Genomic DNA, 72,089 nt, shown 5'->3' with positions numbered 1-72,089 from the left:
GGGGTGGGCAATGTCAACAGTCTTTAAGCTTCCTGCACACTTTTTGTTCAGGGTCTCTCCCTCCTTGGAAAAATAAACAGCAAAATAAATACCTGTCTTCCCTTCCACTGGATCCAGCCTCCATCCATTCTTCTCTGACCAGTCATGAACTTGGGGGACTCAGAGTCCTATGGGGAGTTGGGCAGCAAAAGCCAAACCCCCATGATTTACATCAGAAGGATGCAGGTGTCACGATTTCACAGTCTGCCAGACATAGACAGTTGACAACCATGCGAGGCAGAACGTCACCCTTGTCATACTTGGTGCAGTGCAGTAGTAAGGAAGGGAGTCCCCTCTGGTGTCTGAACCTATAACTGCATTCATCTTATCACCTCTTGCTTACAATCCTTCTGCAAACCTCCTGGGCAGTGCAGACGTTGCAAATAAATAAACTGATAACTCCTTGTCTCCCTCCCCTTCTCAAATCACATTAAGACTTTGAGCGTTCTTGGCAAAAACAGGGGCACACTGTTGCCCTTTTATCTTTTTATTCATCTATTAGCTATTTTATTTCTGTTTTTTGATTGTATACATTTCAACAATTTTATAATAATTTTAACATTTCAAAAATGACTTCCTTCCCCCTCTTTCTGCTTAGTGTTAAGCTTTTAGTCTTATTATAAGTTATTGTAAGTTTAAGTTATGTTTGCTGCAACTGGATTTCTTATGGACAGTGCCAGTCCTGAATGTATTGGATTTGTGACCATTATGCTCATTTGCCTTCCGTAGCAGTAAAGCTCTGCTGGATGAAATACAATGGCCTCTGGTCTATTTTTTGGGAATCCTACAACGTGTTTGTGTTGTTACTCTGCTAACTATACATTGGAATCTACTCTGGATCGATACTGAGTAGAATTCCATGACACTTCCATCAGCCCCAGGCAGCCTAGCTGTGGCCCAAGAAATGTGGAGGCTCAGAACCCCTGGAGAAATTTGTAGTCGCAATTGACTGTGCAGTCTGGGGTGAGTGAAAGTCGGAGGCTCAAAGGAGCATGGCACAGTCTGCATTGGAGTCTGAGGGGCTTGAGGATGAAGAGTTTTTGTTTCAGTTCCTCCACTAGCTGCATCACAGTGAAACATTTTGTTTGTGCCGTCAAATGCAGCACAGTAATAAACTGCCTCGTCCCCTGCCTGCACGTTGGTGATGGTTACAAAGGCCACTTTCTTTGGGGCATCATTGGAAGGAGAGAAGCGTCTGGAGAACTCTGGACCAAAATCCGTCTTGTCATCGTTTATGATCCGCCTCAAAAGGAATTTGGGGCTCTCTCCTCCTTTGTGCTGATACCAGTAAAAATAATTAAAGAAGGCATTCGTAATTGTGCAGGAGAGGTTGACTGTACCTGCCAGGGAAGCTGATGCCGAAACTGGTTGAGTCAGAGTGAACTGAGAGAGAGCTCCTGCAAGAGACAGGAAGGGAAAATAAAAATTGATCAAAATGAGGAGTTTCATTTACTGCAAGGTAGACAGAGAGGGACAAAGAACAAGTGCAGAGACCATCGGTCAGGGAAGGAGGACAGATAGCAGCATTTTGTCTTCACCTGAGCAGCAAATGAGGAGTAGGAGTAGAATCGGGACCATCATGGCAGTAAATCCAAATCAATGTGCTTTTCCTCCGGAAAAACAGGTATCAGTTGGCCCTATTCCACTCCCTTGATCTTAAAGCCCTTGCCAGAGCCTGGATGCAAATTCACCTCCCCAATTTGGCTAGGGAGGGACCAACAGTCTTTGACTACAGGAGTTAAGCCTATTTCAGTTGTACACAGTCCTGCTTGGGGCATCTTCTTGGCCACTGTGAGAACTCGATGGGTCTTTGGTCTGGTCCAGCGGGACTCTCCCTATCTACCCTTACAACACCTGTTTTTGCATTATGCATCAAAAAGTCAACTGAAACGTGTGTGATCATCACCTGATAAATTTAGCAAGTTCCAACACCAAATCAACTTACCATACTTCACTTCAGACAACACTCGACAGGAGAGCCTTGTTCATACCTTCTTCTTCTTCTTTGGTGATCACTTGTAGCCGAGTAAGATTGTCTTCAAGAAACACGGTTTTAATAATGTGTCCGTAAGTGACAATGGATGCCAATTCTGGATCCACACATCCTTCCACAGTGGGGACATTGGTTTCTGGGCAGGCCTTGATCACGGTGTGGATTTGCCAAGCGTGCCTTCCTCTTAGCATGTTTCTCCCTTGCATCCTGAGTTTTATTGTCTTCAAAGCCCATGACACCTTTGGTAAAGGCTGTTCTCCAACTGGAGGGCCCGCAGGCCAGTGTTTCCCAGTTGTCAGTGTTTATACTACATTTTTAAAGATTTGCCTTGAGACAGGCTTTAGACCTCTTTTGTTGACCACCAGCATTACACTTTCCTTTTTTAATTTCAGAATAGAGTAGTTGCTTTGGAAGATGATCATCAGGCATCCACACAACATGACCAGTCCAACAAAGTTGATGTTGAAGAATCATTGCTTCAGCACTGGTGAACTTTGCTTCTTCCAGTACACTGGTATTAGTTTGCATGTCTTCCCAAGTGATGTGTAAGATTTTTCGAAGACACCGTTGATGGAATCTTTCGAGAAGTTGGAGGTGGCGTTTATAAGTGGTCCATATTTCACAAGGATACAGTAAGGTTGGTAGTACAATAGCTTTGTAAACAAGCATTTTGGTTTCACTGCGAATGTCCCAGTCCTCAAACACTCTGCACTTCAATCAGGAGAAAGCCGCACTCGCAGAGCTCAGATGATGCTGGATTTCAGCATGAATGTTGGCCCTTGTGAAAAGATAATTGCCTAGATAGGAGAAGTGATCGCCATTTTCCAATGTTACACCATTGAGTTGTATTTGTGGCACTGCAGAGGGGTTATTTTGAACTTGTGGGTGCAGCACTTTGGTTTTTTGAATGTTGAGTGACAGGCCAAGCTTTTCGTAAGCTTCTGCAAAGATATTTAGGATGGTTTGGAGGTAATCCATCAGAACCAGGTCAGGGAACCATTTTTTATTCCTAGGCACCGCATTCCTTTCTAGGCAACCTCCTTTCTGTCAGCCACATGCCAGTGGCAGCTGCAACTACAGGCAAAAGCGGGTGTCACAAACAATGAAATTTTTTAGTTTTTCACTGTGGGCTGGTTTCTAAACACTCACTTGCACACCCCACTTTATCATCCATCCAGAGAAAGCAAGAGTTTTAGCCCCAAAAGCCTGCTTAAAGGAAAAGGGTCCTTCCCCCTTAAAACAGCGGGTGGGGGCATATTTTCATTTCAAGGGCCATGTTCCTTCTGAGCAATCTTTCAGGGGCCACATTCGAAAGCTGGGAGGAGCCAGAAGTGGGTGGAGGAATGAATTTTCACCTTTTAAGGCTAGGCTACCTCTGTACAAATTCACATAGTCTTTATCGATTTTCCATCTTGGTTGGCAAAATCAATGATCTGACGTGAAGGACACAGTCCAGCCAGGCAAACACATTTAAGGAGGGAGAAAAACAGGGCTGGTGAGGGGTGTGGCTTAGGGATGAGTCTCAAGGACCGCACAGGGCTGTATTGGGGCCCCATGGCCTGACATTCCCCATCTCTGCCATAAAAGTTGGGTCCATATATGATATAACTAGAGAGAACTCAGCCTACAAAGAATGGAAAAGATTTGCAGGCCCAGAGGAATCAGCCCTCCTTCCACGCACGTTCCCCACCAGAGAAAGGTCCCTCCAGCATCAACAGACCATGCACTAGCAATTCCTCTTTCACAGCTACAGGTTTTTGTCTCACTTCCCCCTCTGACTGTGTCACTGTGGCCAGTGCTGTGTGCCGTCCCACCAGAGCAAGCAGTGATAGTCTGCCTCATCCTGCACCTCAGCTCTGGCAATGGTTAACGTGGCTGTCTTGCCATCCACGGAGCCAGAGAATCGGTCTGAGATCCCGCTGGGCCTGTTGCTCCCACCGTAGATGATCAGCTCAGGGGTCTGGCCAGGTTTCTGCCGGAACCACTGTTGATGGCGAGTGTCCAATTTATCCCTTGAACAGGTGATTTGAGCATCTTGCCCCCGAGACACGGAGACGGATGGAGGCTGCCTTACTAAGGAACCTGCAAAGAGAAGGAAGCATCTCATGAGAAAGGGAGTCTCTGATTATTCAAATACACACCCAGGCAAAGGAAGGTTTCCTGAGTACCTGAGCAGCAGTAAGTGAGCAGGGGGATGAGAAGGGATGCCCAGATCATGATGGGAATCTAGATCAGAAAACCTTCCCAAGGCAGGAAAGCACAGGGGGTTTTCCAGCTCAGACCCTCTGCTCCTCTCTTAAGCCTCACAGAGAACCTGTGACCCAGCCCCACATTCAAATCCTTTCCTTCCAAAAGCTACGCCCCCTCCTCCTACTCACACCAACACTGTATACAGAGTTAAAGCCTGGCGAGGGCTGATTCTTCTCACTGCATTCAGCCTCTCAGGTAGCAAGGGATGGATCAGTCAGTTTCGGTTCCTCTCTGTTCCTCATTTTGATTTTGGGTTTCCACGTTTCTGCCTGAAGGACCCGCAAATTCCTCTTGATCCTCAGAGAAGGAAGGGACATTGTGAGAGCTCAAGGATGCATTTCCTTTAGGAAAAGGCACTCTGAGTATGAAGGAAGGGACAGTGAGAAGTGTCAGCTGGGGAGAGTTCCGTGGGCCAGATTGAGATGCCCCGGGGGCCATATTCGGACCCTAGACCTGACATTTCCCACCACTGGATAAAACTCTGAATGATAACATGATGAAAAAACCACTGATGTATAATAGCACTCCATTTGTTTTATGAACTTGGAAAGATATGGAGGTGATGACTCACATGAAAGATTAAAATGTTGCCTAATTTGGACCCTCCATGTCCAGAGACAATATATCAGATTCTGGGCATATCAGGTTGTGATTTTCTATACATTAGAATCTACTCTGGATCAATACTGAGTAGGATTCCATGACACTTCCATCAGCCCCAGGCAGCTTAGCTGTGGCCCAAGAAATGTGGAGGCTCAGAACAACTGAAGAAATTTGCAGTCACAAACGACTGTGCAGTCTTGGGTGAATGAAAGTCAGAGGCTCATACGAGCATGGCAAAGCCTGTGACAGAGCCTGATGGGTTGAGGATGAAGAGTTATGGTTTCAGTTCCTCCGCTAGTTGCATCACAGTGAAACGCTTTGCTTTTGCCGCTGTACGCAGCACAGTAATAAACTGCCTCGTCTCCTTCCTGCACGTTGGTGATGGTTACAAAGGCAACTTTCTTTGGGGCATCATTGGAAGGAGAGAAGCGGCTGGAGAACTCCGGTCCAAAATCCGTCTTGTCTTCGTTTATGTTCCGCACAGGATAAAACTAATGTACAGTCATACCTTGGAAGCCTGTTCAACTTCCCAAACGTTCAGAAACCAAGGCACGGCTTCCGATTGGCTGCAGGAGCTTCCTGCACTCAATTGCAAGCCACGCCAGACGTTCGGGTTCCAAACGAACATTTGAAAACCAGAACACTCACTTCCGGATTTGCGGCATTCGGGAGCCAAAATTTTCGAGTGCCAAGGCGTTCAGCTTCCAAGGTACGACTGTACTGTGCTAGAAATTCTCAAGCAAGCCTGTGTACAAGGTGAATATACTTAACTCTTTTAATCAAAGACTGCGGTCTCTGACCAATGCGGAGGAAGGATATTTGTATGCAAGCCCTGGCAAGGGTTTTACGGTTGAACAAGGGCAGTAAGAACAACCAATATTCCCTTTCACTGAGGAAAAGCAGATTGGTTTGGATCTGCTACCAAACTCTGCTCCTTCTCTAAACTTGCTGCTCAGGTGAAGACAAAATGACTCTCTTCCCCTTTTCTCTGTTCTCCCCATACAAGGAAAAGCTGGGATAACAGGCAACAGAGAGGTTTACCAAAAATTAGCAAGACCCCAACTGCACAATATGTAAGTAAGCATCCTGCAAGAAACACACATATTTAGCTCACACACATTCAGCTTTATGCCTGGCAAAAAGATTTTTTAAAAATGAAAAGGAGGGTGGAAACGGGAAGGGGAAAGGGAGTCTGGGAAAAATGACTTTGGCAATGTGAGTCCATCAACACAGAGAAAAGGGAAGCACTTTTGAGTCAAGTTCCCCTTCTGGTTTTATCACTGTGTGACTTGCCTCCACCCCAAGCAGCACAGTAATAGTCAGCCTCATCCTCTGACTTCACATTGGTGATGGTTAAAGTGGCCACTTTCTTTGGGGCATCATTGGAAGGAGAGAAGCGGCTAGAGAACTCCGGTCCAAAATCTGTCTTGTCTTCGTTTATGTTTCGCCTCAAAATGAATTTGGGGCTCCTTCCTGCTTTTTGTCGATACCATTCAAAACCTCCAAAGCTGGAACTAATTGTGCAGGAGAGCTGGGCTGTACCTGCCAGAGAAGCTGATGCTGCAGGTGGCTGAGTCAGGGTGAACTGAGAGAGAGCCCCTGCGAGACAAGCAAAAAGGAGAAAAAGATTGAATGAAAGATGAATTCCATGCATTGCAAAGTTAACCAAAGGTGGCAGCGAGGGAGTGGATGGAGGACTGAGGAAAGTGGGAGAGAAGTGTTTGGTCTCCACCTGAGCAGCAAGTGAGGAGAAGGAACAGAGACAGAAGCATCGTGGTAGCAGATCCAAATCAAGCTGCTTTTCCTCTGGAAGCGAGGATACGGGCTGAGCTCATTCCCCACATTTGATGTTCAACCTCTTGTTGGAGCATGCATGCAAATATACTTCCTCCTCATTGGTGAGGGAGGGACCGACATTCATCCACAGTCTTTGGTTAGAAGAATTAAAGCTTCCCACTGAGGCGTCTTTTGGCCCCTGTGAGAACAGGATGCTGGACTAGATGAGTCTTTAGTCTGATCCAGCAGGCTGCGGGAGAGCAATCCTGAAGCCATTTTGACTCTCCCAATAACCTCAAATATTCTTCTGCAGCAAGGGAAGCAAATGGGGAAAGGCTTCCTGTTGTATTTTTGCTTGCAAATCCTGTTTTAAGAGCGTATTGGTGTACGAATAGAGGGAGCCTGTGACCTGGATTCAGGAATTAAAGTATTAACTATCACATTATTCTATTATTCTACTTAGCGTGGAGTGGGGAGAGTTTGTGAAAGATACGTTGTCGATATTTCCCCCACATTTATTATGCTTTTTCTGATATACATGAGAAAACTTGGTATACTTATTTGTATAACATTCTTGTTTATGAAACCCGATAACAAAAAAACAAACAAACTCTCACATGATTCTCAGGCATCCTGGCAGACAGGATTTAGGCTATAGACCCGCCTTCTACGATGTATGTATATTGATTTTGGGGTGGTCTTTGGCTAAGGGGGTGGGGCAATGTCAAACTCTTTATAGGTTCCTGCACACTTTGTTCAGGGTCTCTCCCTCCTTGGAAAAATAAACAGGAAAATAAATACCTGTCTTCCCTTCCACTGGATCCCGCCTCCATCCGTTCTTCTCTGACCGATCATGGACTTAGGGGACTCAGAGTCCCATGGGGAGTTGGGCAGCAAAAGCCAAACCCCCATGATTTACATCAGAAGGATGCAGGTGTCACGATTTCACAGTCTGCCAGAAATAGACAGTTGACAATCAGGCGAGGCAGAACGTCACCCTTGTGATACTTGGTGCAGTGCAGTAGTAAGGAAGGGAGCTCCCTCTGGTGTCTGAACCTATAACTGCATTCATCTTATCACCTCTCGCTTACAATCCTTCTGCAAACCTCCTGGGCAGTGCAGACGTTGCAAATAAATAAACTGATAACTCCTTGTCTCCCTCCCCTTTTCAAATCACATTAAGACTTTGAGCGTCCTTGGCAAAAAGAGGAGCACACTGTTGCCCTTTTATCTCTTTGTTCACCTATTAACTATTTTATTTCTGTTTTTTGATTTTATACATTTCAATAATTTTATAATCATTTTAACATTTATGACTTCCTTCCCCCTCTTTCTGCTTAGTGTTAAGGTTTTAGTCTTATTGTAAGTTATTGTAAGTTTAAGTTTAAGTCTGCTGCTACTGGATTTCTTATGGACAGGGCCAGTCCTGAATGTATTGGATTTGTGACCATTATGCTCATTTGCCTTCCGTAGCAGTAAAGCTCTGCTGGATGAAATACAATGGCCTCTGGTCTATTTTAGGGGGATCCTGCAACGTGTTTATGTTTTTACTCTGCTAAGTATACATTGGAATCTACTCTGGATCAATACTGAGTAGGATTCCATGATACTTCCATCAGCCCCAGGCAGCTTAGCTGTGGCCCAAGAAACGTGGAGGCTCAGAACAACTGGAGAAATTTGCAGTCACAAGCGACTGTGCAGTCTGGGGTGAGTGAAAGTCAGAGGCTCAAACGAGCAGGGCACAGCCTGCAATGGAGTCTGAGGGGTTGAGGATGAAGAGTTTTTGTTTCAGTTTCTCCGCTAGCTGCATCACAGTGAAACGTGCTGCTTTTGCCGTGGTACCCAGCACAGTAATAAACTGCCTCGTCCCCTGCCTGCACGTTGGTGATGGTTACAAAGGCCACTTTCCTCGGGACATCATTGGAAGGAGAGAAGCGGCTGGAGAACTCCGGTCCAAAATCTGTCTTGCTTTCATTTATGTTCCGCCTCAAAATGAATTTGGGGCTATCTCCTTCTTTTTGGTGATACCAGTGAAAATAAGTAAAGAAGGAATTTGTAATTGTGCAGGAGAGTTTAACTGTACCTGCCAGGGAAGCTGATGCCGAAACTGGTTGAGTCAGAGTGAACTGAGAGAGAGCCCCTGCAGGAGATGAGAAAGGGGGACAAAAAAATCAAATTAAATGTGAATTATTATTATTTGGATACTTCCCTTCATCTGTAGATCTCATGGCGGTTCACAACATAAAAATTTAACAACTTAAAAACCACAATAAAGACAAGAACAACAGACCCTACAAACCGATAACCCTTCCTCCCCACAAACACATTTATAAGGCCATAGGATGTTAATAATCCCAAGGCCTGGCAGAAGAAGAACATTTTCATCTGGCATCTAAATATATATTCGGAAGGCGGCAGACAAACCTCCCTGATGAGAGCATTCAACATGTATTGCAAAGTTGACTGAAGGTAGCACTGAGTGAGTAGAATAAGCATCCATCAGGGATGGAGGACAGAGAAAAGGGGAAGAGACTCATTTTGTCTTCACCTGAGCAGCAAGTGAAGAGAAGGAGCAGAGTTTGAACCCTCATGGTAGCAGATCCAAACCAATCTGCTTTTCCGCAGTGAAAGGGAATATGGGTAGGTCTTACTGCCCTCGTTCAACCTTAAAACCCTTGCCAGGGCTTGCATGCAAATATCCTTCCTCCGCATTGGTCAGAGACCGCAGTCTTTGATTATAAGAGTTAAGCATATTCACCTTGTACACAGGCTTGCTTGAGAATTTCTAGCACAGTACAGTTGTACCTTGGAAACTGAATGCCTTGGCACTCAAGCATTTTGGCTCCTGAATGCTGCAAATCCGGAAGTGAGTGTTCTGGTTTTCAAACGTTCGTTTGGAACCCGAACGTCCGGTGCGGTTTGTGTGGCTTGCGATTGAGTGCAGGAAGCTCCTGCAGCCAATCGGACGCCGTGCCTTGGTTTCTGAACGTTTTGAAAGCTGAACGGGCTTCCAAGGTATGACTGTACGTTATTATTGCTAAACAACTGGCAGGCACAATATTAACTAGACTGTCAAGATGTGGGGGGGGGGGGGTTGGTGGGGGGAGTAGGGGAACTGCTGCAGTTGTGAAAATAGTACACAGCAATGAATTATATTTAGGGAGAATGTGCCTGCAAAAATGTGCATAGAAGACAAAATTGCAAATAACAATGCCTGTTTTAGGAGAAATACACACAAAAATGCAGCGAGTGTCCACGAGGGCTTAAGAAAAAATAAAATTAATGCAGAAAATTTGGAGAACTGAACTGTTCACCCCTAGTTATGGGCAAATAAGTAGCTACAGCAGACAAAAGGGAACTTTCATGTTAATTCCCAAAGGCCTTTTTTAAATGTAGTTCGTTCCCATGTTCAGCTTTGACTCACCAATGGGTGAGAAGGCAAATGATGTGTGCTCAGGGATTAATGAAGCAGCAGAATTAAGTGAATTATAAATGTAGGCAGACCTTGTGCCACCACTTCCCTCCAGAAAACCCACTATTTAGTGCTAAACTGGAATGAAAGGAAAACCTGATTGTTGTCTGTTCTGATTCAGGGCTAAACCGCAGGTTTTCCCAGGGGAAAAGCAGCAGGAGAAATGGAAGGGTGGATGAGTTCTAAGCCTGTACCACATGAAGAAGGCCTAAGACACATTGTTATTTGCAATTTTGTCGTCTATGCACATTTTTGCAGGCACATTCTCCCTAAATATAATTCATTGCTGTGTACTATTTTCACAACTGCAGCAGTTCCCCTACTCCCCCACTAAAAAAACCACATCTTGACAGTCTAGTTAATATTGTGCCTGCCAGTTGTTTAGCAATAATAATGTACAGTCATACCTTGGAAGCCCGTTCAACTTCCCAAACGTTCAGAAACCAAGGCACGGCTTCCGATTGGCTGCAGGAGCTTGCTGCACTCAATCGCAAGCTACGCCAGACGTTCGGGTTCCAAACGAACGTTTGAAAACCAGAACACTCACTTCCAGATTTGCGGCATTCGGGAGCCAAAATGTTCGAGTGCCAAGGCGTTCAGCTTCCAAGGTACGACTGTACTGTGCTAGAAATTCTCAAGCAAGCCTGTGTACAAGGTGAATATGCTTAACTCTTATAATCAAAGACTGCGGTCTCTGACCAATGTGAAGGAAGGATATTTGTATGCAAGCCCTGGCAAGGGTTTTAAGGTCGAACGAGGGCAGTAAGAGCAACCAATATTCCCTTTCACTGAGGAAAAGCAGATTGCTTTGGATCTGCTACCAAACTCTGCTCCTTCTCTAAACTTGCTGCTCAGGTGAAGACAAAATGACTCTCTTCCCCTTTTCTCTGTTCTCCCCATACAAGGAAAAGCTGGGATAACAGGCAACAGAGAGGTTTACCAAAAATTAGCAAGACCCCAACTGCACAATTTGTAAGTAAGATTCCTGCAAGAAACACACATATTTAGCTCACACACATTCAGCTTTATGCCTGGCAAAAAGATTTTTTATAAATGAAAAGGCGGGTGGAAACGGGGAGAAGGGGAAAGGGAGTCTGGGAAAAATGACTTTGGCAATGTGAGTCCATCAACACAGAGAAAAGGGAAGCACTTTTGAGTCAAGTTCCCCTTCTGGTTTTATCACTGTGTGACTTGTCTCCAGCTCCAGCAAGACAGTAATAGTCAGCCTCATCCTCTGACTTCACACTGGTGATGGTTAAAGTGGCCACTTTCTTTGGGGCATCATTGGAAGGAGAGAAGCGGCTAGAGAACTCTGGTCCAAAATCTGTCTTGTCTTCGTCTATGTTCCGCCACAGGATAAAACTTGGGCTCTTTCCTGCTTTTTGTTGATACCATTCAAAACCTCCAAAGCTGTAGCCACTGCTGATTGTGCAAGAGATTTGAACTGTACCTTCCAGGGATGCAGACTGAGTAGCTGACTGCGTCAGGGTGAACTGGGCGAAGGACCCTGCAGAGGTGAGAAATGGAGATTTGTGAAGGAAGCAATAAGTGTTTGTTTGCTGTAATGCTAGTAAACCAACGAATCAGAGCAGAATAATGTGGGAGGGGCACAGTTGAGTGGTCTAGCATCTGCTTTCTGTATACTGACAGCGCCAGGCACGGCACAGAACAGAAACCCTGCCAGTCAGTGCAGGAAACCCTAAGCTCAATAGACCAATGTTCCACCAAATATGAGATAGCTTCTTTCCTTCCTCTGTAGAGGACAAGAGCATGAAGGAAAGATTTTCTTCACCTGAGTAGCAAGTAAAGAAGGTGAAAAGGAGCAAGGCCCACTCCATCCTGTCTGTGCTGTCCAGGGTCCTGAGGTCAAAGGGTGTCCCTTGCTATTCTCCAATGCTCGCTCCCTCTCAAATACCCAGAATGGGTCTCTCATGCAAATATGCTGGCTCTTCCTCATTGGCTAGAAGCTAGAGTGAACTTGCAGAAGGTCTCCGTATCTACATATAAGTGTCTCCTGCAATCAAACATTGCGTGTCGAGGTCCCCAGGGCCACCCCAATAACCCACACATTACACAGGAATTTTTGTTTAAGGTTTTTGGCATAATTTTGGCCACAACTTTATTAAAATACAAAAATGTGGGTAGTTGCTTAGGCATTGGTTGCGACTATCTGCCCCCACCATGGGGGACAGACTAACATTCTGCACGCCTGTGAAAGTCAGAAAAGGGGAATACACTTGGGGGTAGCGACGGAGCAGGGAACCTGCCCTCAGCCCTCCCCAAATGCAACCAGGGGCTTTTGCATGGCCCGAGCCCCTTGCTAGGGTGGACAAAACAATAGTGAGCCCCTGATTCCTTTAACGGAATCCCTTGCAGCAGCAGCAGCATTAGAGGGGCAGGCACAGCCAATCCATGCCCCTCAACCAACCAAACCATAAACAAATACCTAACCACAACCTTACAAGTTGTGATGATTTGCTATGCAGTAGGCAAAAACCAAATGGCCCCAGCCAATCAGCCAGATGGACAAAATTCCTACTGGGCCCCTGCCCCAAGAGCAGACGGCCCCATGACAGGCGTAGGAAGGTCAAAGCGAACAACCCTAAATATAGGGAGGGGGTGACGGGCGATCCGATGCATGGGCGAAAAGAGGAAGCTGTAGCCTCGTGCAAGGAGTTTTAGCATTTCTGGCTGTCAATCAACAAATGGCAACATTAACTTCTTCCCAACGACAAGGGATGCCCAATCGCACCAGTGGCCAACAATCAATTAGCCCGCCCCACAACTTTGGAGTGTCCTGTCGGCCCCCACCGCAACACATGCTCTCCATGAAGGAGAACACGCTTTGCAGCCTAGAGGGCTTCTCTTCAGAGTGCGAGCCAGGCATGCCTTTTTTGTGGCATTTCTGTTTCGTTCTGCTCGCTGCTTCTTTTCTTTTTCTTTCTTTCTAGTGAATATATCAAATTTTCTGTTTTACAATTTAAAGTACTCCTTTTCACATCTTTTAGATATCCACGACTTCCCGTCTTCTCCTTCCACGGTTCATTTTACGTACCATAAATCCCTGCATATTTTATAAAAAGCATACATTCAGTATTCCCGTATTGCATCCATCAAAACTTATTTACACTGTTGAATTGATCTTAACGCTGCCACCGTTTTCAGCTGTACACAGTTATGTCCCATATATACAGTAAATGCTTTCCAGTCTTCTCTCAATGTATGTTCTTCTTGTTCTCTTATTCTAAGTCTGCAAGCTGCGCATGTTCCATCAGTTTCAGTTGCCATTTGTCTTTAGTTGGGACCTAGAACCTTAATTCTTCATCTTGAAGTTTTCAGAATCCACAAGGATTGTGGTACTTTTCTAAAACATGGCCTAAATCCATGTGGATCGTAAGAGCTGAAAGGCAAGACCATCCATTGAGGCAGGATGTACAGGATGCAGGGCCAGTACAAAGTCCCAGTCCCATGCAGAGAAAAATGCCAATGGGTAATTGATCTCTGAGTGAACAGGAAGCGTCTGGCAGAGTTGCTCATGTATGCCAAACGTGCTTCTGCTTCACTTCACAGTACAGTAGCAGGGTGTACAGGTGGTGTCTGATATAATAGATTTCTGCAAAAATTGGGAGAGAAAGGGCTGACATCTCCCCCTACAGGGAAAAGCTGGGATTACAGGCAACAGAGAGGTTTACCAAAAATCAACAAGACCCAGATTGCACAATTTGTAAGTAAGCATTCCGCAAGAAACACATATTTAGCTCACACACATTCAGCTTTATTCTTGGCAAAAAGATTTTTTAAAAATGAAAAAGACGGTGGAAATGGGGAGAAGGGAAAAGGGAGTCTGGGAAAAATGACTTTGGCAATGTGAGACCATCAACAGAGAGAAAAGGGAAGCACTTTTGAGTCAGGTTTCCCTTCTGGTTTTATCACTGTGTGACTTGCCTCCAGCTCCAGCAAGACAGTAATAGTCAGCCTCATCCTCTGACTTCACATTGGTGATGGTTAAAGTGGCCACTTTCTTTGGGGCATCATTGGAAGGAGAGAAGCGGCTAGAGAACTCTGGTCCAAAATCTGTCTTGTCTTCGTCTATGTTCCGCGACAGGATAAAACTTGGGCTCTTTCCTGCTTTTTGTCGGTACCATTCAAAACCTCCAAAGTGGAAGCCACTGCTGATTGTGCAAGAGATTTGAACTGTACCTTCCAGGGATGCAGACTGAGTAGCCGACTGCGTCAGGGTGAACTGGGCGAAGGACCCTGCAGAGGTGAGAAATGGACATTTGTGAAGGAAGCAATAAGTGTTTGTTTGCTGTAATGCTAGTAAACCAATGAATCAGACCAGAATAATGTGGAAGGGGCACAGTTGAGTGGTCTAGCATCTGCTTTCTGTATACTGACAGCGCCAGGCACGGCACAGAACAGAAACCCTGCCAGTCAGTGCAGGCAACCCTAAGCTCAATAGACCAATGTTCCACCAAATATGAGATAGCTTCTTTCCTTCCTCTGTAGAGGACAAGAGCATGAAGGAAAGATTTTCTTCACCTGAGCAGCAAGTAAAGAAGGTGAAAAGGAGCAAGGCCCACTCCATCCTGTCTGTGCTGTCCAGGGTCCTGAGGTCAAAGGGTGCCCCTTGCTATTCTCCAACGCTCACTCCTTCTCAAATACCCAGAATGGGTCTCTCATGCAAATCTGCTGGCTCTTCCTCATTGGCTAGAAGCTAGAGTGAACTTGCAGAAGGTCTCCGTATCTACATATAAGTGTCTCCTGCAACCAAACATTGTGTGTCGAGGTCCCCAGGGCCACCCCAATAACTCACACATTACACAGGAATTTTTGTTTAAGGTTTTTGGCATAATTTTGGCCACAACTTTATTAAAATACAAAAATGTGAGTGGCTGCTTAGGCATTGGTTGCGACTATCTGCCCTCTCATGGGGGACAGACTGACATTCCGCACGCCTGTGAAAGTCAGAAAAGGGGAATACACTTGGGGGTAGCGACGGAGCAGGGAACCTGCCCTCAGCCCTCCCCAAATGCAACCAGGGGCTTTTGCATGGCCCGAGCCCCTTGCTAGGGTGGACAAAACAATAGTGAGCCCCTGATTCCTTTAACGGAATCCCTTGCAGCAGCAGCATTAGAGGGGCAGGCACAGCCAATCCATGCCCCTCAACCAACCAAACCATAAACAAATACCTAACCACAACCTTACAAGTTGTGATGATTTGCTATGCAGTAGGCAAAAACCAAATGGCCCCAGCCAATCAGCCAGATGGACAAAATTCCTACTGGGCCGCTGCCCCAAGAGCAGACGGCCCCATGACAGGCATAGGAAGGTCAAAGCGAACAACCCTAAATATAGGGAGGGGGTGACGGGCGATCCGATGCATGGGCGAAAAGAGGAAGCTGTAGCCTCGTGCAAGGAGTTTTAGCATTTCTGGCTGTCAGTCAACAAATGGCAACATTAACTTCTTCCCAACGACAAGGGAAGCCCAATCGCACCAGTGGCCAACGATCAATTAGCCCGCCCCACAACTTTGGAGTGTCCTGTCGGCCCCCACCGCAACACATGCTCTCCATGAAGGAGAACACGCTTTGTAGCATGGAGGGCTTCTCTTCAGAGTGTGAGCAAGCCACGCCTTTTTTGAGGCATTTCTGTTTCGTTCTGCTCGCTGCTTCTTTTCTTTTTCTTTCTTTCTAATGAATTTCTTAAATTTTCTGTTTTAAAATTTAAAGTACTCAGTTTCACATCCTTTAGATATCCACGACTTCCCATCTTCTCCTTCCATGGTTCATTTTACGTGCCATAAATCCCTGCAGAGGTGAGAAATGGAGATTTGTGAAGGAAGCAATAAGTGTTTGTTTGCTGTAATGCTAGTAAACCAATGAATCAGACCAGAATAATGTGGGAGGGGCACCGTTGAGTGGTCTAGCATCTGCTTTCTGTATACTGACAGCGCCAGGCATGGCACAGAACAGAAACTCTGCCAGTCAGTGCAGGCAACCCTAAGCTCAATAGACCAATGTTCCACGAAATATGAGATAGCTTGCTTCCTTCCTCTGTAGAGGACAAGAGCATGAAGGAAAGATTTTCTTCACCTGAGCAGCAAGTAAAGAAGGTGAAAGGAGCAAGGCCCACTCCATCCTGTCTGCTGTCCCGGGTCCTGAGGTCAAAGGGTGCCCGTTGCTATTCTCCAGTGCTCACTCCCTCTCAAATACCCAGAATGGGTCTCTCATGCAAATCTGCTGGCTCTTCCTCATTGGCTAGAAGCTAGAGTGAACTTGCAGAAGGTTTCCGTATCTACAAATAAGTGTCTCCTGCAACCAAACATTGCAGCACAGAGGGCTTCTCTCCAGAGTGTGAGCCAGCCAAGCCTTTTTTGAGGCATTTCTGTTTCGTTCTGCTCGCTGCTTCTTTTCTTTTTCTTTCTTTCTAATGAATTTATTAAATTTTCTGTTTTACAATTTAAAGTACTCATTTTCACATCCTTTAAATATCCATGACTTCCCGTCTCCTCTTTCCATGGTTCATTTTACGTACCATAAATCCCTGCATATTTTACAAAAAGCATACCATTCAGTATTCCCCTATTGCATCCATCAAAACTTTTTACACTGTTGAATTGATCTTAATGCTGCCAGCATTTTCAGCTGTACACAGTTATGTCCCATATATATACAGTAAATGTTTTCCAATCTTCTCTAAACGTATGTTCTTCTTGTTCTCTTATGCTCAGTCTGCAAGCTGCGCATATTCCATCAGTTTCAGTTGCCATTTGTCTTTAGTTGGGACCTAGAACCTTAATTCTTCATCTTGAAGTTTTCAGAATCCACAAGGATTGTGGTACTTTTCTAAAACATGTTCTAAATCCTTGTGGATCGTAAGAGCTGAAAGGCAAGACCATCCATTGAGGCAGGATGAACAGGAGGCAGGGCCAGTACAAAGTCCCAGTCCCATGCAAAGGAAAATGCCAATGGATAGTTGATCTGTGAGTGAACAGGAAGCGTCTGACAGAGTTGCTCATGTATGCCAAACGTGCTTCTGCTTCACTTCACAGCAGGGTTGCAGGGTGTACAGGTGGTGTCTGATATAATAGATTTCTGCAAAAATTGGGGGGGAAGGGCTGACATCTCCCCCTACAGGGGAAAGCTGGGATAACAGGCAGCAGAGAGGTTTACCAAAAATCAACAAGACCCAGATTGAACAATTTGTAAGTAAGCATCCAGCAAGAAACACACATATTTAGCTCTCACACATTCAGCTTTATGCTTGGCAAAAAGATTTTTTAAAAATGAAAAGCAGGGTGGAAACAGGAAGGGGAAAGGGAGTCTGGAAAAAATTACTTTGGCAATGTGAGTCCGTCAACACAGAGCAAAGGGAAGCACTTTTGAGTCAGGTTCCCCTTCTGGTTTTATCACTGTGTGACTTGTCTCCAGACCAAGTAACACAGTAATAGTCAGCCTCATCCTTTGCCTGCACTTTGGTGATGGTTAAATTGGCCACTTTCTTTGGGGCATCATTGGAAGGAGAGAAGCGGCTAGAGAATTCTGGTCCAAATTCTGTCTTGTCTTTGCCCATGTCCCGCAACAGGATAAAATTCGGGCTCTTTCCTGCTTTTTGTTGATACCAATGAAAAGATCCAAAGCTGTAGCCACTGCTGATTGTACAAGAGATTTGAACTGCACCTTCCAGGGATGCAGACTGAGTAGCCGACTGCGTCAGGGTGAACTGGGCGAAGGACCCTGCAGAGGTGAGAAATGGAGATTTGTGAAGGAAGAAATAAGTGTTTGTTGGCTGTAACACTAGAAAACCAACGAATCAGACCAGAATAATGTGGGAGGGGCACAGTTGAGTGGTCTAGCATCTGCTTTGCATACTGACAGCGCCAGGCACGGCACAGAACAGAAACCCTGCCAGTCAGTGCAGGAAACCCTAAGCTCAATAGACCAATGTTCCACCAAATATGAGATCGCTTCCTTCCTTCCTCTGTGGAGGACAAGAGCATGAAGGAAATGTTTTCTTCACCTGAGCAGCAAGTAAGGAAGGTGAATAGGAGCAAGGCCCACTCCATCCTGTCTGTGCTGTCCAGGGTCCTGAGGTCTATTCTCCAACGCTCGCTTGCTCTCAAATACCCAGAATGGGTCTCTCATGCAAATCTGCTGGCTCTTCCTCATTGGCTAGAAGCTAGAGTGAATTTGCAGAAGGTCTCCGTATCTACATATAAGTGTCTCCTGCAACCAAACATTGCGTGTCGAGGTCCCCAGGGCCACCCCAATAACTCACACATCACACAGGAATTTTTGTTTAAGGTCTTTGGTATAATTTTGGCCACAACTTTATTAAAATACAAAAATATGAGTGGTTGCTTAGGCATTGGTTGCGACTATCTGCCCCGCCCCCACATGGGTTTCAGACTGACATTCCACAGGCCTGTGAAAGTCAGAAAAGGGGAATACACTTGGGGGTAGCGACGGAGCAGGGAACCTGCCCTCAGCCCTCCCCAAATGCAACCAGGGGCTTTTGCATGGCCCGAGCCCCTTGCTAGGGTGGACAAAAGCAATAGTGAGCCCCTGATTCCTTTAACGGAATCCCTTGCAGCAGCGGCGGCATTAGAGGGGCAGGCACAGCCAATCCATGCTCCTCAACCAACCAAACCATAAACCAATGCCTAACCGCAACCTTACAAGTTGTGACGATTTGCTACGCAGGAGGCAAAAACCAAATGGCCCTAGCCAATCAGCCAGATGGACAAAATCCCTACCGGGCCCCTGCCCCAAGAGCAGACGGCCCCATGACAGGCATAGCAAGGTCAAAGCGAACAACCCTAAATATAGGGAGGGGGCGACGGGCAATCTGATGCATGGGCGAAAAGAGGAAGCTCTAGCCTCGTGCAAGGAGGTTTAGCATTTCTGGCTGTCAATCAACAAATGGCAACATTAACATCATCCCAATGACAAGGGAAGCCCAATTGCACTAGTGGCCTACGATCAATTAGCCCGCCCCCAACTTTGGAGTGTCCTGTCGGCCCCCACCGCAGCACGTGCTGTCCATGAAGGAGAACACGCTTTGCAGCATAGAGAGCTTGATCTGTGAGTGAACAGGAAACGTCTGACAGAGTTGCTCATGTATGCCAAACGTGCTTCTGCTTCACTTCACAGCAGGGTTGCAGGGTGTACAGGTGGTGTCTGATATAATCGATTTCTGCAAAAATTGGGGGAGAAAGGGCTGGCATCTCCCCCTACAGGGGAAAGCTGGGATAACAGGCAACAGAGAGGTTTACAAAAAATTAGCAAGACCCAGATTGCACAATTTGTAAGTAAGCATCCCACAAGAAACACACATATTTAGCTCACACACACTTGCTTGGCAAAAAGATTTTTTTAAAAATGAAAAGGAGGGTGGAAACAGGGAGAAGGAAAAAGGGAGTCTGGGAAAAATGACTTTGGCAATGTGAGACCATCAACACAGAGAAAAAGGGAGCACTTTTGAGTCAGGTTCCCCTTCTGGTTTTATCACTGTGTGACTTGCCTCCAGCTCCAGCAAGACAGTAATAGTCAGCCTCATCCTCTGACTTCACATTGGTGATGGTTAAATTGGCCACTTTCTTTGGGGCATCATTGGAAGGAGAGAAGCGGCTAGAGAACTCTGGTCCAAAATCTGTCTTGTCTTCGTCTATGTTCCGCCACAGGATAAAATTCGGGCTCTTTCCTGCTTTGTGTTGATACCAACCAAAAGCTCCAAAGCGGTAGCCAGTGCTGACTGTGCAAGAGATTTGAACTGTACCTACCAGGGATGCAGACTGAGTAGCTGACTGCGTCAGGGTGAACTGGGCGAAGGACCCTGCAGAGGTGAGAAATGGACATTTGTGAAGCAAGCAATAAGTGTTTGTTTGCTGTAATGCTAGTAAACCAACGAATCAGACCAGAATAATGTGGGAGGGGCACAGTTTAGTGGTCTAGCATCTGCTTTCTGTATACTGACAGCGCCAGACACAGCAGAGAACAGAAGCCCTGCCAGTCAGTGCAGGCAACCCTAAGCTCAATAGACCAATGTTTCACCAAATATGAGATCGCTTCCTTCCTTCCTCTGTGGAGGACAAGAGCATGAAGGAAAGGTTTCCTTCACCTGAACAGCAAGTAAGGAAGGTGAAAAGGAGCAAGGCCCACTCCATCCTGTCTGTGCTGTCCAGGGTCCTGAGGTCAAAGGGTGCCCCTTGCTATTCTCCAATATTCGCTCCCTCTCAAATACCCAGAATGGGTCTCTCATGCAAATATGCTGGCTCTTCCTCATTGGCTAGAAGCTAGAGTGAACTTGCAGAAGGTCTCCGTATCTACATATAAGTGTCTCCTGCAACCAAATATTGCAGCCTAGAGGGCTTCTCTTCAGAGTGTGAGCCAGCCACGCCTTTTTAGAGGCATTTCTGTTTCGTTCTGCTCACTGCTTCTTTTCTTTTTCTTTCTTTCTAATTAATTTATTACATTTTCTGTTTTACAATTTAAAGTACTCCTTTTCACATCCTTTAAATATCCATGACTTCCCGTTTTCTCCTTCCACGGTTCATTTTACGTACCATAAATCCCTGCATATTTTACAAAAAGCATACCATTCAGTATTCCCCTATTGCATCCATCAAAACTTATTTACACTGTTGAATTTATGTTAATGCTACCAGCGTTTTCAGCTGTACACAGTTATGTCCCATATATATACAGTAAATGTTTTCCAATCTTCTCTAAATGTATGTTCTTCTTGTTCTCTTATGCTAAGTCTGTAAGCTGCGCATGTTCCATCAGTTTCAGTTGCCATTTGTCTTTAGTTGGGACCTAGAACCTTAATTCTTCAACTTGAAGTTTTCAGAATCCACAATGATTGTGGTACTATTCTAAAACATGGCCTAAATCCATGGGGATCGTAAGAGCTGAAAGGCAAGACCATCCATTGAGGCAGAATGTACAGGAGGCAGGGCCAGTACAAAGTCCCAGTCCCATGCAAAGGAAAATGCCAATGGATAGTTGATCTGTGAGTGAACAGGAAGCGTCTGACAGAGTTGCTCATGTATGCCAAACGTGCTTCTGCTTCACTTCACAGCAGGGTTGCAGGGTGTACAGGTGGTGTCTGATATAATAGATTTCTGCAAAAATTGGGGGGGAAGGGCTGACATCTCCCCCTACAGGGGAAAGCTGGGATAACAGGCAGCAGAGAGGTTTACCAAAAATCAACAAGACCCAGATTGAACAATTTGTAAGTAAGCATCCAGCAAGAAACACACATATTTAGCTCTCACACATTCAGCTTTATGCTTGGCAAAAAGATTTTTTAAAAATGAAAAGCAGGGTGGAAACAGGAAGGGGAAAGGGAGTCTGGAAAAAATTACTTTGGCAATGTGAGTCCGTCAACACAGAGCAAAGGGAAGCACTTTTGAGTCAGGTTCCCCTTCTGGTTTTATCACTGTGTGACTTGTCTCCAGACCAAGTAACACAGTAATAGTCAGCCTCATCCTTTGCCTGCACTTTGGTGATGGTTAAATTGGCCACTTTCTTTGGGGCATCATTGGAAGGAGAGAAGCGGCTAGAGAATTCTGGTCCAAATTCTGTCTTGTCTTTGCCCATGTCCCGCAACAGGATAAAATTCGGGCTCTTTCCTGCTTTTTGTTGATACCAATGAAAAGATCCAAAGCTGTAGCCACTGCTGATTGTACAAGAGATTTGAACTGCACCTTCCAGGGATGCAGACTGAGTAGCCGACTGCGTCAGGGTGAACTGGGCGAAGGACCCTGCAGAGGTGAGAAATGGAGATTTGTGAAGGAAGAAATAAGTGTTTGTTGGCTGTAACACTAGAAAACCAACGAATCAGACCAGAATAATGTGGGAGGGGCACAGTTGAGTGGTCTAGCATCTGCTTTGCATACTGACAGCGCCAGGCACGGCACAGAACAGAAACCCTGCCAGTCAGTGCAGGAAACCCTAAGCTCAATAGACCAATGTTCCACCAAATATGAGATCGCTTCCTTCCTTCCTCTGTGGAGGACAAGAGCATGAAGGAAATGTTTTCTTCACCTGAGCAGCAAGTAAGGAAGGTGAAAAGGAGCAAGGCCCACTCCATCCTGTCTGTGCTGTCCAGGGTCCTGAGGTCTATTCTCCAACGCTCGCTTGCTCTCAAATACCCAGAATGGGTCTCTCATGCAAATCTGCTGGCTCTTCCTCATTGGCTAGAAGCTAGAGTGAATTTGCAGAAGGTCTCCGTATCTACATATAAGTGTCTCCTGCAACCAAACATTGCGTGTCGAGGTCCCCAGGGCCACCCCAATAACTCACACATCACACAGGAATTTTTGTTTAAGGTCTTTGGTATAATTTTGGCCACAACTTTATTAAAATACAAAAATATGAGTGGTTGCTTAGGCATTGGTTGCGACTATCTGCCCCGCCCCCACATGGGTTTCAGACTGACATTCCACAGGCCTGTGAAAGTCAGAAAAGGGGAATACACTTGGGGGTAGCGACGGAGCAGGGAACCTGCCCTCAGCCCTCCCCAAATGCAACCAGGGGCTTTTGCATGGCCCGAGCCCCTTGCTAGGGTGGACAAAAGCAATAGTGAGCCCCTGATTCCTTTAACGGAATCCCTTGCAGCAGCGGCGGCATTAGAGGGGCAGGCACAGCCAATCCATGCTCCTCAACCAACCAAACCATAAACCAATGCCTAACCGCAACCTTACAAGTTGTGACGATTTGCTACGCAGGAGGCAAAAACCAAATGGCCCTAGCCAATCAGCCAGATGGACAAAATCCCTACCGGGCCCCTGCCCCAAGAGCAGACGGCCCCATGACAGGCATAGCAAGGTCAAAGCGAACAACCCTAAATATAGGGAGGGGGCGACGGGCAATCTGATGCATGGGCGAAAAGAGGAAGCTCTAGCCTCGTGCAAGGAGGTTTAGCATTTCTGGCTGTCAATCAACAAATGGCAACATTAACATCATCCCAATGACAAGGGAAGCCCAATTGCACTAGTGGCCTACGATCAATTAGCCCGCCCCCAACTTTGGAGTGTCCTGTCGGCCCCCACCGCAGCACGTGCTGTCCATGAAGGAGAACACGCTTTGCAGCATAGAGAGCTTGATCTGTGAGTGAACAGGAAACGTCTGACAGAGTTGCTCATGTATGCCAAACGTGCTTCTGCTTCACTTCACAGCAGGGTTGCAGGGTGTACAGGTGGTGTCTGATATAATCGATTTCTGCAAAAATTGGGGGAGAAAGGGCTGGCATCTCCCCCTACAGGGGAAAGCTGGGATAACAGGCAACAGAGAGGTTTACAAAAAATTAGCAAGACCCAGATTGCACAATTTGTAAGTAAGCATCCCACAAGAAACACACATATTTAGCTCACACACACTTGCTTGGCAAAAAGATTTTTTTAAAAATGAAAAGGAGGGTGGAAACAGGGAGAAGGAAAAAGGGAGTCTGGGAAAAATGACTTTGGCAATGTGAGACCATCAACACAGAGAAAAAGGGAGCACTTTTGAGTCAGGTTCCCCTTCTGGTTTTATCACTGTGTGACTTGCCTCCAGCTCCAGCAAGACAGTAATAGTCAGCCTCATCCTCTGACTTCACATTGGTGATGGTTAAATTGGCCACTTTCTTTGGGGCATCATTGGAAGGAGAGAAGCGGCTAGAGAACTCTGGTCCAAAATCTGTCTTGTCTTCGTCTATGTTCCGCCACAGGATAAAATTCGGGCTCTTTCCTGCTTTGTGTTGATACCAACCAAAAGCTCCAAAGCGGTAGCCAGTGCTGACTGTGCAAGAGATTTGAACTGTACCTACCAGGGATGCAGACTGAGTAGCTGACTGCGTCAGGGTGAACTGGGCGAAGGACCCTGCAGAGGTGAGAAATGGACATTTGTGAAGCAAGCAATAAGTGTTTGTTTGCTGTAATGCTAGTAAACCAACGAATCAGACCAGAATAATGTGGGAGGGGCACAGTTTAGTGGTCTAGCATCTGCTTTCTGTATACTGACAGCGCCAGACACAGCAGAGAACAGAAGCCCTGCCAGTCAGTGCAGGCAACCCTAAGCTCAATAGACCAATGTTTCACCAAATATGAGATCGCTTCCTTCCTTCCTCTGTGGAGGACAAGAGCATGAAGGAAAGGTTTCCTTCACCTGAACAGCAAGTAAGGAAGGTGAAAAGGAGCAAGGCCCACTCCATCCTGTCTGTGCTGTCCAGGGTCCTGAGGTCAAAGGGTGCCCCTTGCTATTCTCCAATATTCGCTCCCTCTCAAATACCCAGAATGGGTCTCTCATGCAAATATGCTGGCTCTTCCTCATTGGCTAGAAGCTAGAGTGAACTTGCAGAAGGTCTCCGTATCTACATATAAGTGTCTCCTGCAACCAAATATTGCAGCCTAGAGGGCTTCTCTTCAGAGTGTGAGCCAGCCACGCCTTTTTAGAGGCATTTCTGTTTCGTTCTGCTCACTGCTTCTTTTCTTTTTCTTTCTTTCTAATTAATTTATTACATTTTCTGTTTTACAATTTAAAGTACTCCTTTTCACATCCTTTAAATATCCATGACTTCCCGTTTTCTCCTTCCACGGTTCATTTTACGTACCATAAATCCCTGCATATTTTACAAAAAGCATACCATTCAGTATTCCCCTATTGCATCCATCAAAACTTATTTACACTGTTGAATTTATGTTAATGCTACCAGCGTTTTCAGCTGTACACAGTTATGTCCCATATATATACAGTAAATGTTTTCCAATCTTCTCTAAATGTATGTTCTTCTTGTTCTCTTATGCTAAGTCTGTAAGCTGCGCATGTTCCATCAGTTTCAGTTGCCATTTGTCTTTAGTTGGGACCTAGAACCTTAATTCTTCAACTTGAAGTTTTCAGAATCCACAATGATTGTGGTACTATTCTAAAACATGGCCTAAATCCATGGGGATCGTAAGAGCTGAAAGGCAAGACCATCCATTGAGGCAGAATGTACAGGAGGCAGGGCCAGTACAAAGTCCCAGTCCCATGCAAAGGAAAATGCCAATGGATAGTTGATCTGTGAGTGAACAGGAAGCGTCTGACAGAGTTGCTCATGTATGCCAAACGTGCTTCTGCTTCACTTCACAGCAGGGTTGCAGGGTGTACAGGTGGTGTCTGATATAATAGATTTCTGCAAAAATTGGGGGGGAAGGGCTGACATCTCCCCCTACAGGGGAAAGCTGGGATAACAGGCAGCAGAGAGGTTTACCAAAAATCAACAAGACCCAGATTGAACAATTTGTAAGTAAGCATCCAGCAAGAAACACACATATTTGGCTCACACACATTCAGCTTTATGCTTGGCAAAAAGATTTTTAAAAAATGAAAAGCAGGGTGGAAACAGGAAGGGAAAAGGGGATCCAGGAAAAATGACTTTGGCAATCCCACCTACCATTGCAACCAATGTGCTTTGACATACAGTGGTACCTCGTGTTACATACTGCTTCAGGTATACTGAGTTGAATAGGAACCAAATTGCAGCAGTCTGATTGGTCCTAGAACAATAGGATTCAGAATGCAGCAGTCTGATTGGTCCGCAGGAGCCACTCAATCCAACTCCAGGTGGAAGTGAATCTGCAACCTGATTGGCCTACAGGAGAATCTCGGAATTAGCCAATCATGTGGGGCTGATTGTGTAATAATGTATATAAAGCAGACATTTCGGGGGAACTTCCATTCCTCCTCACTACTATGAGCTGAATAAAGAGCATGAAATCCACACTCGACTCCGAGTATATTTCACTAGCAGTTCGAAAGCACGCCAATGCAAGTAGAGAAATAGGTACTGCTGTGGCGGGAAGGTAAACGGCATTTCCATGTGCTCTGGCTTCTGTCACGGTGCTCTGTTGCGCCAGAAGCATTTTTGTCCTGCTGGACACATGACCTGGAAAACTGTCTGTGGATAAACGCCGGCTCCCTCGGCCTGAAAGTGGGATGAGCACCACAACACCATAGTCACCTTTGACTGGACTTAACCGTCCAGGGGTCCTTCACCTTTTATAACTTTATGTTAAAAAGTCACCACATTTCTTCATATGATGCTAACTCAGAGCATGGCTGAACTGGAAACACCAGACATTTAGCCACACGTAGTGAACTTCACTTCACATCACTGTTTTAGGGGGTGCAGATAGCCTCTGACATCCCCATATCTGCCGAATGTGGGGGGAAAGTGGACCGACATCCTCCCCTAATGTCTAAAGCTGGGAATAGCAGGCATCATATCAGCTAATTACAGCAACGTGAACACTAATGGTACCTAATAGGAAATCGGATGTGTTTGTCAGTGGCCCAGTGCTACTCCTTCAGGCCTTTGAGTAAGACTTGGATTTCCAAATGTTTTTGCCTGATAATGGCTTACTCTTTAAATTTTAAGTATTTCAGGTATTTATTTATTTATTGAACTTATTCCACCTTTCCTGCTCTAAGGACCCCAGGGAAACAACAAGTGATGAAACAAAGCATTTTAAAAGCAATTGCTTGCTGGGTCATATAGACGTGGAACAGGGGCTGGAATCAGATGTCATTTTAGTTCTGTCCAACCCTGCTATTGAAAAAGCTTAAGGCTCAGAATGAAGAAAGCTCTGTGGTGAATATAAACTCCTTGCTCTGAAGGAGGAAACATGAGTGTTTTTGTTTCATTTTCCCATCAGACTTGATCACCGTGTAACACATTGCTGAACCAATCCCCACAGTAATAAACAGCCTCATCGTCAGCCTGGGTTTTGGTGATGGTTAAATAGCCCATATTCCCAGAGAGGGAAGCAGTGAATCGATCAGGGATCCCTGTTCCTCTGTTGCAACCATTACACTGCACATAGCGAGGGGCTTGACCAGGTCTCTGCTGATACCAGTAAATAAAGCCACGATTGCTGCTAGCGGTGCAGGAGAGTTTAGTGGTTTCTCCTGGTGACACAGACTGAGAGGGAGGTTGAGTCATCGTATCCTGTGAAATCACACCTTTGGAAGATGGAAAAATGAAAGGAAAACATTTAATCTTGCTTCTGCTTCCAGATATGAAGGAAGCACTATGATAAATTCATAGCATCTGTTTGCTGTTCTCCCAGAGTCCTGAGGAGTGTGAGTCCTCCACATCCTTACCTGAGAAGTAGCTGAAAAGTGCAAGGAAGGACAGAGTCCAGGCTTTGGTGAGCATGGTTTGACTTTCTAAAAACAAAGGGTACCTGGATGAACCTTCCCGCTTCTGTCCTAAATCTCCCCAGGAACTGGAGACAAAGGTCCTGTCATATAAAGCTATTGGTGCCCATTGGCTTTGCTAAAATGCCACTCCTCCTCTGAGGAGGTGGGACAATTTATCTCAGCCAATGAACAAAGAAGATATTTGCATGAGGAAGAGTATATAAAAAGAAGAGGGGAGGTTGTCGGCTTTGTGCTGGGATGAGAGAAATATGAAATTTGTGAAGCATTGATCACTGGAATAAGACTCTCGAGAAAGCAAATTAGGCCAGAGTGGGTGTGAGATGGAAACTTGGGAAATATCTTTTAATAATTTTAATTAAATTTTCTGTTTTACATTTTAGAATATTCATTTCTAAAAATATCAAGGACTTCTTCTCTTTCCATGACTTGTTTTGCATAACATAAAAGCCTGCATATTTTACATAAACTAAACCATTCAATATTACATTATTAGATCCGTCAAAACTTATTTACAATGTTTAATTTATCTTAATGCCGCCAACGTTTTCAAGTGTACACAATTCCTCCCCCCCCCCCCATATATTCAATAAACATTTTCCAATCTTGGGAAATAACCCATTTCTCTCTCTAAACAGTAATCCAAGGACAGACAAATCTGTCCCTGAGAACGATGGGAGAGGAAGGGAACATGTAAACAGTCCTGTCCCTCAGGATCCCTCCAGCCAGCTCCTCTTCTCTGGCCTTTTCCCCATCACCATCAAACTTATTTAAAGTCATCATAGAAGTCTCCATTGAAAGCTTCCCTCTCCTGTGCATAGGATACCATCCCAGCATCTGAGTCTGCTGTCTAGCTCAGGATCAGGGGGAAATTTCTACAGCTACATTCCACCAGGAGGAAGTTTTCAGGGGCTGCATGTGTGTGGGGGAGTGTTTCTGGAAAGAAACGTAGATGGACTAGTGAGTCTGACCCTTATCTTTGCCAGTGGTGTCACAACAGGGGGGCATGGGGGGCAGTACGCCCTGGGTTCCATGTCTGAGGGGTTGACAAGAAATCACCCTGCAGGGTCTCGTGGCAGCGCAAGTAGCCATTGCTCTACCGCAGCCGCATGTGGAGGATTCTCTGTTCACAGCTGCAGCCGCGAGCGGAGGATCCCAGTGCCGGCGGCAAACCGCTAAGTACAGTGCATGTGCGGCGTCGCACGCATGCGCTGTACGTAGAGACGCCAAACAAGCACTGTATAGCAGTTTGCTGCCGGCGCCACTCCAGTGCTGTATGGACAGTGCCGGGATCGTCTGCTCGCGGCTGCAGCTGCGAACAGAGGATCCTCCATTCGTGGGTGCGGTGGCGATGGAGGGATCCTGGCCCTACATAGCGACACCTGCCCCGGGTGTCACGACGCCTTCCTTCGCCCCTGATTTAAATCCCAGACTGTCCCAGGAAAATAGGGGCACCTGGAGGGTCTGTCATCTCTACTATTCAAAGAGTCCCATGTAAAGATCAAATGAAGCTCTGTAGCAAATCTGAACTCCTAGCTTGAAGGAGGAAGAGAGAAGGTTTTTGTCTCAGTTCCCCATTAGATTTGAGCACTGTGGAACGCATTAATACTGCTATACCATGTGCCACAATAATAAGCAGCCTCATCTTCAGCCTGAGTGCTGGTGATGGTTAAATAGCCAACATTTCCAGAGAGGGAAGCGGTGAATCGATCCGGGATGCCCTCACCTCGGTTTTGGCCATTTTGGTGCACATAGCGAGGGCCCAGACCAGGTCTCTGTTGATACCAAGCAATGTAGCTCACTTTACCATTGGGGGTGCAGGAAAGCTTAATGGTTTGTCCAACGGATACAGACTCAGAGGCTGCTTGAGTCATAGGAGACTGTGAAATGACACCTGTGCAAAAAAGAAATTAAAATCATTGTCTTGATTCAATTAGGGTGCTTAAATATATCAAGCAGGCACTAAGATCTAAGTGCAATAGAAATAGTTTTGTTGTTGGGAATTACATCTATGGGAAGAGAGTCCTCTACATCCTTACCAGAGAAGTAGCTGAGAAATGCAATGAAGGACAGAAACCAGGCCATGGTGAGCTATCTAGAGCAGACTGACTTTCTCAAAGAAACAGAGAACTAGCAGGGACCATACTGCTCCTTTCTTATATCCTCCAGGACCCCAAAGATGAAAGGTATGTCGCTTAAAGCCTATTGGCTTTGCTAGAAATGCCCCTGTGGAGGCGGGACATTCCAAGTCAGCCAATGAACAGAGAAGACAGTTCACATTTGCGTAAGAAAGAGTATTTGAAAGAGGAGACACTCCTGGCTTTGTCCTGGGATGACAGAAATATGAACTTTCATTTATTTTTTTAAATAAATGTTTATTAAGATTTTACAAAACATAAACATGACAAACATCAAACAAACAAATATATCAAAACCAAAAAAAGAAAATAAACACATAGTAAGAAAAAAGGAGAGAGAGAAAAAATCCACTTTTAAATTTCATAGTTCCATATCCCTCTTTCCTGATCTCCTCACATCTCCCTTTTTTGTGTTCCTCTTTATTCCATCAAGTTCAGCAAATTCTGATCCTCTTTCAAACTTCATTTATAATTATATATTCCAACTTATTATGTCTCTAATTTCCCTTTCTAATTCTTTTTACATACCTCTTTTAACCATGTCACAAATGCCATATTACCTTTACATCCCACATCATTTTAACATTCAAACATTTTACAATATTTCTGCAGATAATCTTTGAACTTTTTCCAATCCTCTTCCATCGACTCTTCTCCCAGGTCTCGGATTCTGCCGGTCATTTCTGCCATCTCCATATAGTCTATCACTTGCATCTGCCATTCTTCCACGGTGGGCAAATCTTGTGTCTTCCAATATTTGGCGAGAAGTATTCTTGCTGCTGGTGTTGCATACATAAAAAATGTTCTGTCTTTCTTTGGCACCAATTGGCCGACTATGCCCAAAAGAAAGGCCTCTGGTTTCTTAGGAAAGGTAAATTTAAATACCTTATTCAGTTCATTATAAATCATTTCCCAGTAAGCCTTAACCTTTGGGCACGTCCACCAAAGATGAAAGAATGTTCCCTCAGCTTCTTTACATTTCCAACACTTGTTATCAGGCAGGTGGTAAATTTTTGCAAGCTTAACTGGGGTCATGTACCACCTGTAAATCATTTTCATAATATTCTCCTTTAAGGCATTACATGCCGTAAACTTCATACCGGTGGTCCACAACTGCTCCCAGTCAGCAAACATAATGTTATGACCTATGTCCTGCGTCCATTTGATCATAGCTGATTTGACCGTTTCATCCTGTGTATTCCATTTTAACAGCAAGTTATACATTCTTGACAAAATCTTAGTTTTCGATTCTAACAATTCTATTTCCAATTTCGATTTTTCCACCTGGAAACCAATTTTTTTATCCAAATTGTAGGCCTCTCTTATTTGATAATAATGAAGCCAATCTCGCACTTTATCTTTTAGTTTCTCAAAACTCTGCAGCTTCAATTTGTCACCTTCTTGCTCCAGAATTTCCCAATATTTTGGCCATTTGGCCTCCATATTGAGCTTTTTCTGAGCCTTAGCTTCCATTGGCGACAGCCACCTTGGGGTTTTATTTTCCAATAAGTCTTTGTATCTTATCCAGACATTAAACAATGCTTTCCTGACAATATGGTTTTTGAATGCTTTATGTGCTTTAACCTTGTCGTACCACAAATATGCATGCCACCCAAAAACATTGTTAAAACCTTCTAAATCCAAAATGTCTGTGTTCTCAAGAAGCAGCCAGTCTTTCAACCAGCAGAAAGCTGCTGATTCATAATACAGTTTAAGGTCTGGCAGGGCAAAACCACCTCTTTCCTTTGCGTCAGTTAATATTTTAAACTTTATTCTGGGTTTCTTGCCCTGCCAGACAAATCTAGAAATGTCTCTCTGCCACTTCTTGAAACAGTCCATCTTGTCCAAAATTTGCAATGATTGAAACAAAAATAACATTTTTGGCAATACATTCATCTTTATAGCTGCAATTCGACCCAACAAGGAAAGCTTCAATTTGGACCAAATTTCTAAATCTTTTTTAACTTCTAACCAACATTTCTCATAGTTGTCTTTAAATAAATTCAAATTTTTCGCAGTCATATTAATCCCTAGGTATTTCACTTTCTTAACCACAATTAGACCTGTTTCATTCTGAAACCTTTCTTTTTCCATTGATGTTAAATTCTTCTCTAATACTTTAGTTTTTAACTTATTTAATCTAAATCCTGCCACATGACCAAATTCTTGAATCAATTCTAAAACTCTTTTCGTACTAGATTCTGGCTCCTGTAATGTCAAAACCAGGTCATCTGCAAAAGCTTTCAATTTATATTGTTTAGCTCCGACCTGAATTCCTTTAATAAACCGATCCCTTCTAATCATGCTCAACAGCACCTCCAGGACCGAAATAAATAATAATGGAGAGATAGGGCAGCCCTGACGTGTTCCTTTTTCTATCTTAAATTCTTCTGTCACCACATTGTTTACTCAGAAATATGAACTTTCAGTGGCAATGTTTGCAGCAATAGGAATAGGGAGTGAACAAATGGGGGAAACTTGAGAAACCACTGTTTTCCTCTTAACAGAAGACTGAGGAATTTGCCCTGGCGGATGAGGGGCCAGGAGGGAGAAAACTTAACAGGTCTTGATCTGGATAATCCTTCCAACCAGCTCTGGCCTTTCTCCAACCCCACCAAACTTATTGAGGCCTTAGTGGTCTCTGTTGAAGGCCTCCCTCACCTGTCTCAGAATCTGACTCTATCCTCTAGCTCAAGAGTGGGGGACAATTCCCAGGGCTGCATTCGCTCACTAGGAACATTTCAGTAGCTACTTTTTCAGAAGTGCTTGGTGGAGCCAGAAGCATAAGTAGATGGAATAGTAAATTTGAACCAGGCTTTGGTAGAATTGGATGCATTCCCGCCATGCAAAACATAAAGGTTTCAACACACTCCCATATTCCAATCAGTAAGAGGTATTATCACAGGCTCACAGCTCAAGGACACATTTCAGCCTGGTAAAAACATTTCAGGTCAAGGAGCAGACATGGCGTGGTCTGTGTCCTGGAGAGATATGTGGCCCTGCAAGAATTCTGAGGGCCTGATAAGAGAGGACTGGAGGGTCATATTTGACCACTTCCAACCTTTCTCCACCCACCCTCTAGAATGTAGATGATAGGTGTTTTTGAAACTACATCTTCCAGGATTCCATGTGCCTAGGGAGGCATTCAGGGCAAATAAGTGAAGTAAGGTAAGGACCCCTGGACAGTTAAGTCCAGTCAAAGGCCACTTTCTGAGCTCTTCTCAATTTTGGGGAGAGCGGTGGAGGAAGGCTGTCCAGAGACTGTGACTCTCTTAACCCTCTTGCTTCCAGTGTTTCTTCTCCTAGCTGTTCACCATCCAGTGTTTCCCAGCTTCTGCCTTCTGAACTATGACCCTCTGCAAACCACTGTTCCAAATCTATACTGTCCTCAAGCTCCTGGGAAGATTCAGGATCTGGAGCAGGAGCAGGGGAGGGCGAGGCACCCACCATCCCTCCTCAGTGCAGCCCTGTCCCTGACACAGGTTGAGTCATTGCATGTTGAGAAATGGCACCTTCGGGGAGGAAATGAAAAGAAGAAGAGCTATATTCATTGATTATGCTAACAAATAGCCTCAAAGCGCAATGATACATGCAGAATATAATGGGTGTTGTGGACCCAGAAACCTGAAGAGTCACCTGCATCTTTACCTGAGATGCAGCTGAGAAGTGCAAGGAAACCCATAGCTTAGGCCCTTTCTAGAGGAGCCTGCCTTTCTCAAAGGAACAGATAAGGTGCAAGGATCTTCTGGATTTTTTTCTGAAATGCCACCAGGAACTGCAGGTGCCATTACTGTCTTGGAAAGCTACTGGTGCCCATTGGCTTTGCTAGAAATGCCACTCCTCCTCTGACCTTCTAGCCCACCCAATGAGCAGAGAAGATATTGAAATGAGTGGGGGTATTTAAAAAGAAGAGGGGGGAAGGATCTTGGTGTAGTTCTGAGATGATACTAAAATGGTATAAATAGAGTTGAGAGGGAACTAAGGCAGGATCTGGAAAACCGGGAAGAACCTGTTTTCCTGTGAACAGTAATCCAAACACCAAAGACTTGGTAAGGCAGCAGGGGAGCTCCTGGGGCCCAGAGCAGAGGGGGAAAACACTCCTCCACCCCAAACATCAGAATGCCAACCAAACTCTGAGCAGGACTGAAGAGGAAGCACTACAGATGGAGCCATGCATTGTGGAGATTCTTCTGCTTCATTTCACATCACAGGTGTGGGGGTTGCTCTCAGATCCTCATTTTGCCCAGTTTGTGAGAAGTGGACCAACATCTCCCCCTGAAGTTAAAATCAGGGATAGCAGGTGTCATATAAGCTGCCAACAACATGAGCCCAGGATATGAGAGAGCCAGAAGTCAAGTGCTTCAACGCATTAGGGACATAGAGCTGCAATGTCATATGGGCAAAATGGATAAACATGCCACAATTAGAGACTTTGGGAGAGGGTTCTCACCCGCAAATTATCTGGCTGATTTACAAATACCTAAGTACAGACACTCCTTTACCCTGGCCAGATTTAACGTTCTACCCTCTGCCCTGCTGCTAGGCAGATATGAGGGCAAACCATATGAGTCACGTGTTTGCCCATGTGGCTCATCGGAAGTGGAAACAAGTCTGCATGTATTGCTGCACTGTAGTTACTACGAGGATCTACGCCTGACCTTTATTGCCCCAGTTCTACAAAAGCTTAAAAATGAACCAGAACTCCAACGTATGAGAGCCTTGGTAGAAGATAAGGTTCCTGAAATTACAATCAATGTTGCCAAATTCTGTGTAGCCGCTATTAGGCGCAGGAAACAAGAGCTTTCCAATGCCAATATGCAGGCGAAGGCAAATACTTAATTTTATTTATGCTGTCTAATTTTAAATTGCTGTTATGGCCTAATCTGTATTGAAATTGTCCTTTGTTTTTTCCGGTGTTATGCTTTGCTGACTAGCTGTACGAGTTAATCTGGTCTGTGACCGTTTAATAAAATTTGATTTGATGAGCCCTAATGGGGTATTATGTGAAAACTCATTTTCATTCTTAGTGCTTCAGCACTACATACTTCTTCACACATTTAAGTAAGACCCTGATTTTCCACAGCATGGCTGCCTGATATGGCCAAAATCTTCCTCTTATCTTTTAGTAATAGTGATTCTACTGTGTCTGGTCAGTGCAAGTTGATAAAATAAGGCCCTGCTGGCTTTGTCCAGCAATGTTGTGGTCATCTCTAACACATGCCAACATTTTCAACCACTTGAATGTGAGTTCTTGCCGGGGTGATTTGTTCTGCAGGCACCTTTCTTTAATCCACTTGCCATGAGATTTGGCAACCTGCAGTGTGTACCAAGGTCACTGGGTGATCCTAATATGGAGAAGAAGATTCAGTCAGGTGCCATTTTAGTTCTATCTGGCTCTATCCTTGAAAGAGCTTCAGGCATAAATTTAGCTCCGTACCAAATCTGAACGCCCTGCTCAGGAGGAAGAGTGAAGGTTTTTGTCTCAGTTCCCCATTAGACTTTATCACTGTGCAACTCATTGCCAAACCAAGACCCACAGTAAAAGCCAGCCTCATCTTCAGCCTGCATGTTGGTGATGGTTAAATAGCCCATATTCCCAGAGAGGGAAGCAGTGAATCGATCAGGGATCCCTTCTCCCCTGCTGCCACCATTGCGATGCACATAGCGAGGGGCTTGTCCAGGTCTCTGTTGATACCAGCAAATATAGCTACGACTACTGCTGGCTGTGCAGGAGAGTTTAATAGTTTCTCCTGGTGACACAGACTGAGAGGGAGGTTGAGTCAATGTATTCTGTGAAATGACACCTTTGGAAGATGGAAAAAGGAAAGGAAAACAATTAACCTTGTTTGTGCTTCCAAATCTCTAACGGGTCCTATGATTAATGCACAGTATTGATTTGTTGTTGAGCCAGAATCCGAGGGAAAGGGAGTCTTCCACACTCTTACCTGAGAAGTAGCTGAGAAGTGCAAGGAAGCAGAGAGTCCAAGCCATGGCGAGCTCTCTAGAGGCTTCTGACTTTGTCAAAGAAACAGACCACTGACAGCAGGCTTCCTGCTTCTCTCTTAGGTCCCCAAGAAACTGCAGATTGAGGGTCTGTCATATAAAGTTATTGATGCCCATTGGGTTTCCTAGAAATGCCTCACCTCCTCTGAGGAGGCAGGATATTCCAGGCCAGCCAATTACCAAAGAAGACATTTGCATGAGGGAGGGGATTTAAAAAGAAGAGGGGAGGCTCCCAGCTTTGTCCAGGGATGACAGAAATGTGCAGCCAGAGTGCATTTAATCTTTGCATTTCTGAAAGATTGGGCACATTTGGTTCCCTAGAACAAAGAAAATTGAAGGTTGCAAAAGTCCAGGAAAAATATTATAACTTTGACACAGTCTGGGGCAACTTTATAGATCATACAAATGATGAACGGTGCCTATTGTCAACAACACAGTTTGGAGTGCATGAAGCGCATATTTTAATTAGTATTTGTTCCTTTTTTCCTCCTGTCTTGTGTATACAAAGTACTGCAGACCAGTACTGTTGCTAACATGTATCTTTATTATGATGACTATTTGCGTTTTCAAAAACAGGAACAGAAAGCATATTTAACCCCCTCCCCTCCCCTCCCCCTGTCCCACTTACAACTTCATACATTGTGTATACATATTTTCCAAGTTATTACATCTTAACTTTTTTGCTTATTTTCTTAGCTGTAAGTGTTTACTCAAACCAGCACTTCTAATATTAATATAAATAACAGCAGGGACGTTGGGCAACCTCAGCCCTTTATATATCATACATAAAATGTATCTTTTCATTTGTGGACAACAGACCAAGCGATGGAAGTTACCGTGTATCGTTCTGTTTTTGTTAAGATTTTGATGGTTTTAGCATATGCACTGTGGCAAGGGTCTGTGTTGTCTTCGGAGATGTCTCTGACTACAAGTGCGCTGGCTTGCCCCTGCGATTGAGGGGGCCGTGGCCATACGACATGCACACAACATGCATGCATGCCATGTGACATTCTGACATCATGCATGCACACTGCAGAATGCCTTTCCCCATGTATGCCCACTCAACCCTGCAAAATCGGCACTGTTACAGCTGCCACCTAATGCATTTGCCACTTATGCATTTGAAAAAAAATATTTTTTTCATGTGGCAGCACCAAAACTTTGGAACTCCCTGCCTATTGACACCAGCAGTGCCTTCATTGCACTGTTTTTGGTACCTGTTGAAAATATTTTTGTTTAGGCGAGCCTTTCTGGGTGGAATGCTGACATGGGTTTTAATCTCTTTGTAGCTTATTGTTGATTTCAATTGTTTCTGAAAGTTTTGAATAGGAGTTCAAAACAGTTCGTTGCAGATAGTTTCATTGATTTATTGTTTCGTGAACCACTTTGAGGCTTCATTATAATCAAGAGGTGTATATAAATCTTGTGAAATAAAATTTAAAAAAACAGAGCAGTTCATGAAAACTGACTGTTCTATCTCTACTGTTGGAAGATGTAGGCTTCCAAATAAAAATGGCGGGGAGAGTGCTGTTGCAGTCAGGTCCATAATAATCTGGCTGGTTCATGTGAGAAAAGCATACTGGACTAGGGGCTTATCCACACTTGTCCTGTGTCTAAAAAGCAGAGGTCCATGGGGGATATATCCAGCCTCATATAACTCTACTTAATGCATAATACCAGTAGCAGTAAAGCTCTGCTGGATGAAATTTTCATAGCCTCTGGTCTAATTTTTGGGGAACCCTGCAATGTGTTTAAGTTTTTACTCTGCTAACTATACAGGAATCTGCTCTGGATCAATACTGAGTAGAATTCCATGACATATCTCTAGTGATTCTAAGCTGCCAGGTGTGAAGGAGGAAGGTGGAAGGTTTTTGTCTCAGTTCCCCATAAGACTTGATCACTGTGCCACAAGCGATAGCTGTTAAACCAAGCCCCACAGTAATAGACAACCTCATCTTCAGCCTTGAGGTTAGTGATGGTTAAATAGCCAGTATTCCCAGAGACAGAAGCGGTGAATCGATCAGGGATCCCTTCTCCCCTGCTGCCACCATTATAATGCACAAAGCGAGGGGCCTGTCCAGCTTTCTGTTGATACCAGTAAATATAGCTGTCGCTGCGATCACCGCTGGACGTACAGGAGAGTTTAGCCGTTTGCCCCAGGGACACAGTTTCAGAGGCAGGCTGAGTCAGAGTACGCTGTGAAATCACACCTTTGCAAAAAGAAAAAGAAAGAAAGAAAATATATTCATTCACAGGATTTTCTCACAAACATCCTAAAAGCGGTATGATAAAGGCATACTACAGTTGGTGCTAATTTGCCCAGAAGCCTATGGAAAGGGAATCTTCCACATCCTTACCTGAGAAATAGCCAAGAAGTGCAAGGAAAGACAGAGCCCAGGCCATGTTAAGCTCTCTAAATGACTTGGGCTTTCTCAACAAAAAGGTTAAGCAGCAGGGACCTTCCTGTTTCCTTCTATACCCCGCAGGAACTGAAGAGGAAGGAGCTGTCCTATAAAGATGTTGACCCTCGCTGGCTTTGCCAGAAATGCCTCTTCTCTTCTGAGAAGGCGGGACATTTTAGCTCAGCCAGTGAGCAGAGGATATATTTGCATAAAGGAGAGTTTTAAAAGAAGAAGACGGAAGGGTCCTAGCTTTGCCCTGGAAAGGGAGTAATATATAGTTTATGAATAAGAATAGGAAAAGAGGAAATGTGAATGTGTGGGTGTAACTGTGGGAACTGTCTACTTTCCTGTTAATAGTTGCTCTCTCCCAGCGCCGCAACCTCATAGTTGCCTTTGACTGGACTTAACCGTCCAGGGGTCCTTTACCTTTTACCTTTGCGTGTCGAGGTCCTCCAATCCACCCCCAAATGATTCACATTTCACACATAATTTTTGTTTAAGGTTTTTGGCATAATTTTGGCCACAACTTTATTAAAATACATAACTGTGAGTGGTTGCTTAGGCATTGGTTATGAATATCTGTCCCCACGCCTAGGGACAGAACTGACTTCTGGATTCCAGCGAAAGCCAGTAAGGGAAAACAATATTGGGGAGAGAATGAAGCCGGGCACTAGACCCTCACCCCCCCCCTCATGCTCCCTGGGGCTTGCACGGCCCTAAACCCCCTTCAGGAGTACGGACAAAAGAATGGCAAGCCCCTGGATTCCTTTAACGGAATTCCCTTTCTGCAGCAGCATTGGAGGGGCAGGCACCGCCAACCCTTACCCCTCCACCAACCAATTTTTTAACCAATGCCTAACCGCATCCTTACAAGTTGTGATGATTTGCTACGCAGTAGGCAAAAACCAAATGGCACCAGCCAATCAGCCAGATGGACAAAATTCCTACCAGGCCCCTGCCCCAAAAGCAGGCGACCCCATGACAGGCATAGCAAGGTCAACCAAGATTCCTAAAATTAGGGAGGGTGGGCGGGTGATCCGATGCACACAGCAAAAGTGCCTAGTCAGAGCTGCGTGACTTCATTTTATAACCTTTGGTCCAACCCCCTAAATGGCAACACAAAAATTTGCCCAACAACCCAACCACCCAATCACTGTGGATGGAAATCCAAACTAACCCACCCAGCAACAGAGGGGTGGCCTTACAGACCCCACCGCAACACGTGCTCTTTATTAATGAGAACTCGCTTTAGTAATCCAAATGCTAAAGAGTCCATTGGAGGGGGCTGGGGCTGAGAGCTGCAGGTAAAGGTAGTTGTTTTTTCTGCGTTCCATGCTAGAGAAGGACACATTTTTCATCTCAGATAAAAGTAAGCTTGCTTTGTGACAGCCATTGTAGTGAGCTCAACAGAAAACCAATCAAACAAGTTGAACAAACAGAGTGTCAATAAATGGAAACCCAGGTGAGAGAAACGGTCAAAACTTCAAAAAATAGAACGAATGGGGAAATGAAATGAATCTGTCTGCACACATCTCCCAGTAAACTGAACAGGAAGCGCCAGAAATGGAGCCATGAATGGGAGTCTTCTGCTTCACTTCACATCACAGGTGCCGGGGCACAGGCCATCTCTCAAATCCTCTAACGTACCAAATGTGGGAGAAGTTGAGCAACACAGCCCCCTAAGGGTGAACTCTAAAATAGCTGGTATTGTGCATGGAAATGTTGTTCACCTTCCCGCTGCAGCAGTACCTAAACCACTGAGCCTCTTGGGCTTGCCGATCAGAAAGTCGGTGGTTTGAATCCCCATGATGGAGTGAGTTCCTGTTGCTCTGTCCCAGCTTCTGCCAACATAGCAGTTTGAAATTGAGCAAGTAGATAAGTTATGTACAGCAGCATGAACACTCATGGTGTGTAAAAGGAGACCTAATGCTCTTTATCACTGCTCCAGCATTAATCTTGGACCTCAGCCCAAGAAGCATCTCCACCTCCATCGTTCAGCTGTGACACTGAGGTCCAGCTCTGAGGGCCTTCTGGTGGTTCCCTCACTGCAAGAAGTGAAGTTACAGGGAACCAGACAGAGGGCCTTTTTGGTAATGGCACCCTCCCTGTGGAACGGCCTCCCATCAGATGTCGAGGAAATAAACAACTATCTGACTTTTAGAAGACATCTGAAGGCAGCCCTGTTTAGGAAAGTTTTTAATGTTTGGTGTGTTATTGTGTTTTTAATGTTCTTTTGGAAGTTGCCCAGAGTGACCGGGGTGGTCCGATCAGATGGGCGGGGTATAAATAAATTGTTGTTGTTGTTGTTATATTTGAGTGAGAATAGGCTTTTCCAGAACACCGTTGTCTGACATGGAATATTTAAGTTGTTGTTCACAATCAGTTTCCCTTCCCAGAACTGCCCTTTGGAACATCGTCCCCCAGGAACAACTGTTTAACACCACCTGCAGCTTCCAGACTAGTCACAAGGGTAGTCTCACATAGAGAGCATTTCAGTAATACAGCCTTACATTTAAGAGTACTGTACTATTACTTTGTCTGCTCAGTGGTGTCTTCAGAGCTGTGAAGGAGGAAGAGTAAAGGTTTTTTTGTCTCAGTTCCCCATAAGATTTGATCACTGTGCAACACGTTATAGCTGTTAAACCAAGCTGCACAGTAATAGACAGCTTCATCTTCAGCCTGGATGTTGGTGATGGTTAAATAGCCATTGGTTCCAGTGGCAGAAGCAGTGAATCGATCAGGGATCCCTTCTCCCCTGCTGCCACCATTAACATGCGCAAAGCGAGGGGCCTGCCTAGGTTTCTGTTGATACCAGAAAATATAGGTGCCACTGTGACTATCGCTGGCTGTGCAAGAGAGTTTAGCCATCTGTCCTGGGGACACAGACTCAGAGGCAAGTTGAGTCATTGTATGTTGACAAAGGACACCTTTTGCACAAAGAAAAAGAAGAAGACATCAATTCACTTATTTTGCTCACAAATATAATAAAAGCACTGTGTGGTGGGTGTCGTTTGCCCAGAAACTTATGTAAGGGGAGTCCTTCACATCCTTACCTGACAAATAGGTGAGAAGTGCAAAGAAGGACAGAGGCCAGGCCATGGTAAGCTCTCAGAAGGCCTTGGGATTCCTCAAATAAACAGTGAACTGTCAGGAACCTTCCTTCTGCTATTTTAGATTCCCTCAGGAACTGAAGAGGAAAGGTCTTGCATATATAGCAACAGACGCCTATTGACGCATTGACTTTGCAAGAAATGCCACACCTCCTCTGAGGAGGCGTGACATTCTAGACCAGCCAATGAAGACAAGATATTTGCATGAGGGAGAGTTCTGGATAGGGCTAGAACTCTGCAATATTCTGCCAATAATAATAATACAGTGGTACCTCGGGTTAAGAACTTAATTCATTCGGGCGGTCTGTTCTTAACCTGAAACTGTTCTTAACGTGAAGCACCACTTTAGCTAATGGGGCCTCCCGCTGCTGCCGTGCCACCGCTGCGCTATTTCTGTTCTCATCCTGAAGCAAAGTTCTTAACCCGAGGTACTATTTCTGGGTTAGCGGAGTCTGTAACCTGAAGCGTATGTAACTCGAGGTACCACTGTGGGCGGCTTCCAACAAAATATTAAAATACAATAGTCTATTAAACATTAAAAGCTTCCCTAAACAAGACTGCCTTCAGATGTCTTCTAAAGGTTGTGTAGTTACTGATCTCCTTGGCTCAGGGATTGCATAACAGCATACCCACCAACATTCCTTTGATTAAAACAGGGACGTCCTAAGGAAAAGCAGGACATTCTGGGATCAAATCAGAAACCAAGAAAGCTTCTATAAATCCAGGACTGCCCCTGGAAAATAGGGACACTTGGAGGGTCTGATGTTCTACCTCCAAAGTTGAAAGAAATTTGTCTCCAAATAAAAGTTTCCTCTGAACAAATGCTGTCTGGTCTGGAATTGCAAGAGGGGAGAGTTACTGTCCACTCAGGTCCTGCTTGCAGGCTTCTAGTACTTATATAAATTCAATTATGTTATATAAATTATTGAATTTATATAACAACCACCGTCTGGCCAGTTCCTGTGAAAACGAGATAGTGAACTAGAGGGGACTTTCACCTGATCCAGTAAGACTTTTCTTGTGGTCCTATTGGCTTGTGGCCTTCCATTTTTTTCTTTTCTTTTTTCTTTGGGTGGAAGGGCAGAATGGAAATTAAATATGTAAAGTGCTAGTAGGGTGTGCTGATTTGTGCATGGAAGATGGGGCTGACCTCAATGTAAAGAACTGATGGGAGCCAGTGCAATTTCTGTTTCCTTCACCTATGTCCTTCCCCAAAAAACAAAAACCAACTTCAGGAACAGATCACATTAATATATATTCTCAACTCCCTTCTATGACAGAGGAAGATGGAAGGTTTTTGTCTCAGTTCCTCATCAGACTTGATCACCGTGCAACAAGCTATAGCCGTTAAACCAAGCCCCACAGTAATAGACAGCCTCATCTTCAGGCTGGATGCCAGTGATGGTTAAAAAGCCAGTGTTTCCAGAGAAGGAAGCAGTGAATCGATCCGGGATGCCTTCCCCCCTGTTGCTGCCGACGTACTGCACATAGCGAGGGGCCTGTCCAGGTCTCTGCTGAAAAAAGGCAACATAGCTGCTGCTGCGACCATCACTGGACGTACAGGAGAGTTTAGCCGTTTGCCCCACGGACACAGTTTCAGAGGCAGGCTGAGTCAGAGTACTCTGTGAAACGCCACCTTTGTGGAAAAGAAAAAATAATAAAATGACCTCGATTCATTCCTTCTGCTCCTAAATATCAGGCGGGCACTGTGATAAAAACACAACATAAATAGTTCTGCAATGGGCTAGAGCCCAGTGGAAAGGGAGTCCTTTACATTCTTACCCGAAAAATAGCTGAGAAGCGCAAGGAAGGATAGAGCCCAGGCCATGATGAGCTCTCTAGAGGAACTGGAATCTCTCGAGAAACAGATAACTGGCAGGGGTCACCCTGCTTCTCTTTTAAATCGCCTCAGAACTGCAGGTGTTGTTTCTGTCATATAAAAGGATCGGCAGCCATTGGCTTTGCTAGAAATGCCAATCTTCCTCTGAGGAGGTGGGGCATTCTAGCTCTGTCAATAAAGAGAGATGGCGTTTGCATGAAAGAGGTTATTTTTCAAAGAAGCAGGAAGGCTCCTGGCTTTTCCTGGTGTGGGAGCAATATGTGGCTTCTATAGCATCACACAGAACTAAGAGTAGAGGTGGAACAAATAAGGTGTTTGTGTGTAAATCTGAAGAACAGCTATTTTCCTGTTAAAGGGACCCTGACCATTAGGTCCAGTTGTGGCCGACTCTGGGGTTGTGGCGCTCATCTCGCTTTATTGGCCGAGGGAGCCGGCGTACAGCTTCTGGGTCATGTGGCCAGCAGGACTAAGCCGCTTCTGGTGAACCAGAGCAGCACACGGAAATGCCGTTTACCTTCCCGCCGGAGCGGTGGGGATTCGAACCGCCGACCTTCTGATCAGCAAGTCCTAGGCTCTGTTAGGGAGTATGTCTTAAGTCCCGTCCCCCCCGCCGAAATTTAACTTTATTTTCAATTAAATATATATCCCACTTTTCCTCCTAAAAGATGTAAGTAATCTGGTGTCTGCAATGTACCATATTTTTTGCTCTATAAGACGCACCAGACCACAAGACGCACCTAGTTTTTGGAGGAGGAAAATAAGAAAAAAAAAATTCTGAATCTCAGTAGCCAGAACAGCAAGAGGGATCGCTGAGCAGTGAAAGCAGCAATCCCTCTTGCTGTTCTGGCTTCTGGGATAGCTGCGCAGCGTGCATTCACTCCATAAGATGCACACACATTTCCCCTTACTTTTTAGGAGGGAAAAAGTGAGTCTTATAGAGCAAAAAATACGGTAATTAAGAGACAAAAGAGGCATGCTTGCATGTTGTATGGAAACACAGAAGTACCCTTCTCATCTTTCCACGTGTAAAAGGACAAGTCACCCCATATAGACCTCGTCACTATCACGCCCCGGAAGAATGGATGTCAGATTCTCACAATGTTTGTCAAATATGTGGCTTTAGGACCTCTGGGGTCCCCAGTGGTGTCTTCAGAACAGGACTGTGAAGAATAAATCCATGTTCTCTTTTCAGCTGGTTTTAATGAGGCATGAACATTGCAGAGGCATTTTATGGCATCTCAGCGACTCAGCAAATCTTGTCAACTGGGCCACACGTAGAGTTTTCCAGCAATGTAACTATGGGATGTCATGCATCCCACATTCCCCAAAGAGTAGATGGGGGAGGCACTTTCCCCCACAAAGCAAAGGAAGCTAAGTGTCATAAACACTTCTGCCCAAGGTATAAGAGGACAATATGAGTTAAGAAGCAGCCAACAAGAGACTCACATTTTCCCAGGCAGCTGCAAACAGTTGTATATCAGCTCCCCCTCGCTTTGAGAATGACAGGAATGCAGAGAGCATGAACTGATTTTAGAATGCTGTGTTACTATTATTGTTGTTATCCGCTCTGAGCCCGGCTTCGGCTGGGGAAGGCGGGATATAAATAAAATTTTATTATTATTATATTATTATGCCAGAGAGAAACCAACTCTCTCAGGAAACACAGGCAGTTTCAGAAGGCGGGAGGGAAATCAGTTCCTCACCAGAAGGAGAGTTAATTAGCCGAAGGAGCAGACATATGGGAAAGGTCTTAGATAGAAAGCAAAACCGGTAATGGAAGGGTCATAGGTTCAGGATATTCTGCTGGACCCGGAAGCACTCCTCAGAAGGGTCAACTGATTCATAAGCATTGAACATGCGGTTAGGCGTCCGAGGCTAATTATTTGTATTGCAATCAATCTTCCAGCTAATTACGACTCGCTCACTGTGTTATCAACACAGGGCTCATGGACTCCTGACACTAATCTTGCTTTGCAATGGAGTCAGTGATGCACTCCATGGAAAAACAATTGAACAAACGCAGCTGAAAAAATGGAAACCAAAGTGAATCAATTTTTTAAAAAAGGAAACTAATGAAGAAAGGAAAGGAATTACTTTTCCCTGACCTGACACATTCATGGAGATTATTCCATCTCTGTTGTCTTGAGAAGGTATATGTGTGACATTTTTGATAGCAACCTAACTCTGAGCAGCAGAGAACAGGAAGCCCCAGACATGTACTCACCCATAGTGTGTAGAATCTCCTGCTTCACTTCACACCACAGGTGTGGGGGCCTCAGGGGGCAGCTAAGGTCCCCTCATCTGCAGAACGTGGGAGAAATAGACCAACATCTCCCCCTCAGTGTTAAATCTGGAATAGCAGGCATCGCATAAGCCTGTGTACAAGATGAACACATTTAATTTATATATATACTTTTCAATTTTATACATTTCACTAATCTTATACATTTCACTAATTTTACAATCATTTTGACTTTTCAACACTTGACTTCCTTCCCCCTCTTTCTGCAGTTCCTTAAATTTGTTTGTAACATCTTCTGCATATCCAGATTAGCTTAGTTTGCTCATTTATTCATCTTCTTTAAATATATACTCTTATAAAACTGCAGGTTGTTACAACAATCCTGCCAATGTTTTTATCTGTTTATAGTTTATCTGTAAATATTCAGCAAACCATTTCCATTCTTTTATTTTAAAAATTGTTATCTTGATTTCTTATTCCCTCCCCCTTTTTCTTTTTTCCTTTCTCCTCCTGTGAAGAGGCTGCATTTTAATGTTTTAATGTTGTATTTTAATCTTGTTTTTTAAGTTGTATTTTAATCTTGTTTTTTAAGTTGTATTTTAATCAACTTGTTTTTATTATTGATTGCTAGCTGCCCTGAGCCTGGTCTTGGCTGGGGAGGGTGGGGTATAAATAAAATGTCTTCTTCTTCTTCTTCTTCTTCTTCTTCTTCTTCTTCTTCTTCTTCTTCTTCTTCTTCTTCTTCTCCTTCCTCTTCTTCTTCTTCTTCTTCTTCTTCTTCTTCTTCTTCTTCTTCTTCCAGTAAGCTTTGCCATTTCTGCATATTCCATAAGTTTTTGTATCCATTCTTCCTTTGCCGGGACTTCCACTTCTTTCCATTTTTGGGCACGTAGTAGCATACATGATGGGACGCAGGTGGCGCTGTGGGTTAAAGCCTCAGCGCCTAGGACTTGCCAATCGAAAGGTCGGCGGTTCGAATCCCCGTGGCGGGGTGCGCTCCCGTCGTTCGGTCCCAGCGCCTGCCAACCTAGCAGTTTGAAAGCACCTTCAGGTGCAAGTAGATAAATAGGGACCGCTTACCAGCGGGAAGGTAAACGGCGTTTCCGTGTGCGGCTCTGGCTCGCCAGATGCAGCTTGTCATGCTGGCCACATGACCCGGAAGTGTCTCCGGACAGCGCTGGCCCCTGGCCTCTTGAGTGAGATGAGCGCACAACCCTAGAGTCTGTCAAGACTGGCCCGTACGGGCAGGGGTACCTTTACCTAGTAGCATACATGAATAAGTTTCTATGCCGTTTAAGTACTTCTGTCCCTATAATTCCCAAAAGAAAAGCTTCTGGTTGTTGTTTTTTACAAACATTATTTTAAACATCCTTTTCATTTCATTATATATCATCATGGTGGCATGACATTCTTTGCTTCGCTCTGGCATCGCAAGGGTACCTTTTGAATTGTACATAACAATTATTTTTCCTCAATGAACAATAGAAGCAGAGTAGTTTGTGTGGGTATATGACATTATTACTTATAATGAGTGGGGGGGAAATGTTGAAAATAACTTTTACTAAAAACTAAAAAAACTAAAAACAACAACAACCCAGAAGCTTTTCTTTTAGGAATATTAGGTGCAGAGATACCCAGGGACCAGAAAAAAGCTGTTTATGTATGCAACAACAGCTGCCTGGATGACGCTTGCTCAGAAATGGAAAGAAGATACAGTCCCATCCAAGGAAGAATGGCAGAAAAAACTAATGGATTACAATGAAAAGGCAAAACTTACTGGAAGAATAAGAAACCAAAAAGAAAGAACTTTTAATTAAGAATGGGGAAAATAACGTGGACTATCTGAAAAACTAAACGTTCTTCTGCTGTGTCAACATATGATCTAACTGGAAATTATCTGCTCTGCAGGCACCCATCTTTAATAGACTCAAATGGGATTTGACCATCTGCCATATGTATTCATAGAATGATAGACTTATCGAGTTGGAAGGGACCTCGAGAGTCATCTAGTCCAACCCTCCACATCTGTGGCTCTGGGACAATGGCTAAACTCTCCTGCACCTACAGCAGTACTATTTACGCTGTTGGCTGATATCAACAGAGACCTGGACAGGCCCTTCACTATATGCAGAAGAATGGCTACAACCAGGGAGAAGCGATCTGGCTGCATATTCCTGTCATCCCAGGACAAAGCCAGGAGCCTGGTCTGCAAAGTATTGTCAAGCTTCGGGAAAGCAAGAAGCAGAGAAAACCAAGAGGAGTTCTTACTAATGAGTTTATTCAATCATCACAGCGGGAGACAAGGAACACAGTCTGTCTCTGTTGATGGCATTGCTCCAATTGAGCTCCTTCCCCCTCCCTTCCTAGCAACAGCACTTCCCCTTACGCTGGCCAATAGGGGTCTCTGAGAGTCCTTTGCTCTTGCACCCTCAACGACCGCCAGGTTCTGGGAGAAGGGGGGTCAGAAATACTCTCCAGTGATAACGTGTCAGCTGACTGCTCTTTCTCTCTCTCTCACTCTGCCCTATCTCTTCTCCCAACATCCCCCAACTCTCCCAGCTGTTCTGTTTGCCTGTCTCTGAGCTGTGACCTTCCTCAAACCCCTGCTGTAATTCAATACTGTGGTACCTCGGGTTACATATGCTTCAGGTTACAGACTCCGCTAACCCAGAAATAGTACCTCGGGTTAAGAACTTTGCTTCAGGATGAGAACAGAAATTGTGCTCTGGCGGCGTGGCAGCAGCAGGAGGCCCCATTAACTAAAGTGGTGCTTCAGGTTAAGAACAGTTTCAGGTTAAGAACGGACCTCTGGAACAAATTAAGTACTTAACCCGAGGTACCACTGTACTTCTTTCCTCTTCTCTGGGAGCTTCAGGAGAGGGGGGGGGGGCGATCTCCACCATTCCTCTTCCACCTTGTCCTCTTCAATTCAGTCCCTGACAGGTATATACAGTAGTACCTCGGGTTAAGTACTTAATTCATTCTAGAGGTCTGTTCTTAACCTGAAACTGTTCTTAACCTGAGGTACCACTTAACCTGGGGCCTCCTGCTGTCGCCACGCTGCTGGAGTATGATTTCTGTCCTCATCCTGAAGCAAAGTTCTTAACCCGAGGTACTATTTCTGGGTTAGCGGAGTCTGTAACCTGAAGTGTCTGTAACCTGAAGCGTCTGTAACCCGAAGTACCACTGTACAAAGATAGGAGAAAAGAGGAACAAATACTAATTAAAATATGTGCTTCATGCACTCCAAACTATGCTGTTGATCACAGGCACTGCACCATGAAGTCGCCCCAGATTGTGTCAAAGCTATAATATTTCTCCTGGACTCTTGCTACCCTCAGTTTTCTTTGTTCTAGGGAACCAGATGTGTCCCTCTCCATTCTTTCAGAAATTAAAAGATTAAATGCATATTTCTGTCATCCCCAGACAAAGCCAGGAGCCTCCACTCTTCTTTTTAAGTCCCCTCCCTCATGCAAATGTCTTCTGTGATCATTGGCTGGCCTGGAATCTCCTGCCTCCTCAGAGGAGGTGAGGCATTTCTAGGAAAGCCAATGGGCATCAATAACTTTATATGACAGACCCTCAACCTGCAGTTCCTGGGGGACCTAAGAGAGAAGCAGGAAGCCTGCTGCCTGTAGTCTGTTTCTCTGACAAAGTCAGAAGCCTCTAGAGAGCTCGCCATGGCTTGGACTCTCTGCTTCCTTGCACTTCTCAGCTACTTCTCAGGTAAGAGTGTGGAAGACTCCCTTTCCCTTGGATTCTGGGTCAACAACAAATCAATACTGTGCATTAATCATAGGACCCGTTAGAGATTTGGAATCACAAACAAGGTTAATTGTTTTCCTTTCATTTTTCCATCTTCCAAAGGTGTCATTTCACAGAATGCATTGACTCAACCTGCATCTGAGTCTGTATCCACAGGAAAAACCGCTAAACTCCCTTGCACCGCCAGCAGTAGACGTGACACTATTTCCTGGTATCAGCAGAAACCTGGCCAAGCCCCTCGCTATGTGCAGTGTAATAGTTGTCCCAGGGGAGAAGGGATCCCTGATCGGTTCACTGCTTCCATCTCTGGGAATATGGGCTATTTAACTATCACCAACTTGGAGGCTGAAGATGAGGCTGACTATTTCTGTGGGTCTTGGTTTAGCAATAAGTTACACTGTGATAAAGTCTAATGGAGAACTGAGACAAAAACTCTTCCTCCTGATTTGATTCAGATTTCGTACGGAGCTAAATTTATGCCTGAAGCTCTTTCAAAGATTGAGTCGGATGGCATCTGACCAAATCTTCTTCTCTACATCAAGATCACTCAGTGACCTCAGCACACACTACAGGTTGCCAAATCTCATGGCAAGTGGATTAAAGAAAAGTCCCTGCAGAACAACCCACCCCAGCAAGAACTCACATTGAAATAGTTGAAAATGTTGGCATGTGGCAAAGATGTGCTGCATATGTAGGAAACCACATCTGGAGAGTCACTTGGGCTAAGTGAAAGTACCTCTCATTTTTGTACAGAGAACACTGTCCAAGTGTCTGAATCTACCCTCTAGATCGGTATTTCTCAACCGGGGGCCATATGGCCCCCCAGGATATTCCAGGAGGGCCACAGGTGAAATTCTATAATTTATATACAGTGGTACCTTGGTTGTCAAATGGTTTGGCTCTCAAACTAAATTGGCTCCCAAATGCCACAAACCCAGAAGTCAGTGTTCCAGTTTGTGAACTTTTTTGGAAGCCAAACGTCCAACGTGGCTTTCATGGCTCCCAACTGAGTGCAGGAAGCTCCTGCAGCCAATCGGAAGCTGCGCCTTGGTTTTCGAATGGTTTCGGGAGTCGAATGGACTCCCAGAATGGATTAAGTTTGACAACCAAAATACCACAGTAATTATAAAAATTATAAATAAATAAAAATTATAAATAAAACAGAATAGCTACCTTTTTACTGGTAGGACCGGGGGGGGGGGGCACACGAAGGAAACAAGGTTGGAAGGGGACCATGGTCAGAAAAAGCTTGAGAAACACTGCTCTAGATCAGGGATGGGGAACCTTACTCAGGGGCATATTCTTCCCTGGAAAACATTTTGCAGGCCTTGTGCTTATGTGGGCAGAACCAGAAGCAAAAGCACATGGAATAATGGACCTAACTCTTTGTACAGGAGGCAACATTCTACCTTTGAAACGGCATCTCCCATGCTGGGAAAGTTAATGAAGTGTTTCACTCTGCAGGCACACTTGGTTAATAAATTGGCAACCTGGGTGACTGGGATTGGCCGCTGAGACCACATAACACCAGTCCTGAAAGACCTACATTGGCTCCCAGTACGTTTCCGAGCACAATTCAAAGTGTTGGTGCTGAGTTTTAAAGCCCTAAACGGTCTCGGACCAGTATACCTGAAGGAACATCTCCACCCCCATCGCTCAGCCCGGACACTGAGGTCCAGCGCCGAGGGCCTTCTGGCGGTTCCCTCACTGCAAGAAATGAGGTTACAGGGAACCAGGCAGAGGGCCTTCTCGGTAATGGCGCCCACCCTGTGGAATGTCCTCCCATCAGTTACGTGAAAGAACACTGTAAACAATTAAAAACACTGCCAGGATTTTTTTTTTAAAAAAAAAGCTTGCAATGAAGCGAGAACTATGATAAAAACTGAGTTTTAAGAACATATGGAGAATATGATACGATGCAGTTTGAAAAGAATATCTAGGGGAAACATGGAAGGAAGTTCTGGGATTCTGAGAATCCTATCTGTAAAGTGATTACGATTTATGTATGATGATAATTGTTAAAAGTGAAAATGAATTTTTAAAGTTATTTAAAAAAGAGGGTCTCATGTTCTATCAACTGAACCATTTTAGCCCACATGCAGTGCGTATCCCTCTATGCTTTGAAAGTGGATGGGTGACCACAACATGGAGAAGGGATGGAGACCACTGTCTTTTCTCCCCCCTTCCAGCTCTATGTTTCAAACAGCCCCAGGCCCAGATCAGATTAAGAGCTGCAGCAATTCAAGGTGTCAAGGAGGAAGAGAGTTTTTGTCGCAGTTCCCCATAAGAATTTACTACAGTGGAACGAGCTGCTTAACCAAACAGCACAGTAATAAACAGCCTCGTCTTCCCTCTCAAGGCTGGCGATGCTTAAGTGGCCCGCGGTTCCAGAGCGGGAAGCAGTGAATCGATTTGGGATCCCTGGTCCCCTGCTGCTGCATCCGTCACAGTGCAAATAGCGAGGGACTTGTCCGGGTTTCTGTTGATACCAGTACATGGTTGCACTGCCACTGGCTGTGCAGGAAAGTTTAGCTGTTTGTCCCGGAGACACAGACTCAGAGGCAGGTTGAGTCACAGAAGGTTGTGAAATGACTCCTTTGGGGGGAAAGGGGGGAAATGAACTTGTTTTAGTTGTGTTTTTTTTAGTTTTTATTTATACTTTCCAAATGTATACATTTAATTAATTCTACAATCATTTTAACATTTCAAAGTTTGACTTCCTTCCCCCTCTTTCTACAGTTCCTTAAATTTATTTTTTAATATCTTCTGCATATCCAAATTCATTTAATTATCTATATAAAGATATACTCTTATGAAATTGCAGGTTGTTACAATAATCCTGCCAATGTTTTTATCTGTTTATAATTTATCTGTAAATATTCAATAAGCCATTTCCATTCTTTTATATAAAAAAAATGTGTCATATTGATTTCTTATTCTTCTGGTAAGTTTTGCCATTTCTGCATATTCCGTAAGTTTTTGTATCTTTGCATTTTTGGGCAAGTAGCATTCCTGCTGCTGTATCTGCATACATAAATAAATTTCTATAGATTTTATGTAGTTCTTTCCCTATAATTCCCAAAAGAAAAGCTTCTGGTTTTTTTTTTTTTACAAACGTAAAAACATTTGCGAATGAACTTGGTTCACTTATTACGTTCACAAATATCAGAGAGGCACAATAATAAAATTCATGGCATAATTAGTTTTTCTGGTTTCTTATGGGAAGGGACTTCTCCAAATTCTTACCTGAGAAGTAGCTGAGAAGTGCAAGGAAGGTCAGAGCCCAGACCATGGTGAGGACTCTAGAAGGGCTTGACTTTCTTAAAGAAACAGAAAAGTGTCAGAAACCTTCCTGCTTCTTCCTTAAATCTCCAAAGAGCTAAAGATGAAGGGTTGGTCATGTAAACTTAGGATGCCCACTGATTTGGCTGCTAATGTGACTCCTCTAAAGAGGTGGGATGTTGTAGCTCAGCCAATGATCAGAGAAGATATTTGCATGAGAGAGATTATTTAAAAAGAAGAGATGAGGTGATCTTGATGTGGAGAAGGAGCTGGAACCAGGCTGACTCTCCCCCCAACCCCAAGAAAATTAAGCTGGTTTTGCCAAGGCCATTGCAATGAGCTCAACACATCAAGCAAATGAGCAAATGGAGTGACAGATGAATGGATCAAAGTGAATGAAACTACTCTAAAACATAAAAAATATAAAGGAAATAACTGAACAGGAAACAGCAGTGAAGATTCACCTGTTTCATTTCACATCGCAGGGGTGGGGGGCTCAGGTGGTTTCTCATATCCTCAAATGCAGTGGTTTTCAACCAGTACGCAGTGGCACCCTGGGATGCCTTGAATGATGATCAGGTTGCCATGGGCAACGCTGGCCTCTGCCCCTCTTTCCTTCCCTCTCTACTCTGATGCCCTCTCACATCTCTGCCTCCCAAAGGCTTGCACAGCTGTTTGTTGCAACAGCCCAGGGTACAAGCTCCCCAGGTGAATGGTGCCTCTGGGGCTGGCCAGGGGGTGCTTCCCAAGTCCCTGTGGGACAGTGTGAGGAGGCACCTCTCTTTGTGGCATGGGAGGGTTTGGAAGCTCAGAGACCAGGGGCAGCGGTGGTGGCTGTTGCCCAGAGGATTCCCAATGAGAGGGGCGAGGAGAGGAGGCTGAGGGAACACACTAAAAAGGAAGGTGTTTGAAAAGAGGTGAAGGGCGGCCAGCACAGCTGGCAAGAGGTGACATAGATGGGCTCCTGAGTCCCACAGGAGTGCCATAGGAAGAATGTAGATGGTCAAGGGAGTTGTGGACTCAAAAAGATTGAAAACCTCTGCTTTAGGACATAGGGCAGGTACACTGGTCCCGTGGGTAGATCGAGAGACGAGGTCCTAGTCCAGTCCGAGGTCGAAGGAGCAATATGAAGGCAGTCCGTAAAAGCTGAGGCAGGATGCAGGGCAGGGTTCAGGCAGGAACTGGCGACCAACAATGTTGCTTCGCAACTTGGGACTGGGGCTGGCTGGCTTTTATCTGCCCCTAGGCATAGGGCGGCCCTGGTCCACAGGTGACTCGCCTCTCCTGGCCTGGAGGCGAGCACTCCTCCTGCGGGAACTTAGTTCCCTCCGCCTCTCTGCCCTGAGCCTCTGCAGCTCAGTAGAGGCTGGAGGGTTACCGGACCCGGAGGCAACCTCAGCTTCCCCTGATGGGGCTGAGAGTGGAGCACCTGCAGGCAATGGGTCCTCCATCACTTCAGGAGCCAGAGCAGACTCAGCTGGTGCCTGCACCTGAGGATTCAGCACAGGTGAGGACCCTTCAGGCTCAAGTCCCAGCCCCGGCTCAGCTGGTTCTGGAGGCGGGGAATCCTGTGCAAGCTGGGATCCCTCAGGTTCAGCATCCGACTCCGAATCCCAGGCCATCACAGCAGGTTTGGTGAGAGGTGTAGCCTAGGGAGAATTCTGATGGCTGGATAGGGAGGTCATTTAAGTTTATTATGTGACCAACAAAGCCTGCAGTTCCCCACCCATGCTTAAACTGTTAGTTGCTTTGGACACAATATCTCCTGGGGTTCTTTCTGTCAGTGGCGCAGCTCAGAAGTATCCTTGGCAAATGAGTGAAGTAAGGGAATTTACTCTCTGGAAAGCACCTGGATCAAGGCTAAGTGCTGAAGCACCTGAAAAGCACCAAAATCCTGGACAGGGACACACTCCACTCCTCCCAAAGAAAATGACGCTCCTTTCATAATCATTGCTGTGGTGGGCTGAACAGAAAAGCCATCAAAGAAACGGACAAATGAATTTTGAACAAACAGAAACCAAAGGGGACGAAACTTCCAAACATATTCTAACCTAAGAACAAATGATGGAATGCAATGTATCTACATCTCAATTTCATCCCAACGCTGAGCATGGCTGATCAGGAAGCACTGTGAATGGACCCATGCGCCGTGAAGATTCTCCTGCTTCAATTCACACCACAGGTGCCAGGGGCCCTGGAGGCCTCTCACATCCCCTATTCTGCCCAGAGTTAGAAAAGTGGACCAATATCTTCCCCTAAAGGTTAAATGTGGAATAGCAGTCATCCTATACCTATAGGCTTTGTACAACACCAAAACTAATGCTGTAATATGAATAACGTCCTTTACTGGTGCTGTATCACCACTCTTTTAGGGACTTGAGTGAGAAGAAGCTTTTCTAGAATAATTTTGGCTGATGTAGACTCGTTTTTTTAATCTTGGATATACATTTTGAGCTGATCCAACAAGTCTCTACTTGTGGTCTTATAGACCTGCAAACTTTTCATTTCCCTTTTTGCTTTGGGAGGGAGGGTGGTATTGAACTGTAATAGCTAAATCTGCAAGATGTATTAATCTGTGCATGGAAAATAGGGGTCTGTGTGCGAACTCAACCTAGAGAAGGGATGGGAGGCAATCTCATTGCTGTTCCCTTAATCTCTAGAATGCGAAGATTATTCATATGTGATGGACTTGTAAAAGGGTATTGGGAAATGATTCATAACGAATTGAAAAAAATGTTTAAAAGTGCTTTCCTCCAATAACCAGAGTCCTCTCTGTTGCGGATAATTCAGACTGAAATTCCCAGGTGTCAAAAGAGGTTATTTATGTATGCTACTACTGCGGCTTGTGTTTTGTTATCCCCCAAATGGAAAATGAGTGAGGTCCCAAGCAAAGAAGAATGGCAATGTAGGTTGACGGAATATGCACAACTCCAGACTTAACATATACAATAAGAGGACAAGAAGAACATACATTTAAAGAAGACTGGAAAATGTTTATTGAATATGTGGGAAATAATTGTGTACAACTGAAAAGCTGGCAACATTAAGATAATTCAACAGTGTAAACAACTTTTGATGGATGCAATAATGGAGTACTGAATGGTTTCGTTTACCTAAAATATGTAGGGATTTATGATATGTAAAATGAACCATGGAAAGAAAAGCAGGGAAGTCATTGATATCTTAAGGATGTAAAATGAGTTTTTCAAATTGTAAAACAGAAAATTTAATTAAAATTATATATAAAAAGAAATAAAAAAGGAAGATTAAAGGGATCAAATTCAGATTAAATGAATCTATCTAATGGTTCGCAACTCCTTGCTGTGAAGGAGGAAGATTGGGAGTTTTTTGTTTCAGTTCCCCGTCAGACTTTAGCACTGTGCCACATGCTGCCAAACCAAGCCCACAGTAATAGTCAGCCTCATCTTCAGCCTGAGTGTTGGTGATGGTTAAATAGCCCGTATTCCCAGAGAGGGAAGCAGTGAATCAATCTGGGATCCCTTCCCCCCTGCTGTCGCTATTACCATGCACATAGCGAGGGGCCTGACCAGGCCTCTGTTGATACCAGGCAACATAGGTGCCACTGGGAGTAGGGTTGGCAGTGCAAGGGAGTTTAGCAGTTTTTCCTGGGGACACAGACTCAGAGGCAGGTTGAATCAGAGTATGTTGAGAAATGACACCTTAGCAGAAAGAAAGAAAAATGGCATTGATTCATTTGGTTTGCACTGAAGCATCATAAAAGCTGTGTGATCAAAGTTCCATAGAGCTGTTTTTATTGGCCCAGAAATCTATGAAGAGGAGCCCTCCACATCCTTACCTGAGAAATAGCTGAGAAGTGCAAGGAAGGACAGAGCCCAGGCCATGCCGGGCTTTGTAAAATAAACAGAAAACTTGTAGGAACCTTCCTCTCTTATATCTGCCCAGTTGACTCTTATATCTGCCTAGGAGCTTGCTATGTACTGAGTTGAATAGGATCCAAAATGCAGCAGTCTGATTGGTCCTAGAACAATGCAGCAGTATGACTGGCCCGCAGGAGCCACCCAGTCCAGCTCCAGGTGAAAGTGAATCCACAACCTGATTGGCCTACAGGAGAATCCCGGAATTAGCCAATGACGTGGGGCCCATTGTGTAAATAATGTATATAAAGCAGATATTTTGGGGGAACATTCATTCCTCCTCACCACTATGAGCTGAATAAAAAGCATGAAATCCACTCTCGACTCCAAGTATATTTCAGAACTGAAACGGAAGGGAGTCTTATACAAAGCTATAGACGTCCATTGGGCTTTGTGGGCAATGCCACTTTTCCTCTGAGGGGGCGGGGCATTCCATCCTAGCCAAACAGCAGAGAAGATATTTGCATGAAGGGGAATATATTTAAATGAGAGAGAAGGCTTCTAGCTCAGTTCTGGATGGGGGGGGGTGGGAAATCCCACAGCTGCAGCATCACTCACCCTCTTCTGTACTGGGAACGTGGAAGCTTGCCAAACACCTCTTTCCCTGTTCATGGTACTGAAGGGTTTAGTCAACCACTTCAAAATTTAGGAAATATTTCCTGAGAAAATAACACATTATTTTAGCACACAGAACCATCCCCAAAAGCCATCTTGGCTCTTCTAATTACTCCAAATGTTTGCTCTACAGAAAGGGATATGTTGGAGAAAACTATCCCAATGGTTCTTTCACTTACAAACCCTTTAAATCCTGTATTAAAGGCATATTTGTGTATGGATAGGATGGGTCTGTGAACTGGATTCGAGAACCAAAGCATTTACCATCTCAAAGGAAGGGCCACACTGCCCAGGTATTGCAATCAGTAATACATTATCAGGTATCTTGGCAGACAGGAAAAAGCCGCAACTTCAAATTTTCAATCTTAGACTGCTTCTTTCTGTGATGTATGTGTGATCCTTTTTGGGTGGTTTTTGGCCAAGGAGTTGGGCAATGTCTTGGTCTCTCTCACCTGCTTGCAAGAGGGCGGGGACTCTGTTGCAACAGAAAAAACAAAGATCTGCCTTGCTATCACTGGATCCTGCCTTATCCATTCTCCTCTGACTGATCATGGACTTAGGGGACTCATAGTCCCTTGGGGAGTTGTGCAGCTGAAATCCAACCCCCAGGTTCTCTGCAGTATATTGCACCTGGCTCTCTCAGTCAAAAAGCTCAAGGCTCAGATCAGATAGAATGCTCTGTAGCAGTTCTCAGCTCCCTGCACTGAAAGAAGAAGAGAGAAGGTTTTTGTCTCAGTTCCCCATCAGACTTGATCACTGTGCAACAAGCTACCGCTGTTAAACCAACTCCCACAGTAATAGTCAGCCTCATCTTCAGGCTGGATGTTAGTGATGGTTAAATAGCCACTATTCCCAGAGACGGAAGCAGTGAACCGATCTGGGATCCCTTCTCCCCGGTCGTAGCCATTACGATGCACATAGCGAGGGGCCAGTCCAGGTCTCTGTTGATACCAGATCATATAGCTCAGACTTCTGGTGTAAGTGCAGGAGAGTTTTGCCGTTTGTCCAGGAGATGCAGACTGAGAAGCAGGTTGAATCAAAGTAATCTGTGAAATCACAACTTTATAAAAAGAAAAAGGAATACATTGTAAAACCTAGATTCAACCATTGTTCTCAAAGATATCTGCCAGGCACTATGATATGTGCACAATATAAATAGTTTTGTGGTTGGCCCAGAATCCAATGGAAAATTGAGTGTTCTAAACTCTTACCTGAGAAGCAGCTAAGAATTGCAAGGAAGGACAGAGTCCAGGCCATGGTGAGCTCTCGAGAGAAGTTTGACTTTGAAAAGCAAAATTGTAACTAGCTGGAACCTTTTTTGCTTCTTCCTTAACCCCGCAAGGAACTTCAGATGAAGGATCTGTCAAATAAAGCTATTGACACCCATTGACTCTGGAGAAATTCCACTCCTCTCAGCCAATGATCAGAGAAGACGTTTGCATGAGAGAGATTATTTAAAAAGAAGAGATGAGGGGATCTTGATGTGGAGGAGGAGCTGGAACCTGGCTGACTACACACACACACACACACACCCCGTCCCAAGAAAATTAAGCTGGTTTTGCCAATGCCATAGCAATGCGCTCAACACATCAAGCAAATGAGCAAATGGAGTGACAGATGAATGAATCAAAGTGAATGAAACTATTCTAAAACATCAAATTATAAAGGAAATGAGTATAACTGAACAGGAAACAGCAGTGAAGATTCGCCTGTTTCATTTCACATTGCAGGGGTGGGGGGCTCAGGTGGTCTCTCAGATCCTCAAATGCAGTGGTTTTCAAGCAGTGCGCAGTAGCACCCTGGGATGCCTTGAATGATGGTCAGGGTGCCATGGGCAACACTGGCCTCTGCCTCTCTTTCCTTCCCTCTCTACTCTGATGCCCTCTCACATCTCTGCCTCCCAAAGGCTTGCACAGCTGTTTGTTGCAACAGCCCTGGGTACAAGCTTCCCAGGTGAATGATGCCTCTGGGGCTGGCCAAGGGGTGATTCCCAAGTCCCTGTGGGACAGTGTGAGGAGGCACCTCTTTTTGTGGCATGGGAGGGGGTGGAAGCTCAGAGACCAGGGGTAGAAGTGGCTGTTGCCCAGAGGATTCCCAATGAGAGGGGCGAGGAGAGGAGGCTGAGGGAACACACTAAAAAGGAAGGTGTTTGAAAAGAGGTGAAGGGCGGCCAGCACAGCTGGCAAGAGGTGACATAGATGGGCTCCTGAGTCCCACAGGAGTGCCACAGGAAGAATGTAGATGGTCAAGGGAGTTGTGGACTCAAAAAGATTGAAAACCTCTGCTTTAGGACATAGGACAGGTATGCTGGTCCCGTGGGTAGATCGAGAGACGAGGTCCTAGTCCAGTCCGAGGTCAAAGGAGCAATATGAAGGCAGTCCGTAAAAGCTGAGGCAGGATGCAGCGCAGGATTCATGCAGGAACTGGCAACCAACACTGTTGCTTCCACAACTTGGGGCTGGGGCTGGCTGGCTTTTATCTGCCCCGAGGCATAGGACGGCCATGATCCTCAGGTGACTCGCCTCTCCTGGCCTGGAGGTGAGCACTCCTCCTGCGGGAACTTAGTTCCCTCCGCCTCTCTGCCCTGAGCCTCTGCAGCTCAGGAGAGACTGGAGGGTTACTGGACCCGGAGGCAACCTCAGCTTCCTCTGATGGGGCTGAGAGTGGAGCACCTGCAGGCAATGGGTCCTCCATCACCTCAGGAGCCAGAGCAGACTCAGCTGGTGCCTGCACCTGAGGATCCAGCACAGGTGAGGACCCTTCAGGCTCAAGTCCCAGCCCCAGCTCAGCTGGTTCTGGAGGCGGGGAATCCTGTGCAAGCTGGGATCCCTCAGGTTCAGCATCCGACTCCGAATCCCAGGCCATCACAGCAGGTTTGGTGAGAGGTGAATTCTGACGGCTGGATAGGGAGGTCATTTAAGTTTATTATGTGACCACCAAAGCCTGCAGTTCCCCACCCATGCTTAAACTGTTAGTTGCTTTGGACACAATATCTCCTGGGGTTCTTTCTGCCAGTGGCGCAGCTCAGAAGTATCTTTGGCAAATGAGTGAAGTAAGGGAATTTACTCTCTGGAAAGCACCTGGATCAAGGCTAAGTGCTGAAGCACCTACAAAGCACCAAAATCCTGGACAGGGACACACTCCACTCCTCCCAAAGAAAATGACGCTCCTTTCGTAATCATTGCTGCGGTGGGCTGAACAGAAAAGCCATCAAAGAAACGGACAAATGCATTTTGAACAGAAACCAAAGGGGACGAAACTTCCAAACATACTCTAACCTAAGAACAAATGATTGAATGAAATGTATCTACATCTCAATTTCATCCGAACACTGAGCATGGCTGATCAGGAAGCACTGTGAATGGACCCATGCGCCGTGAAGATTCTCCTGCTTCATTCACACCACAGGTGCCAGGGGCCCTGGAGGTCTCTCACATCTCCTATTCTGACCAGGGTTAGAAAAGTGGACCAATATCTTCCCCTAAAGGTTAAATGTGAAATAGCAGTCATCCTATAGGCTTTGTACAACATCAAAACTAATGGTGTAATGTGAATAATGTTATTTACTGGTGCTGTATCACCACTCTTTTAGGCACTTGTGTAAGACAAAGCTTTTCTAGAATATTTTTGGCTGATGTAGACTTATTTTTTAATCTTGGATATACATTTTGTGGTAATGCTCCTACGTCTGGCCAGTGATGTCATCAGGGCAGGACTATGAAGTATGAATCTAGGGACCGACTTTGTGATATTACCATGTCATGGACTTCCTAGAGTGATTTTCTGCTATCTTAACTATGTAGCACATGAGACCACCGTGAGAGTTATTCCATAACACACAGCACTCTGCCTCCAACGTTGGAATAAATTTGCCTCCCAGTAACAGCTGCTTGGAATCCCCAGTGAGTAGAGTCCCTGTCACTCTCAGGTCCCGCTTGCAAGCATCCCATAATCATCTGGCTGGCTGTTTGTGAGAACAGCGTATTGGACTAGATGGGCCTTTGACCTGATCCAACAAGTCTCTACTTGTGGTCTTATAGACCTGCAAACTTTTCATTTCCCTTTTTGCTTTGGGAGGGAGGGTGGGATCGAACTGAAATAACTAAATCTGCAAGATGTATTGATCTGTGCATGGAAAATAGGGGTTTATGTGTGAACTCAACCTAGAGAAGGGATGGGAGGCAATCTCATTGCTGTTCCCTTAATCTCTAGGATGCAAAGATTATTCATATGTGGTGGACTTGTAAAAGGGTAAAGGGGTATTGGGAAATGATCCATAATGAATTGAAAAAAATGTTTAAAAGTGCTTTCCTCCAATAACCAGAGTCCTTTCTGTTGCAGATAATTCAGACTGAAATCCCCAGGTGTCAAAAGAGGTTATTTATGTATGCCACTACTGCGGCTTGTGCTTTGTTAGCCCCCAAATGGAAAATGAGTGAGGTCCCAAGCAAAGAAGAATGGCAATGTAGGTTGACGGAATATGCACAACTCGCAGACTTAACATATACAATAAGAGGACAAGAAGAACATACATTTAAAGAAGACTGGAAAATGTTTATTGAATATATGGGAAATAATTGTGTACAACTGAAAAGCTGGCAACATTAAGATAATTCAACAGTGTAAACAACTTTTGATGGATGCAATAATGGAGTACTGAATGGTTTAGTTTACATAAAATATGCAAGGATTTATGATATGTAAAATGAACCATGGAAAGAGAAGAAGGGAAGTCATTGATATCTTATGAATGTAGAATGAGTATTTCAAACTGCAAAACAGAAAATTTAATAAAAATAATATATAAAAAGAAATAAAAAAGGAAGATTAAAGGGATCAAATTCAGATTAAATGAATATATCTAATGGTTTGCAACTCCCTGCTGCGAAGGAGGAAGATTGGGAGTTTTTTGTTTCAGTTCCCCGTCAGACTTTAGCACTGTGCCACATGCTGCCAAACCAAGCCCACAGTAATAGTCAGCCTCATCTTCAGCCCGAGTGTTGGTGATGGTTAAATAGCCCGTATTCCCAGAGAGGGAAGCAGTGAATCGATCTGGGATCCCTTCCCCCCTGCTGTCGCTATTACCATGCACATAGCGAGGGGCCTGAGCAGGTCTCTGTTGGTACCAGGCAACATAGGTGCCACTGGGAGTAGGGTTGGCAGTGCAAGGGAGTTTAGCAGTTTTTCCTGGGGACACAGACTCAGAGGCAGGTTGAATCAGAGTATGTTGAGAAATGACACCTTAGCAGAAAGAAAGAAAAATGGCATTGATTCATTTGGTTTGCACTGAAGCATCATAAAAGCTGCGTGATCAAAGTTCCATAGAGCTGGTTTTACCGGACCAGAAATCTCTGAAGAGGAGCCCTCCACAGCCTTACCTGAGAAATAGCTGAGAAGTGCAAGGAAGGACAGAGCCCAGGCCATGCCGAGCTCTGTAGAGGATTTGGGCTTCGTAAAATAAACAGAAAACTTGTAGGAACCTACAAGTTTACTCTTATATCTGCCTAGGAACTTGTTATGTACTGAGCTGAATAGGATCCAAAATGCAACAGTTTGATTGGTCCAAGAACAATAGGATTCAGAATGCAGCAGTCAGATTGGTCCTAGAACAATGCAGCAGTATGATTGGTCCACAGGAGCCACCCAATCCAGCTCCAGGTGGAAGTGAATACGCAACCTGATTGGCCTACAGGAGAATCCCGGAATTAGCCAATCACGTGGGGCCCATTGTGTAAATAATGTATATAAAGCAGATATTTTGGGGGAACATTTATTCCTCCTCACCGCTATGAGCTAAATAAAGAGCATGAAATCCACTCTCGACTCCGAGTATATTTCAGAACTGAAACCGAAGGGAATCTTATACAAAGCTATAGACGTCCATTGGGCTTTGTGGGAAATGCCACTTTTCCTCTGAGGGGGCGGGGCATTCCATCCTAGCCAAACAGCAGAGAAGATATTTGCATGAAGGGGAATATATTTAAATGAGAGAAGGTTTCTAGCTCAGTTTTGGATGGGGTGGGAAATCCCACAGCTGCAGCATCACTCACCCTTTTCTGTACTGGGAACGTGGAAGCTTGCCAAACACCTCTTTCCCTGTTCATGGTACTGAAGGGTTTAGTCAACCACTTCAAAATTTAGGAAATATTTCCTGAGAAAATAACACATTATTTTAGCACACAGAACCATCCCCAAAAGCCATCTTGGCTCTTCTAATTACTCTAAATGTTTCCTCTACAGAAAGAGATATGTTGGAGAAAACTATCCCAATGGTTCTTTCACTTACAAACCCTTTAAATCCTGTGTTAAGGGCATATTTGTGTAGGGATAGGATGGGTCTGTGAACTGGATTTGAGAACCAAAGTATTTACCATCTCAAAAGAAGGGCCACACTGCCCAGGTATTGCAATCAGTAATACATTATCAGGTATCTTGGCAGACAGGAAAAAGCCGCAACTTCAAATTTTCAATCTTAGACTGCTTCTTTCTGTGATGTATGTGTGATCCTTTTTGGGTGGTTTTTGGCCAAGGAGTTGGGCAATGTCTTGGTCTCTCTCACCTGCTTGCAAGAGGGCGGGGACTCTGTTGCAAGAGAAAAAACAAAGATCTGCCTTGCTATCACTGGATCCTGCCTTCATCCATTCTCCTCTGACTGATCATGGACTTAGGGGACTCATAGTCCCTTGGGGAGCTGTGCAGCTGAAAGCCAACCCCCAGGTTCTCTGCAGTATATTGCACCTGGCTCTCTCAGTCAAAAAGCTCAAGGCACAGATCAGATAGAATGCTCTGTAGCAGTTCTCAGCTCCCTGCACTGAAAGAAGAAGAGAGAAGGTTTTTGTCTCAGTTCCCCATCAGATTTGATCACTGTGGAACACGCTGGTAAACCAACCCAGACAGTAATATTCAGCCTCATCTTCAGGCTGGATGCCAGTGATTGTTAAATAGCCACTATTCCCAGAGACGGAAGCAGTGAACCGATCTGGGATCCCTTCTCCCCGATCGATGCCATTACGATGCACATAGCGAGGGCCCTGTCCAGGTCTCTGTTGAAACCAGCCAATATAGCTCACACTGCTGGTGTAAGTGCAGGAGAGTTTTGCCGTTTGTCCAGGAGATGCAGACTGAGAAGCAGGTTGAATCAAAATAACCTGTGAAATCACAACTTTATAAAAAGAAAAAGGAATGCATTGTAAAACCTAGATTCAACCATTGTTCTCAAAGATATCTGCCAAACACTATGATATGTGCACAATATAAATAGTTTTGTGGTTGGCCCAGAATCCAATGGAAAATTGAGTCTTCTAAACTCTTACCTGAGAAACAGCTAAGAATTGCAAGGAAGGACAGAGCCCAGGCCATGGCGAGCTCTCGAGAGAAGTTTAATTTTAGAAAGCAAAACAGGAACTGGCTGGAACCTTTCTGCTTCTTCCTTAAACCTTGCAATAAACTTCAAATGAAGGATCTGTCATATAAAGCTATCGGCACCCATTGGCTCTAGAGAAATCCAACTCCTCCCAGCCAATGAAGAGAGAAGACATTTGCATGAGGGCAATAATTTAAAAAGGAGGAAGGATGCTGAATTTGTCCTGGGATGAGAGGAATATGCAGGTTATGAAGCTCTGATCAGTGAAGTAAGAATCTAGAGAGAACAAATTGGGGGGCAGGGAGAGAGAGATGGAAACTTGGGAACTACCTATTTCCCTCTAAACAGTAATCCAGGGACTGATAAATCTGTCCTTGAGAATCATGGAGCAGGAGTGGGTGGCGGGGTAAACAGTCCTGTCCCTGATGATCCCACCACAAGTCCCTCTCTCTGCCCTTTTTCCATCTCCACTGTAGAAGTCTCTGTTAAAGGCCTCCTTCAACTGTTCACAGGATACTGTTCCAGCATCCAAGTTTGCCCTCAACCTCAGGAGGAAGGCTAAATTCCCAGGGCCACATTCCCTAAATAGGAACTTTTCAGGAGCCGCATGGTTCGTGGGTGGGTCCAGAAGCCAATGGATTTCTTTGCTCTCCAGGCACCCATCTGTAATGGATGTGTAACAGGTTTTGGCAATCTGCGATGTGCATTTATTGAGCACAGGTGTTTGGTTGGTGATCCTGACCATGACTGGAATCCGGTATCATTTTTGTTGGTTATTAAACTTGAGGGTACACACACACACAGCAGACACACACTCCACAGGAAACCAATCTTTCACCCTTCAAAATTTAGGAAATATTTCCTGAGAAAAATACACATTATTTTAGCACACTGAACAATCCCCAAACACCATCTTGGCTCTTCTAATTACTCTGAATGTTTCCTCTAAAGAAGAAGAAACCTTGGAGAAACCTATCCCAATGGTTCTTTCACTTACAAATCCTTTGAATCCTGTCTTAAAGGCATAGGTAAAGGTAAAGGGACCCCTGACCATTAGGTCCAGTCGTGGCCGACTCTGGGGTTGCGGCGCTCATATCGCTTTATTGGCCAAGGGAGCCGGCGTACTGCTTCCGAGTCATGTGGCCAGCATGACTAAGCCGCTTCTGGTGAACCAGAACAGCGCACGGAAACGGCATTTACCTTCCCACTGGAGCGGTACCTATTTATCTACTTGCACTTTGAGGTGCTTTCGAACTGCTAGGTTGGCAGGAGCTGGGACCGAGCAACAGGAGCTCACCCCGTCGCGGGAACTTGAACCGCCAACCTTCTGATCGGCAAGTCCTAGGCTCTGTGGTTTAACCCACAGCGCCACCCACGTTCCATCTTAAGGGCATATTTGTACATAAATAGGATGGGTCTCTGAACTGGATTTAGAACCAAAGAATTTACCATCTCAAAAGAATGGCCAGGTGGTCCAGGTATTGCAATCTGTAATACATTATCAGGTATTTTGGCAGACAGGAAAAAGGCACAGCCTCAACTTTCCGCTTCTTTCTGTGATGTATGTATGATCCTTTTTGGGTGGTTTTTGGCCAAGGAGTTGGGCAATGTCTTGGTCTCTCTCACCTCCTTGCAAGAGGCTGGGGACCAGGGGTGGAGGAAGGGGTGAGTGGTGGGTGCAGATCTCACCGGGTATCACCACCGGGGGGGTGACAAAATGCTGGGCAGCACTCACTGCGGGGCCTGCAATGCACCCAAGCCACGCATCTCTCCTGGGAGAGAGAGAGAGACACAGTGGCTTGGGTGCGCACAAGCTCCACACTGCCCAAACGGCCCACCCACTGCCTCCCTCCCAGCTGTAGGGTGGCTGAGTAGGAGGAGGCAGTCAGACTCTGGAGGCCCCGTGGTGCCATGGGCAGCTTGCCTTACCCTTGCCCCTGGGTGTGCTGCCCCAGGCACCCAAGCCTTTTCCTCCACTGCTGGTGGGGACTCTGTTGCAACAGAAAAAACAAAGATCTGCCTTGCTATCACTGGATCCTGCCTTATCCATTCTCCTCTGACTGATCGTGGACTTAGGGTACTCATAGTCCCTTGGGGAGTTGTGCAGCTGAAATCCAACCCCCAGGTTCTCTGCAGTATATTGCACCTGGCTCTCTCATTCAAAAAGCTCAAGGCACAGATCAGATAGAATGCTCTGTAGCAGTTCTCAGCTCCCTGCACTGAAAGAAGAAGAGAGAAGGTTTTTGTCTCAGTTCCCCATCAGATTTGATCACTGTGGAACTCATTGTCAAACCAACCCCCACAGTAATAGTCAGCCTCATCTTCAGGCTGCATGTTAGTGATGGTTAAATAGCCACTATTCCCAGAGACGGAAGCAGTGAACCGATCTGGGATCCCTTCTCCCCGGCTGTAGCGATTATGATGCACATAGCGAGGGGCCAATCCAGGTCTCTGTTGAAACCAGCCAATACTGCTCAGACTGCTGGTGTAAGTGCAGGAGAGTTTTGCCGTTTGTCCAGGAGATGCAGACTGAGAAGCAGGTTGAATCAAAGTATCCTGTGAAATCACAACTTTATAAAAAGAAAAAGGAATACATTGTAAAACCTAGATTCAACCATTGTTCTCAAAGATACCTGCCAGGCACTATGATATGCGCACAATATAAATAGTTTTGCATTTGGCCCAGAATCCAATGGAAAGGGAATCCTTCAAACTCTTACCTGAGAAGCAGCTAAGAATTGCAAGGCAGGACAGAGCCCAGGTCATGGTGAGCTCTCGAGAGAAGTTTAATTTTAGAAAGCAAATCAGGAACTGGCTGGAACCTTTTTGCTTCTTCCTTAAAACTTGAAATAAACTTCAGATGAAGGTTCTGTCATATAAAGCTATCGACACCCATTGGCTCTGGAGAAATCCCACTCCTCCCAGCCAATGAACAAAGAAGACATTTGCATGAGGGAGAGACTTTAAAAAGAAGAAGGAAGGATGCTAAACCTTCCTGGGACAAGGGAAACGGTTGGTTTCACTCACAGCAATAGGAGTGGGTGGGGACTTGGTGAGGGTGATTTTGGAAACTTGGGAGACACCTATTTTCTTCCTAACAGTAATTCAAAGAATGAGGAGTTTGTCCCGGTGAATCTGGAGACAGGAGGGAGAGTGTTTAACACATTCTGCACCTGATAATTCACCTGCCTGCTCCAACACAATCCTATTAAAAGGATATTTCCTAGTGACGGTGCGTGTGTGTGTGAATGACTCTTTAAAAATAAAAAACTGAAATATTATTTCTACTTTTCAGGTATATACATTTAACTGATTTTACAATCCTTTTGACATTTCAAAACTTGACTTCCTTCCCCATCTTTCTGCGGTTCCTTAAATTTATTTTTAGTGTCTTCTGCATATCCAAATTAACTTAACTTACTCATTTATTTATCTTCTTTGAATATATACTCTTATGCAGCTACAGATTATTACAACAAACCTGACAGTGTTTTTATCAGTTTACAATTTATCTCTAAATATTCAATAAACCATTTCCGTTCTTTTATATATATAAAAAAGTTTGTTATCTTGATTTCTTATTCTTCCGGTAAGTTTCACCATTTCTGCATATTCCATAAGTTTTTGTATCCATTCTTCCTTTGCTGGGACGACTTCTTCTTTCCATTTTTGGGCAAGTAACATTTTTGCTGCTGTGGTCGCATACATGAATAAATTTCTACACCATTTAGGTAGTTCTAGTCCTATAATTCCCAAGAGAATGAGAAAGAGACTCTTGACTCTATGTAATCGAGGTCAGTAAACCAAGCTCAAATCTCACCCCATCCAGGGCGTGAGGGGAGAGAAAATAAATAATAACATATCTACCTTTCGCAGTACTTTATTTCTCCTGCATAATTTTACAAGTTTCAACATGCAAATATGTTGATACATTTATATGCATTGTTGTGTGTCGCTTACGCGGTTGTTACTTTTTAAAAACATGGAGTGCAAATCCACCTAAAATATCTTCTGTATTATTGTATGTATAATCATGCATATTGTGTATGCTCCTTTGTGTGTGTGGAACTAGTGAGAAAACATCTTGCTTCTCATCAAGATTGAAGATTGAGACCAGAATTAGAAGGGGGAGAGTTTGTGTGGATCAGCTCGACAACTGAGTTGTTCAGAAAATCCCATCCCTAGCAAAGATGAGGGCAACGTGGTTATCTTTGGAAAGGCTGCACATTTCATAATTCCCATGATCAGTTTTATGAAAAAATGCTTGTTGTTGTTGTTGTTGTTGTTGTTTTATACAGTGGACGCTCGGGTTGCGAACGTGATGCGTGTGGGATGCACGTTCGCAACCTGCAGCAGCGCGTCTGTGCATGTGCAATTTGGCACCTCGGCACATGCGCAATTTAGTGATTTAGCGCTTCTGCGCATGCGCAACTGCCAAAACCCGGAAGTACTCGTTCCGGAACTTCAGGGTTTCGCTGGGTGCGTAACCCGAAAAAACACAACCTGAAGCGGCTGTAACCCAAGGTATGACTGTAATAAGTTTTATTAGTTTTCAATTACAACAATCCAATAATAGCCTCATTATAACAATGCCAAATTATAATACAATCAATAATACCAATAATTGATATGCCAAATTATACAATTTAGCTACCCCCCCCCCCACATGCTAGAATTAATGGTTTGATTATTTGTTTCTGCATTCCAAAATCTTATAAATTTCAATCACGCTCCAGTCCAAATATATCGCAACTGGACTTTTAATGACTTCCATTCGAATTGACACATTGAACGATTTCTACACCTACAGATGGAATATTCAAACTCTCTCCTTCCTGTGTGTGGCAATTATTCTGTCCGTAGTGTTTCTTCCTGTCCTTGTAATATATTACAGTCATACTTTGGATACCGAGCACCTTCGCTCCTGAACAAATCGAACGATCGAAACCCGGAAGTGAGTGTTTTGGTTTTCGAATGTTCTTTTGGAAGCCTGACGTTTGACGGGGCTTCCACGGCTTCTGATTGGCGGCAGGAGCTTCCAATCAGAAGCCGTGCTTTGGTTTTCAAACGATTCAGAAGTCAAATGGACTTCTGGAACAGATTCTTTTCGACTTCCAAGGTACGACTGCATGTCAATCTTTTGTCAGTTGTTGCTGTTCTCCAGGTTGCCTTGGGCAGTGTTGTTGTTGTTTAGTCATTGAGTCGTGTCCGACTCTTTGTAACCCCCATGGACCAGAGCACGCCAGGCACTCCTGTCTTCCACTGCCTCCCGCAGTTTGGTCAAACTCATGCTGGTAGCTTCGAGAACACTATCCAACCATCTCGTCCTCTGTCGTCCCCTTCTCCTTGTGCCCTCCATCTTTCCCAACATCAGGGACTTTTCCAGGGAGTTTCTCTTCTCATGAAGTGGCCAAAGTATTGGAGTCTCAGCTTCAGGATCTGTTCTTCCAGTGAGGACTCAGGGCTGATTTCCTTAAGAATGCATAGGTTTGATCTTCTTGCAGTCCATGGGACTCTCAAGAGTCTCCTCCAGCACCATAAAGCATGTTCTCCTTCATGGAGGGCACGTGTTGCAGTGGGGGCCAACAAGACACTCCAAAGTTATGGGGTGGGCTAATTGATCATTGGCCACTGTTGTGATTGGGCTTCCCTTGTTGTTGGTGCCATTCTGTGATTGACAGCCAGAAATGTTAAAACTCCCTGCACGAAGCGTAGAGCTTCTTCTTTTCGCTCCGTGCATCAGATTGCCCGTCCCCCCCTCCCTATATTTAGGGTTGTTCGCGTTGACCTTGGTATGCCTGTCATTGGGTCGTCTGCTCTTGGGGCAGGGGCCCGGTAAGAATTTTGTCCATCTGGCTGATTGGCTGGGGCCATTTGGTTTTTGCCTACTGCGTAGCAAATCGTCACAACTTGTAAGGTTGCGGTTAGGCATTGGTTTATGGTTTGGTTGGTTGAGGGGCATGGATTGGCTGTGCCTGCCCATCTAATGCTGCTGCTGCTGCAAGGGATTCCGTTAAAGGAATACAGGGGCTCACTTTTGCTTTTGTCCGAACCCTGTCAAGGAGCTAGGGCCACGCAAGAGCCCCTGGTTGCAGTTGGGGAAGGCTGAGGGCAGGTTCCCTGCTCCGTCGCTATCCCCAAAATGTATTCCCCTTCTCTGACTTTCGCAGGCTTGCGAAATGTCAGTCTGTCCCCACTGGGGGCAGATAGTCGCAACCAATGCCTAACCAACCATTCACATTTTTTGTATTTTTATAAAGTTGTGGCCAAAATTATGCCAAAAATCTTAAACAAAAATTCCGTGTGATGTGTGAGTTATTTGGGGTGGCTTGGGGACCTCAACACGCAATTGGGCAGTGTGGTGTCCTATTCTTGTTTCAGAAGATCTGAAATGCTTCTTGAAACAAAGCAAATGCTTTCCTTCCTTCCTTCAGCAGAGGTTTTTGTTTCAGTTCCCGTTGTCATTGCATCACTGTGCCAACCCACTGCCATCACCTGCACCACAGTAATATGTGGCCTCATCCTCTGGTTGGACACCAGTGATGGTCAGATAACGCTCGCTGCCTGATTTGGAGCCAGAGAACCGATCTGGGATCCCACCGGCTCTGTTGCTATTAGCATACACCACAAGCCGAGGGGTCTGCCCCTCTCTTTGCTGATACCACTCGATACTCCAGCCCTCATATCCACTGCTCAAAGTGCAGGTGAATCTCACTGTGTTCCTCAGAGTCACAGACTGTGAGGGAGCCTGAGTCATCACAGGCAACGAACTGATACCTGGAAACAGAGAAAAGAGTAAACACCTGGCTTGGTTTTGTAGGGTCCTGAGCAAGCTGATCTTTTTTTGAATTAAAGTAACAGAAAAGGGCATGCCTTGATTTATTTAAAGCTGCAGATGGAAAACCTTCAACCCTCACCTGAGCAATAAGTCCAAAAAAGCACAAGGACAACGGTCCAAGTCATGATGGTAGATTGGGAACGCTTGGCTTCCTGAGGCAAGATTTATCCGGTCCACCTCCTGTCATCCCATCTTAAGCGGCTCCGGGATTTGGGTCCGTCCATCTATGCAAATCTGCTGCTTGCTAATTGGCTGCAAACGGGGCAGGAAGAACCCCCTCCATTTGCTCAAGAACAGCAAAATCAATTTGATTCCCTCCCCCTCGTTCTTTTTCCCCCCTCCTGTGATGAGGCTGCATTTTAATATTTTTACTGTTTCAATATTTTAATGTTGTATTTTAATCTTGTTTTTAAGTTGTATTTGTTCAACTTGTTTTTATTGTTGCTTGTTAGCCGCCCTGAGCCTGGCCTTGGCTGGGGAGGGCGGAGTATAAATAAAAATTATTATTATTATTATTATTATTATTATTATTATTATTATTATATCAAAAGTATGTACTGGATTTCTTTTTCCAAACTGCACCACAGAGTGTTTTTATATTGCGGGGAAAGGGGTTAAAAATGTGCATATCCATTTTTTTATTTCCTTTTTTAAAAAAATTACTTTACATTTGTATGCCACCTTTCTATATTACTATGTGCAAGGCAGCTTACAAGCTGAATAAACAACAAAGGAGGCAGCAAAGATCGCACACCTAATAACCATCTGCTCCAATACAAAAAGTCATAATAAAAACATAACCTTAAAATAAACAACCTATACCACATAATGCAATATTCAATAATTTATTAGAATATAATAGTAAACAGTAAAGTTAAATATCATCAAATAATAATTAAACACATTGTCTTCTGTGCCAGCAAGGATGGGGAGCAGAGGCCACAGAGGGCAGAGCTTTTATTTGTTTGTTTGTTTGTTTATGTATTTATTTACTTATTTACTTATATTTATATACCGATGTATCACAAAAATATGTTGCAGCAGTTTACAATATAAAAACATATATAACCAGACGATAAAGTCATAAGTTAAAAACAAGTGAAAAAAAGCAAAAATAAATTAAAAACCAACTTCATGTTCCTTTGTACAGCAGGCGAATTTCTCCACACACTTTTCTGCCCTCCATCCAAGCAAGAGAGAGGCATTAATATGACAAAGAGACACATTCCAACCAGGCAAAAACACCGAAGGAACATTTGATCAACATGCATTGCAG

The 72,089-nt window shown here is 44.8% G+C and overlaps 2 gene segments (V, D, J or C); both read right to left on the bottom strand.

The window, feature by feature from the left end:
• Window positions 1–34,950: 34,950 nt before the first annotated feature.
• LOC310750940 (immunoglobulin lambda variable 2-8-like) lies at window positions 34,951–35,448 on the bottom strand. The segment is given in 2 exons: window positions 35,403–35,448; window positions 34,951–35,261 (listed from the first exon to the last, which is right to left on the bottom strand).
• A 1,845-nt stretch (window positions 35,449–37,293) lies between these two features.
• LOC310750939 (immunoglobulin lambda variable 3-9-like) lies at window positions 37,294–37,863 on the bottom strand. The segment is given in 2 exons: window positions 37,818–37,863; window positions 37,294–37,670 (listed from the first exon to the last, which is right to left on the bottom strand).
• Window positions 37,864–72,089: the final 34,226 nt, after the last annotated feature.

The sequence above is a fragment of the Podarcis filfolensis genome (genome assembly GCF_964270895.1).
Source record: "Podarcis filfolensis genome assembly, chromosome: 16".
Classification (NCBI taxonomy): domain Eukaryota; kingdom Metazoa; phylum Chordata; class Lepidosauria; order Squamata; family Lacertidae; genus Podarcis; species Podarcis filfolensis.
This window is presented reverse-complemented; position numbering and strand designations above follow the sequence as displayed.